Source organism: Miscanthus floridulus, chromosome 4 (assembly GCF_019320115.1).
Source record: "Miscanthus floridulus cultivar M001 chromosome 4, ASM1932011v1, whole genome shotgun sequence".
In the NCBI taxonomy this organism is placed as follows: domain Eukaryota; kingdom Viridiplantae; phylum Streptophyta; class Magnoliopsida; order Poales; family Poaceae; genus Miscanthus; species Miscanthus floridulus.
In genome coordinates, this window is record NC_089583.1 from 7156540 (window position 1) to 7227976 (window position 71437).

General features: G+C 44.4%; 3 protein-coding genes, 1 long non-coding RNA gene, 5 other non-coding genes and 1 pseudogene across 12 annotated transcripts in view; 2 read left to right on the plus strand and 8 right to left on the minus strand.

The window, feature by feature from the left end:
* The first annotated feature begins 10603 nt into the window (after positions 1 to 10603).
* On the plus strand, positions 10604 to 13750 carry LOC136549364 (probable UDP-arabinose 4-epimerase 1). The gene is made up of 10 exons (XM_066540611.1): positions 10604 to 10947; positions 11099 to 11241; positions 11523 to 11636; positions 11770 to 11877; positions 12045 to 12136; positions 12225 to 12366; positions 12503 to 12603; positions 12706 to 12835; positions 12972 to 13116; positions 13240 to 13750. The coding sequence occupies exons 1-10, from the start codon at positions 10875 to 10877 to the stop codon at positions 13479 to 13481; spliced, it is 1290 nt and encodes a 429-aa protein (XP_066396708.1). The 5' UTR covers positions 10604 to 10874; the 3' UTR covers positions 13482 to 13750.
* A 14990-nt stretch (positions 13751 to 28740) lies between these two features.
* On the minus strand, positions 28741 to 35805 carry LOC136550865 (uncharacterized). Of its 4 annotated transcripts, none has more exons than XR_010782383.1 (14): positions 35199 to 35805; positions 34022 to 34404; positions 33100 to 33299; positions 32532 to 32699; positions 32040 to 32351; positions 31598 to 31756; positions 31361 to 31513; positions 31084 to 31263; positions 30701 to 30832; positions 29880 to 30617; positions 29635 to 29775; positions 29398 to 29523; positions 29188 to 29275; positions 28741 to 29116 (listed from the first exon to the last, which is right to left on the minus strand). XR_010782383.1 is itself a non-coding variant. In XM_066542449.1 (13 exons), the coding sequence occupies exons 1-12, from the start codon at positions 35614 to 35616 to the stop codon at positions 29409 to 29411; spliced, it is 3102 nt and encodes a 1033-aa protein (XP_066398546.1). In that variant the 5' UTR covers positions 35617 to 35803; the 3' UTR covers positions 28741 to 29275; positions 29398 to 29408. The 4 variants fall into 4 exon arrangements, 1 of the variants encoding a protein (XP_066398546.1); XR_010782382.1 differs by having other exon boundaries at positions 28742 to 29116; positions 29635 to 29778; positions 35199 to 35803; XR_010782384.1 differs by lacking the exon at positions 35199 to 35805 and adding an exon at positions 34490 to 34616 and having other exon boundaries at positions 28744 to 29116; positions 29635 to 29778.
* A 639-nt stretch (positions 35806 to 36444) lies between these two features.
* Positions 36445 to 38918, minus strand: LOC136550866 (uncharacterized). Its single transcript, XR_010782385.1, has 2 exons — positions 38749 to 38918; positions 36445 to 36713 (listed from the first exon to the last, which is right to left on the minus strand). It is a non-coding gene; the product is annotated as an uncharacterized lncRNA (long non-coding RNA).
* LOC136553071 (small nucleolar RNA Z105) lies at positions 37131 to 37198 on the minus strand. The gene has a single exon (XR_010782976.1). It is a non-coding gene; the product is annotated as a small nucleolar RNA Z105 (small nucleolar RNA).
* On the minus strand, positions 37253 to 37340 carry LOC136553138 (small nucleolar RNA SNOR75). Its single transcript, XR_010783044.1, has one exon. It is a non-coding gene; the product is annotated as a small nucleolar RNA SNOR75 (small nucleolar RNA).
* LOC136553140 (small nucleolar RNA SNOR75) lies at positions 38126 to 38211 on the minus strand. The gene has a single exon (XR_010783046.1). It is a non-coding gene; the product is annotated as a small nucleolar RNA SNOR75 (small nucleolar RNA).
* LOC136553072 (small nucleolar RNA Z105) lies at positions 38436 to 38502 on the minus strand. Its single transcript, XR_010782977.1, has one exon. It is a non-coding gene; the product is annotated as a small nucleolar RNA Z105 (small nucleolar RNA).
* Positions 38584 to 38669, minus strand: LOC136553139 (small nucleolar RNA SNOR75). Its single transcript, XR_010783045.1, has one exon. It is a non-coding gene; the product is annotated as a small nucleolar RNA SNOR75 (small nucleolar RNA).
* Positions 38919 to 39984: 1066 nt separating the features above from the next.
* LOC136549365 (G-type lectin S-receptor-like serine/threonine-protein kinase At2g19130) lies at positions 39985 to 53282 on the minus strand (annotated as a pseudogene).
* A 9677-nt stretch (positions 53283 to 62959) lies between these two features.
* Positions 62960 to 71437, plus strand: part of LOC136547985 (disease resistance protein RGA5-like) — a 9889-nt gene continuing 1411 nt past the window's right edge. Inside the window, exons 1-2 of the mRNA XM_066539658.1 lie at positions 62960 to 63496; positions 63941 to 64351. Coding sequence (XP_066395755.1) covers positions 63072 to 63496; positions 63941 to 64351 — 836 coding nt within the window. The 5' untranslated portion in view covers positions 62960 to 63071. The remainder of the gene's footprint in view (positions 63497 to 63940; positions 64352 to 71437) is intronic.

A 71437-nucleotide genomic window follows, 5' to 3' on the forward strand; every position in this document is an offset into this window, starting at 1 on the left:
ACAGCGGCACAGGTGCAGGGATGGCTGGCATGCATGCAACGATGCAGGCAGTAGGCTAACTAGGTGGTGACTCGTCGACAGGGCGTGCAAGGAAGGAGGGAGGCGGGCGCGGGGCGGCGGAGCTGTAGGGGCTCGGCCGCGCGAGGCACGCGCCGTCTGCCGTCACGTCAAGTCGATGGATCGAGCAGGACGACGCTCCGGCTCTGTGCTGCTGCTGCTGTAGCTGCCATGCCATCGTCTGCCAACGCGTGCAGTCTGCAGTGCAGCAGTGACGATGGATCTCTTCATTTGACTGGCCGATTGGGGGTGGGGGGACGACGACATGACATGATCCGGCGCGGCGGCTCGCTCGTCGGGCGCCCGGCCGTCGTCGATGGGTCCATGGCCGGCGTCATGGTCGCTGCGATCGATCAGACGGCAGGCTTGGCAGTCGTGTGATGATGACCTGTCCCCGTGACCCGTGCTCCTGCCTTGCCAGACAGAGTCAGCACCCCGGCCCGGCAGACTTGGCATGCATCTCGTCAATGTGCATGCTGCATGCGTGCTGTGAACCTGTGACCGACCGGCATTGCATAAAAAATCCTTCCGCAAATGGTGCGGGTACACAATGACGAAGCCAGAAAAAAATTTAGGAGGAGCTGAACAAAAGAATGGAGGTTTTTTATCTTTTCTTAATTTTAGCTCCTCCTACCTAATGCATGTATGCATAAAATTTTAAGGGAGGACTTAGGAAAACTCCACGTGCTCAGGATGGGTAGGAGGGTTGAAGCCCCCTAGCCCCACCGCTGGCTACGTCCCTGCGGGTACATAGCTTCGGCCTCATTTAAATATGGGGTAAAGTTTTAAGTCATCACACTATATGGGGATATCACATGAAATATCCAGATACTAATAAAAAATAAATTATAGAATCTGTCAGTAATTCAGAAGACGAATTTATTAAGCCTAATTAATCTGTCAATAGCACATGTGTGTACTATAGCACCTATGGCAGAACCGTCCAAAATAATACACTTACGGAGGTGCTTGTCTTCCACTGGGCACTAAGCACCCCGAATGTGAGATACATCAGGCAGTTCTGTCGAGCACACCCCATGGGAGAACCCGAAAATCCATATTTTTCAACGGGATCGTAAATGGGAGAATAAAGCTTACAACATTTTAGCCATTTCTTACGTCACTTTCCGTGCAACATCATAGTATAATATTTATTATTTATAATAGTAGAATATAATCATGTTATCAGAGTTTCAGCGAAAATAAAATCATTTAATGACAAATCAAGCATTAACATGATGATCCGTTATATACATCATAATAGGTTATAAGTTTTTTCATTGTAAAACATTTTGGGTGGAAGTTTCAAATAAACTCTATGTCCACAATGTTAAAGAAATCCTCGCTGAGCCCACTAGCAGGTTTCCACACACAAGTGTCAGCTCCATATATTCCTGTCACCTGCAACAGGGTAGAACAAATCCTGAGTACTGAATTGTACTCCGCCGTCAGGAGGAAAGAAAAGACTCCAAGGATATGCAAGGCTATCTGGCTTGTGGGTTTATTGCATCTACAGGAAGCATTACTAAGCGTGCATCCTTATATTCAATTTCATTAGCAGTCATCATTAGTTCATTAACTAACCATTCTATGTAAGCACCCGTACTACTTTCAAGCAGGTGGTAAGCAATCAGAATCATTTTACCATCTTTCATATTCCAGTTCTTACTACGGAACTAGACTGTAGACAAGTCATACCGGATTACCTGGTGATTCGTAAATCAATGTGCCCAACTGGTACCCTGAAACACACGCCTCGCTTGTACCCTAGGCACAAGCAGGACCAACACACCACTCTCCTATCAAGGGGTCCAGGTTCCCGTCCAAACATGGACTCCAAGCCCCCACTCCTAAGTCCCGGACTTAGTGTGGTGCTTAGACCTCCACCATCCCCGCCTCCAATCAGTCGGTCCAGAAAGAGCCAGAACCTATGACAAGAGAGCAACGAGCCTTCCTTGCTCCCATAAACAAATATGTGTTTAGGATAATAAGTGTGTGACCTGACTAGAATCCAATGCAACGAACGGTCCTTAACCAACACAGGCGAAACAAGCGCAATCAAAGTCTCGCTCGAATGCCAAACCATAGTCCAGATCCAAGTACCATTCCACTCGGTCTCCAATTATCATTCATATATTTTATATGTGATAGTAATATAATAATAACAATAATATATTTCCTATCTATCGCGAGTGACAGGCAATCACTCAACTTCTACCAGAGTCCTGTAGCATAGCAATATACATGATCCTGTCATACTAGTAAAACTTACAGGATAAGGATATATATATATATATATATATATATATGCAAGTGGGTTTCATTCAACTCCTTAAACTTAATGCACAAGCATAAAATAAAGTGCAGAATAATAGGGGTTATACACCGGGGCTTGCCTAGGTAAGATATAATCAAAAGTTAGCATTCCATCATGGTCACACGATCATCAAGGCACCATCTTTTTTACTACCTCAGTCAACTCCACGATCCATCGTTGTTCCTATTATAATATACATGGATGCAACGTAGAGACATAATTAATCAATGGTAACAGCAACTCTATAATATGATTACGCTCCGCGAGCTAACGAGCTAGCTTAATGACTAACATACTAGTCTACGTATCCACGTCACCAAGTAATGCTTGTTCTAGAAAATGTTTTCGTTCTACAAACCCTCAATTATTTTTGACATTTGATTGATTAACTATATATTTTCAAACTAGGGCTCATTTAGTTACCTTAACAAACTAATTTCTATGGGGCTACAAAAATTACAGTGAGCACCTAATATTATTAGAAATCTACTGTAAAAATTTTAGGACCAGTACTTCTACCAATTCATCACAATAATTCCTACAAGTTCTTGTTTTACCCATTTCAAGTGCTTCAAATTAATTAGTCTACTCTAGAAAATTCTATGACGCTAAGTGAACAAAATACATTATCAGATAGGTTATGATTTTGGGAACCTAACAAAATTGGTTTCACAATTTTTGGTCTACTACACAAATTGATATTGAATTTACAAGTTTCTCTTAGAACTAAATTAGAAAATGCTCGAGAAAATGAAAAGGGTCGGTGGCCAAACGATTCAGCCCAGTGGCCTAACTTGGCCCACGCGCAGCAAGCCAACCCATGACAGGATCCCACGCTCCCGTGGCTATTTTGCATAAAAGACCTTGATCTATTCATTTATTACGTGGCCCCATGCGCACTATTGCAGAAGAGACACGCTTTGCATCTAACACCCTCTAAGACCCGTCTTTACAACAGCTCACCCCCTGGCGCGTGCGCATGGTGGCGTAGGCCACCGACGGCCCACAGCGGTTACGCCGGTTAACCTAGCGACACTCCGATGAGATAGGGAGGCCAACCGGGCTCTATGGCCAAACGCGTAAGGGCGGGTGGTGGTTGGGAGCTTAACGGTGCACTACCAAAGCCAGGTCATGACGATGGGCAAAACCGTGCGGCGGCGTGACTGTTTCGACTAAACTACGCGTGTCTAGTAGAGTAGGGGTAGCGGATGAGTATTAGTGGATCACCGTGGTTCCCGCTGTGGCGGCGGTTGAGGCAGAGGAGTGCTGAAAGGACTGCCCACGTGCGTGCAGTGAGGTCGGCGGCGCTCCAACTGTGACACCATCACGTCACCGCGCCGTCGACGGGCTGCTAGGCCAAGGCAATGCGAGCATCGGGTGAATGGAATCATGGCGAGTCCAAAGACAACACCAATTGGAGCTTTCTCCCCATGTATTGGGACTTACCCCTAGCCCATCTGCTGCGGTGAGAAAACGCCAAATTGGCCGTCGATAGCGCTTGGTCGGGGATGAAGAAGATGGAGCGCCTAATTGATTTCCTAAGCCACTCTCATGCTTGAAGGCCCAGGCTGTAAACGCCTAGAACTAGGTGGACCGATGGGCGGCGACGCGATGCTCTGGCCGGGCTATGTCATGGACAAGGCGCACGAGTGGGCTAAAATAGAGTGGCACGGTTCAGTTAGCAGCAGCATGCACACACGCTCATAGGAGACGGGACCTATAAGATCGGTGTGACGCATTTGAACCCAAGTGACCGGATGTGAGCGGGGCTCACCCACGGCGGCTAGCGAGTCAAAGCAAAGCGCGGTAGGGAAACATCCCGCTACTTCTACGGTCGGCCACTATTGCGACATGGCGACAGGGCTCCAAGGCATAGACGGGCGCGGTAGGTACAACAAGGGGCGGAGAGAGCGCCGCGTTGACCAACGGCGGTCGCAAAGGCACTGGCCTGGCCCTGCGCGTGGCACAGCGGCACGGCGGCGGTTGCAACAGCACGGACAGGGAGGGACAGCTCTGCGGCGACACGGCAGCAGGGACGGTGTTGGCCAGGCGGCAGCCAGCCAGGGCCGGCCAACGCTGGCGTGCGGAATAGCTACAGTCGGCCCTTGCGCGCACAGCCGATGCACAGTGTGGCCGAACATAGTGGCACCAGGGCAAGGGCGCGGTGACCGCGGCCACATGGCCGAATGGCCGAACTAATGATGTGCACGAATTTTAAAGCTCCGGCCAAAACCAACCCGGCTTGGTTGAGACCAAACCAAATTGCCAAGGCTCAAGAGGGTCCTAAAGGCTATCCCAAGGAACATCAAACGCAAACTTAGATGAACTACCGAGAGAGATAGAGACACGCCAAAATAGGTTCGTCAAGCCAGGCGTTGATTCACAAACGTAGCGCCAAAACCTGACTACAACGCGTTCTAACGAAGTTTGGGCAATTTTTATGAGAGCAACGTGATCTCCAACACGACTTCGACCTACACCATGCTCATGTACTCACTTTGGTACAACCAACAGTGCAAAAACACGAATCTAGTGTTTATGAAATTTAATCAAAATTTAAATACCAAAACGGCATCGTCATTAGGTTTTCAGACTTGATCATTTTAGTTCTAGAGGCTAGAATTAAATTCCAACTTCAATCCTTGAGCTATCAAAAATACTATTGAACAACATTTATTTACTGAAACAAAAGTTGCATTGTCATCTACCAAGTTTGTACTTCCAACTTTATTTAAGTGTCACATACATGTTCTATAGTATTTTTGTTTAATAAAAATTGGTTTTAAACCCTAAGTGATATAACATGACTATTGAATCAACTTTCGTTTAGTACTTTTGTTGATCATTTTGAGTTATGGAAATTGATCTACACACTTTATCACATGCATTGACACATAAACATAATGTTCATGACATAGTTTAGCAAGTTGTTTAAGTGGTAACACCACACCGAGGGTGTTACAGCACCACATTGTTAAATCATGGACTAATTAGGCTTAAAAGATTCGTCTCGTAAATTAGTCGCAAACTGTGCAATTAGTTATTTTTTTAGTCTATATTTAATACTCCATGCATGCATCCAAACATTCGATAGATATGGAGTAAACTTTAGGGGGAGGAACTAAACAAGGCCTTATTATTTCCTTATTTTTTACTTGATAATAATTTTTAAATGCTTTTATTTTTTAAGTATACTAGATATGTGCCCGTGATGGCCACGAATTTTGTCCACATCTACGCGAAGGATTGGATCATTTTGCGAAAACAATAAAAAAACTATTAAACGATTTTGCATTGGAAAACCCTAAACTATTTCCAAATGCATTTTCATTGTATTCAAAATAACATTCACGCATATGCCAATTCTTTTGGTTCAGATCGAGTATGATCCTGACATCGAGCCTCTTTCATTCCGCACACGTAGATTTTATATTTCTAACTTTGAAGTTGACAATTTTTAATCTTTTCAAACTGACTTTGGCGCAGACTGTCTATAGGTTATGCATGTCTTTAGGCTTTTCAGGATTTATATTTCACACACAATGACACCTTACACTCTTTGGTTGAAAGGAACTTAACAAAATTTAAATTGTAACTTCTGGATTTGATTTTGATATTATATAGATTTTATAAGTTTCAGTCAATTTGTGCATTGTTCGGGAAAAAAAAAGATGCTAACAATACATGTGTAATCTTGGGATCAACTTTTACTATTCATTTGTTGTTTATATTTCTTTGTTTTTTTTCACCTGGAACCAAATGAAAAGAGGCAGAGAGACGAGGGCAATTCAGATGATGCTTGGCCCAATGCAATTTAGATCGTGCTAGTGGGCTGGGCTCGTGCTGCCGGCCGGCAATGGCTGATGGGTTGCGTACTTGCGTATTGTTTTCGAGTATTGTTTTCTGGGCACTCGTACTCGTCTCAGACTCCGACATGTCAGACTCAAGTTTTGACAATGTAGGTGTGGACACGAAAGAGTTGGACGAAAGTCGTCCATATTTTTTAGGTGGTATAAAAGATAAACGCCCTAGGCCATGTTTAGATGGTAACTTTTTGCAACTCGATGAATAGTACCACTTTCGTCTTATTTGACAAATATTGTCCAATCGTGGACCAACTAGGCTCAAAAGATTTATCTCGTGATTTCCAACTAAACTGTGCAATTAGTTATTTTTTTTACCTACATTTAATGTTCCATGCAAGCGGCTAAAAATTGATGTGATAGAGAGAGTGAAAAAACTTGGAATTTGGGGGTCATCTAAACAAGGCCCTATTCGCTAGGCTTATAAGTAGTATTTTTTCAATCAACGAATAATATTTTCTCTCACAATAAATCAGCCAACAATATTTTCAGCCATGACTTATCAGCCAAACAAACATGACAAAAATTTCTCCCTCGGTCTGCCTCTACTATATCCTTGCCTGCACGACCTTTTATATTGACTACTGCCATTTTCCTCCTCTTCGTTCTTCCCACTTCTATCTCGTGGCAGTGCTGAGATTAAGGGCTTCTTTGCATCCACCGACTAAACTTTAGCTGGCTAAATTAGCTGCTAGGGATTTAAATGGCCTAGCAAAATGACTAGCTAAATTTTACCTGAGTTTAGTTACTTCAACACAGCTAATAAACTCAACTAAAGCTTAGCTGAGTCTATTAGTTGGAGAATCCAAACACCCTAACTAAAATTTAGCTAGGAGAAATTTTAGCTAGCTAAACTTTAACTGGACGGATCCAAATAGGCCCTAAATCAGGATGGCTCAGTTTTTCCTCGGTAGGATCCAATCCTTAATAAAACTACCGTGTACTCACTCCATTCTATATTATAAGATGTTTTAGCTTTTTTACATACATATTTTTTTTTTGTTATACACCTAGACATACAATATGTCTAGAACTCTACATACATAGTAAAAACAATGCATTTAAAAAAGGCAAAATGTCTTATAGTTTAGGATGAAAGGAGTACTATCCATAGCGAACATATTGTTATGTTACTCGGCCCTCCCTTATAAATATAAATTTTCCGATCATATTTTATCTTCTCTTGTAAATTTATAGTTGCCCTTTTTTTACCCTAAAATATCATCGGATTATCATAATCCCACTCATATCAGTTGGAGCCACTTCTACCTCAAGTCGCCACGTACTGGCCGGTCCCGTCATCAAACTAACATCCATCAGCACCTCAACCCTTTTCAACTGTATTATGCTAGTGAGTTGTTCATCTCAAGCATATACTACCCATGCTAATCTACCTTGATATCAGACATGATATCAATCAAACTAAACTATAAAAAGCCAGCAACTGCATATGTAGATATGACGTGAGATTGCTAGATATTGTGCCAGGATTTCTAGGAAATTTGAATGAAAGTTGGGGGCATGGTTGAACTAAGAGCATGACATATAATTAAATTATGCACACATTGAAATGCAATTGAATCTCAAGGGCATGGGAATGCATCTGCTTGCACCAGGCCTTGTTTAGATCACTCCAAAATTCCAAGTTTTTTCACTCTCTCTCCATCACATCAATTTTTGGACACATGCATGGAGCATTAAATGTAGGTAAAAAAAATAACTAATTGCACAGTTTAGTTGGAAATCACGAGATGAATCTTTTGAGCTTAGTTGGTCCACGATTGGACAATATTTACCAAATAAGACGAAAGTGCTACTATTCATCGGGTTGAAAAAATCTTCAATCTAAACAAGGCCCCAATTGTACAAATCAAACCTATGAAATTTCCTCGGAAATTGAAGCAGTTTTGCATGAAACCTCGTGGAGGGGGAGAGGAAACGAGTTCACCACCAGTCCACCACACGGATTTGTGAGGAAAAGCCGACGTGGATGCTGATGACGGGGTCGCCGGTGTCAGGAAATGGCGGCGCCTGATTCCGTGCGATGGAGACGTTTACTGGCGCCCGGCGGCGAGGACGGACGGTGGTGGACGAGTGTACGGCGAGGTGCGGCCGGAGCCGGGGCCCGGCCGGAATCGGAGAAGGCGGCGGCGTACTGGCGGGAGTGAGGTGGGATAGAAATTAGAAAGTTAGAAACGGGCCGAATTTCATTGGTTATGGACGAAGTGTACTCGTAGACTATGGGCTGGATTCGTCAAATTTAGGTGCTGGTGCTGGGCCATTGCATTAAAATGCCAGGCCCGTATTCTCCCAGCAACAAACATATGGAGAGGAGAAAGGTGATCTTCACTTATGAGCTAGGACCTTTTTTTTTACAACATATGAGCTAGGACCTTAACTACACGATTAAGGTTGTACCGCAGCATCTTTGTCGATCACAGAAGAAAATAGTCATCGGCTACTAATCTGTCAGCCATGTGCTTAATACTTGCACTCAACTTTACTCGTTTATACACCTTTATAGATACTAGCAAATATACCTCTAATTAAAATAGAACGTGTAACTTGCGTCATTTGTTCTAATACATCTTTGAATTGAACTATATACCATGGCTGGACACTTGTTATTCTAGTCGTAATGGGTATAAGTCAGGTGTGTTGAGTTCATGGATGTGGTAATAAACAAATTAAAACCCTCGCCACATATACTACTACTCTTATAAAACTAGGTGTACTCTTGCACTTAGGGGAGTAGAGGGATAGACGAATCAGGAGAGAAAGTGGTTGACCAAAATTCGAAAGAACAAATTTTCCTATTTTAATATTGTTATATGTATAGATATAGATATATGTAGTAAGAACAAAACACTAACAAATTAGGTCTTATTTGGTTTAGCTTCTGAAAAATGCTCACGCTGCCATAAAGTAGAACACCAACCAAATGACCAGAACTAGAAACTGCTTTTTCAAAAAAAGCAATTGCTCTCACGTAGTATAAGTTTCACAACACCTTGGACCTCTAGTTTTGGCTTTGAAGGAAGACATTTTTCACAGCTTTACAGTTTATTTCAAGAAAGGTAAAGAGAGAGTAGATTTCATAGTTGTTTTAACCAAACAACCTACATAATTTTCGCAGCACATAGCTCACGGAAGCTTTTCCAGAGCTCACAGTTGAACCAAACAAACCTTTAGTATTGTACTAGCTGCTCCATCTGTCTTTGAGCAAATCATATCTTCTATAGTTGTCTTAAGTCAAAAAATTTAAAATCTGAACAAATTTATTAAAAATAACAAATATTTATGACATGAAATTAGTATCTTTAGATATACCATGAAATATATTTTAGTGCATATAAATATTTATACATTTTTTCTATAAATTTGTTAAACTTAAAAAAGATAACTGCTTGAGACAACTATAGAAGATTTAGGTAGCGAGGAGTAGTTAGCAACAAGTAGTACACAGTACCGTGCATGCTGTGTACACACATGGAGATGGTTGGTGAGGATCAGTCGGTGGCGCAATTTTTGGTGGCTGATCAACATCGAACTCCATAGCATCCGGACTCCTTAATTTGTCCATTTCAGTTCTGATGGAGAATTTAATTTCTAGACCTGATGGATCTTGTACGCCAAAGGTGCAAATGAAACAAAGCTCTCCCAACCCCACGTAGTAGTAGCTGTCACTAAAGTTTAGTGGGCAATGCTTATACTATAAACCTTTTTTTATATGAATCTTAGCGAGGTAGATGGTGGCTTTCACGCTGCGTCCACATGGCCCGTATGATCAGCAGATGACAAGGGTCCCTACCCAGGCAGTTTAAAGCTAGCGCGGCCTCAATTAAAGGTTAGCTGCCATGTACATGTACATAAAAACTGGGTGAAGAGCCTTCCCTACGTTGCAGGTTATATAGCCTTGTTTGTTGCTTATCTCACTAATTTCTCTCTCTGTACAGGGACATTGGTTTCGTTCTACTAGTTCACGTCTTTGCTCCAAATGGGCGACATAACCCTGGTAGCCATGTCATGCTTTTCAGATCGGCACGGCTTGAAAAACGACCCATAGTGCCATCTCAACCATCCAAAACAGCAGTGTGGAGCAGTAAGCAGAGTGAGCGGCACAAATCCCAAGGCAAGCTTTCAACGGTGAAGATAGAGCACGTTCAGCGTCGTGTACATGCTGCAATATATATTTTTGGAACCAAAAGCATTTACGGAGTCCGGAGAAACAGTCGTCAACGAACTCGCACTGACCAGCGACCACCGACGAACGAACTCGGCAGCAGCTAGCCAGGTACGTACTAGACTAGAGGTAGGTTAGGTAGCCGCCTCCAGCTAGAGAGGGTGGAGGGCACGGGGCACCGGGCACCTCCCCTCCCTTTCCCGTCCCTGTCCTTTGTCTGCTCCCGCGTGTCCCCGTCCCGATTCCACTCTCACTGCGGGCCCGTCCGGCTGCTCCGCTCGGCTTTCCTCTCCACTCTGCTAGCGCTGGGCCTGGATCTGTCTCCAAACTGCACCGCTGCGCCCGCAACGAGCCGAGTAGAGTAGCGGCGGGGCGGGGCGGGGCGCTGCCGCCTTCTACCTGGCCCGGCCGGCCGCCGTGCAGGTCGTCGGAGTCGGAGTGTCGCCCGGCGCCGATGCTGCCAGCGAGCCGCGGCAGCAGGCCGCCGCAGAGGCCCGCCTCCAGATCCTGCTCCGCCTCCTTATCAGGTCAGGTCCTGCGCTGTGCTTCCCTTCGATCTCTTGTTGCAACGCAATTGTGCTCTGCCGTCGCCTTCCTCTTGCCGCCGCCGTGCCGTATCTTTCTGCAATTCAATCGAAAAAGGGGGCAAAAAAACTCAACTTATCTCTGTCCCTGCAGAAATCATGGACCTGTCGTCGGACACGAAGCGCAAGCCGCGGTGCGTGAGCAAGGTGGTCATGCTCGCGCTCCTCGCCGCCATGTGCGTCGTCATGCTCACCCAGCCACCCTGCCACAGGCGGCAGCCTCCCACACCCACCCTGGTAATAACCAACCTTCTCTTCATCTGTTTCTACCTGCTGCCTACCATCTCCTCTACTCTACTCCGAAGTCCTACCAGTGTAGTTGGATCCTACCAGTGTAGTTGGATCCACAACTGCATATGTTCTGTTCATAAGAGCATTCACCGATCCGGAACATGAAAAGCCAAACACTGCAGAGTACAACTGTTGGATTCCACCATTTTTTTTTTTTTGGTAATTCAATTTCGAGTTCAAGTGTCTGGCACTACAAGTCCCTCGATCACCCTTGTGAATGCGCGCAGTTCTCCATCCATGAGCCTGGGATCACGCACGTGCTAGTCACCGGTGGCGCCGGCTACATCGGCTCGCACGCAGCTCTTCGCCTGCTCAAAGACTCCTTCAGAGTCACCATAGTGGTAAGCATACATACTTCCTCACTCATCACTTGCCGTCTCCATTGTCTGAGTTTTCCATTTCTTGCTCAAATTTAGCATCCTTCCTATCTGAGTTACAAGGATGCTTACAGTTACAGACTTGTGTTGTCTCCAGGACAATCTTTCCAGAGGAAATATTGGGGCCATCAAGGCTCTCCAGAACTTGTTTCCAGAGCCTGGGCGCTTGCAGTTCATACAGGCAGATTTAGGAGATCCAGAAGCTGTATCCTGATTTATTCATTTTTTTTTATTTTACTCTCTGTGCAAATAATCGAATGCCTCCGCAGCAGGCTCATATATTCTGTTTAAAACGTATCAAATCAAATATGAATGACGAGAAAAAAAAAAGATTACTCTTGTGATTTCGTTTCCTTAATAGCATATCTTCAGGTTAATAGAATATTTGCAGAGAATGCATTTGAGGCTGTTATGCACTTTGCTGCTGTGGCCTATGTTGGTGAGAGCACACTTGAACCTTTGAGGTACTGGGATTTCACTTCTCATCAGTCTCAGACTATCATCGAATTTCCCTACCTGGCCATAATAATACTTGGATAACACTTTGAACAGATACTATCATAACATCACCGCAAACACTCTATTGGTGCTGGAAGCCATGGCTACACACAATGTGAAGACTCTCATCTACTCTAGCACGTGTGCGACCTATGGAGAGCCTGAGAAGATGCCCATCACTGAAGAAACTCCCCAGGTCAGCAGTTCGCTTCTGAAATCTTTAGTTTCTTTCTAAAACAAGTTGGATGCTGTTTTAGTTGGCATTAACAAAGGTGAGGGTGAAAAATTACAGTTTTGCCTTTTCAAGTTCTGAGCTAAACTATGTTGTGCAGTTTCCGATCAACCCATATGGTAAGGCCAAGAAAATGGCAGAGGATATCATCTTAGACTTCTCAAAGTCGAAGAAATCAGACATGGCTGTGATGATTCTAAGGTTGGATCATTCACCAATCACCAATAAATCAACAGTACCCTCTTTTGAAACCATCATTTAATCGCTGAGTTACTAATGTAATGAGTAACCTTGCACTGCTAGATACTTCAATGTCATTGGTTCTGACCCAGAAGGCAGACTGGGTGAAGCTCCTAGACCTGAATTGCGTGAGCATGGCCGTATATCGGGGGCATGCTTTGATGCAGCACTGGGGATAATTCCAGGTTTAAAGGTACGCTGATTTACCATTTCAGACAGCAGTTGGTCTTCTGCTGCCATATCCTTTAATGGTTCTTCTGCCATACGAGTGCTGACATATGATGATGTTCCTTAGTTTATAAGTTTACAAATGGTACTTGCTACTACAGGTTAAAGGTACTGACTATGAAACACCTGACGGCACTTGTGTAAGAGATTACATTGATATCACCGACCTTGTTGATGCCCACGTGAAAGCGCTCAACAAGGCGCAAAGAGGCAGAGTTGGTATATACAATGTTGGCACTGGGAAAGGTCATATATCCTCACAACACCAATACTCTCTTCTTATCTTATATATGAAAACCAAAGAAACAAAATAATACAACGCTATCCTATCAGTTAGCTAATACAGTTCAATTCCATTTGATTGTCCAGGTCGGTCAGTGAAGGAGTTCGTCGATGCCTGCAAGAAGGCAACCGGAGTCGACATCAAGGTTGACTACTTCCCTCGCAGAGCAGGTGACTACGCCGAGGTTTACAGCGACCCTGCCAAGATCAACAGGGAACTGAACTGGACGGCTCAGCGCACCGATCTCCATGAGAGCCTCAGGGTGGCGTGGACATGGCAGACGGCTCACCGGAGTGGGTACGAGCCGCCACAGGCCATGATTTTGTGAAGAGGTTGGCTGCGTCTAAGCAAGCAATCTGGATGGATGAAACTTAGGTGAACATAGTATTACTAGAGACCTCTCCTCGAGGGCTCTTAGTCACTCACTCACAGGCGTCAGTTCATATATATTATACATATAAAGCTCATGGTCATTCGTTCGATTCTTCAGGATTCATATTTATCGCAGGCTTTAGCTGATCAATGTAAGATCATAATATGGACATATTCGTTATTGTGTTATATATAATAAAAAAAAGTAACAAGATGTTATCCAAATGCTTATTGTACGATGTTGTTGGAGATGGTTCGTTGATAGTTGTACACAGTGCATCACTTGCTAACGTGGTCGTTGATAGTTGTACACAGTGCATCACTTGCTAACGTGGTCAGTGTTGTGAAACGACACCTATACGTGAACGGACGTCTACAGACGGACAGACGTCTTTTCACGAGTGATCTCATCCATCAAGCACGGGATTAGTGGATATGATTAGACAGTTAATTTTAGTTTCAAAGGGCATGTCTTTTGAGAATAGTCGTGTCCTTTCGTGACACCCTTCCACTTGTATAAATATATTTCCGAGATAAATGAAAGCAACCATTCTTTCATATCTTGTTCACTTCTAATACGTTATCAGCACATCTCTCTCAGGAACGAGAAGAAGGAAGTTCCCAGAAGAAGATTCGAAGGTACGTTGTCGCCTCTGCGCTACGTACCTCAGGCGAGTTTGATCGTCGACTTATCTTCCACGGCACCGTCAACATGGGGCTCCCGTTCAACCATCGCATGATTAGCGCCGATCTCCTTGGCACCTCCCGTTATCTTCTCGGTGAACGCCGGGGAAGAGGACAAGGGCTTCGAATACGAGTCGGTGGGCATGGTAGACGTCATCGTCATGCCACCGATGCTCCAGTGGCCCCTGCGCCACCAACGAGATCCATCTGCCCCGATCACGGACCGGGACCATGTCCGCCGTGGCTGCCGCGGTTCTGCGTCGAACATGGCCACGGCCCCTGCCCACCTCCTGCACCTGAAGTCGCCGGCCCCTCTAACCGGGCCGCCCCCGAGCCGATGGAGGTCGAGCCGGCACCACCAGCGCCGACTCCGTTCTTCACCGTGGCGGGTTTGAGGAGGGCACGGAGCCGCTCCCCACCAAGAACGGCGGCACGCCGCTTAGCCCCGACGCGCCTGCCCACGCTCGTGCGTGGTGAAGTTTTGAGCAGCCGCGCCCTCAACGACGGCCCGCCTCCTCCGCCTCTGCCGACTGCGCCGATTCCACGCCGCGTCCACGTCGGCGAAGCCGCCAACCGCTGCCCCGGCCCACGACGGACCTGGCTCCGCATCCCTCACTGACCATCGGCGTGCGGCCTCCCCAACAGCCACGTCGGGTCAAGCAAGAACGGCGGCGTGGGGCACCTCTCCTCCGACGAGGTTGAGGGCAGCGCCCCTAGCCAGCCTGAGCATCTCGAGAGAGGAGGGAGCGTTGTCCGGCTGCTTGAATCCGTCGGTAACAGCGCGATTCGGCGACTACAACGGCCTCCTCCATGGCGACAGCGGTGGTGTTTCTGCAGGCTGCGATAGCGATAGCGATGGCTTCGAGCGAGAGGCAGTTTCTGCCACTCGTTCTTATCGGATCGTTTTGCTTGGATGGCATGCCGAATGCTCGTACAACATCCTTGCTAAACGGGCCTGACGGCCGGCAAGCCTGCTACTTATCTTTTTTTTATCTGCAAAGAATTCGCATAAGGCTATTTGTCTCTAATAATTCTCCGCAGCAAACTACATAGTTATTCTATGTGTAAGTACTATTTGTTTAGGTCGATGACTTTAACAATTATTGTACTTGTGATGTTTTACTATTGTAAAATGTCTATTTATGGTACTGTTTAAAGTATTTGTCCCATTGTATGGCAAATCCTATAAACAAGTTTCCTTACTATTACAACCATGATCTTGCAATTCATTTATTTAATATGAATCGATCATTTGATTTAAGCCCATTTAAGCTTTTCAATTTTAAAGCACTGCATGGTTAAATTATGGATGCAACATTTTATGTGTATTTTCTCATCAATTGTATAATGCGCATGTTCTATATTTGTTTGTTGGCCATACACAAGGTAGCATCAAAGTTGCTACTGCGGGATCTACACTAAGTAAACACTTATTGACTATCCTCAACGTGCGTACCCAACATCACAAATTAGAACATATGGTCTACATCTTTTCACAAAAATGACTACCATTAGTTCGCATTCCTATTGGCCATCCACAAGGTAGCACCATAGTTGCTACCGTAGGATTTACACTAGGTCCACAACTTGGTGAGTATCCTCAATGTGAGTACCCAATTCGTTTGCGAATTAACTAAGGTCTACATCAATCTTTGATGACTACCTTAAGACGTGTTCATACAACTTGCATTAATGACTTGGCATCTACTTTTAACACAGATTATGCCCATTTTGAGGTCTACACCTTTATTGTGACTACCTCGATTATGTTATTATGCATATGAGATTTTTACACTAACATTAATACAAGGTGACCGAACCCTGGATAGCTCACAGAGGTGACCGGACGCTGGACCAAACGCTGGACAGCTCACAGAGGTGATCGGACGCTGGACCGGACGCTGAGCAGCAAAGTGACCGGATGCTGGGTGCTAGAGTCCGATCAACATCAGTAAGGTTCCAGAGAGCCATTTTCGTGACTGGACGCATCTGGTCAGTACTGACCGGACGCTGGTTAGAGTCCAGTCAGTAGCAGAAAAGCGGAATTTCATCCCGAACGGCTACTTTCTCAGTGGGGCTTATAAATAGACCCCCAACCGGCCATTTGAGATGTGTGGAGCTAAGAAAACATACCAAGGGTGTTGATACACCATTTTAGTGATCTACACTTGCATAGTGTTTAGTGTTTTATTAGGTGATTAGTGTAGGTGCTTTGCAAAGTGCTTAGGTTGATTAGACCACCACTTATGTGCTTGCTCTAGGTTTAGGCCTAGTGTTTAGTAAGGTTTGCATACCTCTTATCACTCGGTGCTTACGAGCACCATTGTTGTACATTGGAGGAGCTTGTAGTCTTGCGAGATCACACCAACCGAGTTTGTGGTGTGGCCGTCACCGTGTACCGGAGGGAACAAGGCCCGCTGCGTTTCAGCCGGAAGCTTGATAGTGAAGACGGTGGGGAGCATCCGAGGGAGGCTTGCCGGAAGGCACGTCGGAGACCCACTTGCGCATGGGGAAGGCCCGAGGCTATCTACGGAGTTACCCGACCAGGAGCTTAGCCCTTGCGAGGGGCTACAACGAGGACTAGGGAGAAGCTTACGCGCTTCTCGATACCTCAGTAAAAATACCGCAGTCGTAGATGGGAGTTTGCATATCTCTACCTTGCTCTTTAGCTTTCGCATTTGCATTGATTGCTTTACTTCTTTTGCGGTAGAGATAGCAACACACTAGTAAAATCGTAGTTGCATATTTAGATAGTTTATCTTTTACATAGGTTTTGCTAAGGTTAGAAAAAGAGACCATAGTTTAGAGTTAGATTTTTAAGTTGCCTAATTCACCCCCCTCTTAGGCGTCACGGTCCCCTTCAATTGGTATCAGAGCCGGTTGGCTCAATTTGAACCTTTGGCTTAACCGCCTTGAGCCGACGCTATCTAGAGTGGTTGGGATGGATATCTCTAGGCCTCTGCACTTTGACGACACTAACTTCCCCTACTATAGAGCAAGAATGGCTTGCTACCTTGAGGCGGTTGATTTGGGAGTTTGGAGAGTCACTCATGATGGGATGAAACCCATTAAGAATCCCGATAAACCCACAAAGAGTGAAGAAAAGGAAATATATTTTAATGCTAGAGCTAAGAATTGCTTATTTGAATCTTTTAGCATGGATGTGTTTAACCAAGTGTTCACTTTAAATATGGCACATGAAATATGGTTAAAACTCTAAGAGCTCCATGACGGCACATCAAATGTCCGTGAGCAAAAACATTGTCTAGCTAAACAAAATTATGATTCCTTTACAATGAATGATGATGATCTTGTTCGTGATATGTATTCTCGATTGAATCTAATTATCAATGAGCTCCATTCAATAGGACTAACAAAGCTAGATGATGCGGACATCGTGAGGAAGATCATCTCCGTGCTACCACAAAAGAAATATGCAAGTATCATCACCATCATTCACAACATAGAGGACTTGAGCACCATGACCCCGGCCATAGTCATTGGCAAAATAGTGGCATTTGAAATGTCACGCAAGATGGGTCAAGAAGAAGCCTCTTCATCAAGCAAAGGCAAAGCTCTTGCATGTAGCGAGAAAAAGAAGATGAAGGACAAGCAAGTTGAGACAAGCTCAAGCTCAAGCTCCTCAAGTAAGGATGAAGAAGAAGATGAGGATGATGATGATGACGATGAAGATTCAAATGATGATGATCAATCTTCCTCCTCTACCTCCGACCTTGATGAAGAATCAATCAAACTAATCAATTAGGTGGAGAAGATGATCCAAAAGCTAAATGTCAAGGGTGTGCCCATCCAAATTCAAGATCTCATTTTCACCAATCAAAAAAATGAGCAAAGAAAGAGGGATGCTATGGATGCGGCGAGTTAGGGCACTTTGTGTAAGTTTGTCCAAACAAGTCCATACCCAAGACAAAGAAGAAGGCGTGCAAGAACCAAGCCCTCACATCACTAAGGTCATGGGATAATTCTTCAAGTGAAGAAGAACACCATCATAAGAGGTGAGGGCACAAGCACTCATCATCAAGCTCTTCTCATGTGTGCCTTATGGCACAAGGTAACAAAAGCTCATCCTCTAGTGAGAGTGATAGTGATTATGAAATGCCTTCTTATGAGGAAATTGTGCAACAAAATCTTAATTATGCTAAAGTTTGCACTAGTCAACAAAAGAAGCTCAGAAAATTAAAAGAAAAACTAGATAGTTCACAAGAAGCATATAAAACTTTACTTGAACAATATGAGAACTTTGCTAATCTCAATATTGAACTATTTACTAAAATTAAGCAACTTGAGGCTAGTGCAACAACAAATGCATGCACAATCAATGATGAGCAACTTATAAAGAAAAATGAAAAATTAAAAGAAAAGTTAGCTAGCTCATAAGATGCTTATAAAAGTTTGCTTGCTAAAATGGAAACCATGTGCAAACATTGTGATGAGCTAACTAATAAAGTTGCTAATCTTGAAGCCGTTAGTACAACCCCCACCAAGGCTTCTAAAAAGAAAAGCTCTATCTTTAACATATCTAAAAAAGATGCCTCTACTTCTTGTAATGATTTATGTTTAGACTCATCTTTGTACAACCAAGTTTGTGTTGAGAAAGTTGTTGTAGATACATGCACATAAGAGATTGCAAAGGAGAATGAGCAACTCAAGCAAGAAGTAGCTCGCCTCACCAAGGACTTGACTCAAGTGAAAGGCAAGGCGAAGCAAGCCCAACTTCATCAAGATAACACCGTCAAGGGAGTGAAGAAGCTTGATGAAGGACAAACCGTGGTTTGCTACGTATACCACAAGGAAGGGCATAAGTCCTATGAGTGCAAGGTGAAGAATGGGGGAGGAGCAAAAAAGAAAGAGAAGAAGCAAACAAGCAAGCTCTCCAACACCTACACCAACAAGGTGGACAAGAAGGCCTCCACACCATACTTGCTAAAGAAGAAGAAAAATGACAAGGTGGTGGCCATCAAGGTGAACAAGCAAGCCAACAATGAGGTCAAACGCTTTTGGGTGCCAAAGGAAATCATCTCCAACATGAAGAGTACCAAGAAGGTTTGGATCCTGAAAGGGAAGTGAGAAGTCTAATGGACTTCGGGGAATTTGGAGACTTGGTAAAGTATGGATGCATTTCATGGGGTGCATCATGATGAATAAAATCATTGCCAAGTGGGTTAGTGAATACTATGAAAGCAAATTCCCCTTCCTATGTTAGGTAACTAGATTCAATTTACTTCAATTGGTATTAGATTTAAAATTTCCTACAATTGGAATCTTTTAGCATCTAGTTACTCCTCATGCCTAGGTTTGCATTTGCATTCTTATATATTTGGTCATGCATACACTAGGTATTTCATATGGTAGGCTTGCTCGGTTTTATTCTTATTTCTTGGAGCAATCCTACATGGTTTAAAATTGTTTAGGAGCACGACACATAGCTTGTCCTTCAATTGTTCATCTAATATGTGCCAAAGTCTAAATTGTAGATAATTTCTCCCGAATATCGCCTTCGAAAATGACACTCACATTCATGTGATGTCATCTTTCAAGTGGTGTTTTTTATTCTAAAATCAATGTGCATATTTCCTACAAGTATTCCATACTTGTGTGCACAAATTTAGGGGGAGGTTACTCTATAGGTTGGATGCTTTGAGACTAACACCTTTTCAAGCTTATCATGTATGTAGTAGTCTCATTGCAAGGAAAATGGAATCCCCGGAGTTAAGCATCATACTTCAAATATCCACCACCGATTGCAAGTGGTAGAAATCATATCATCATGTTGATTTCATTTTGATATTTATATGCTTTCTCCGTGCATTATATAGATTAAATTCTCGTGTGCAATACTTTGCCAATTATGCATATGCTTTGCCTTCTATCATATGTATGCATATATTTAGGGGGAGCTTAGTCTATATAATGTGAGAGTCAAATTTTGTGATCTATTTCACTCTACACACAAAGGATCACAAAGTTTGACCCTCCCTTATGCTACTAATGTCTTCCTTTTTTGGTGTTTGATTCTAAAGGGGGAGAATTTAGAGAACCAAAAGCAAGCATTAATTTATAGTAATGGTCCGAGAAAGGGAGGTTAGTGGATTATGGATTAGCCTATGTAATGGGGAGAATTTATAGGAAGCAAGGCTTAAATCCATAATAACACATGGGGACATTTGTAAGGGCAAGATGAGTTTTTATGTAGACTTACAAGTAGTATCTTTTAGCATCATATAATCTTGCCCCTTGCATTGCATCCTAGCAAGTAGATAGTTTTTTAAATTTCAAAATTTTATTATTTGCTTGCTTTAGTCGTGTTGTCATCAATCACCAAAAAGGGGAAGATTGTAAGGAAAATAGATCCTTGGCCCATTTACTTTAGATTTTGGTGTTTGATGACCAACACAACTAAATTGGACTAATGAATTTGTAAGTAATTATTTTGTAGTTCAATAGGATGCAAGACGTGACTTGGATGAAGGCGACGTGATGATCCGATGATCAACACCATAAGCAAGACCTTAGAAGCACAAGAGAAGACCCAAGATATCAAGAAAAGTCCAAGCACGAAGATAGAAACCAAGCCGGATGCAAGATCACGAAGAAACGAGCTCACAGAGGTGACCAGACGCTGGACAGCTCACAGAGGTGACTGAACGCTGGACCGGACGCTGGACAGCTCACATAGGTGACCGGATGCTGGACCGGACGCTGAGCAGCAAAGTGACCGGGCACTGGGTGCCAGAGTCCGATCAACATGAGTAAGGTTCTAGGGAGCCATTTTTGTGACTGGACGTGTCCGGTCAGTACTGACCGGATGTTGGTCAGAGTCCAATCTGTAGCAGAAAAGCGGGATTTCGTTCCGAATGGCTACTTTCTCAGTGGGCTTATAAATAGACCTCCAACCGGCCATTTGAGATGTGTGGAGCTGAGAAAACATACCTAGGGTGTTGATACACTATTTTAGTGATCTCCACTTGCATAGTGTTTAGTGTTTTATTAGGTGATTAGCGTAGGTGCTTTGCGAAGTGCTTAGGTTGATTAGACCACCACTTATACGCTTGCTCTAGGTTTAGGCCTAGTGTTTAGTGATGTTTGCATACCTCTTATCACTCGGTGCTTGCGAGCACCATTGTTGTACATCGGAGGAGCTTGTAGGCTTACGAGATCACATCAACCGAGTTTGTGGTGTGGCCGCCACCGTGTACCGGAGGAAACAAGGCCCGTGGCGTTTTAGCCAAAAGCTTGATAGTGAAGATGGCGGGGAGCATCCAGGAGATGCTTGCCGGAAGGCACGTCGAAGACCCACTTGCGTGTGGGGAAGGCCCGAGGCTATCCACGGAGTTACCCGACCGGGAGCTTGGCCCTTGCGAGGGGCTCCAACGAGGATTAGGGGGAAGGTTGTGCGCTTCTCGATACCTCAGTAAAAATACCAAAGTCGTCGACGGGAGTTTGCATATCTCTACCTTGCTCTTTATCTTTCACATTTGCATTGATTGCTTTACTCCTTTTGCGGTAGAGATAGCAACACACTAGCAAAATCGTAGTTGCATATTTAGATAGTTTATCTTTTACATAGGTTTTGCTAAGATTAGAAAAAGAGGCCATAGTTTAGAGTTAGATTTTTAAGTTGCCTAATTCACCCCCCCCCCTCTTAGGCATCATGGTCCCCTTCATCATGCCTTGAAACATTTAATTGATCGGTATTACAAATCCATTGGACATAAATATCCGGCTCAACAATAAAGATATGAACCACGCTTCTATCTTCAACCTAACACCACCAGGAAGGCCAGTTGTTCACAATAGGTTTCATGAAAAAACCAAGTAGCAACCAAACACTTAATTAATAAGTGGGTTTTATGAGCATGGAGAGCACGATCATCGAATTTACTTCGCTTGATCCATTTTGGAGACCAAATTTGTCTTCCATTTACAAAGATACCTTGTATCTATGTCCCATTTTGGTGTTGTAATATAAAATGTTATCATCAATTTTAATTGAATATCACAATAATGTGCCATCACATTTGATATTCCATTAATTAACTTGTATGTAATCTATATATTTGCAAAGAATGTTATTATATTCTTCATGCTATATATAGACTTATACGGGAGTTAATCCAAATGCAAAGAGGAATTTTGCTTAGTGGATAGTTGCATCACAAACTCTATACATAGGGAAGCAAAATATTCCTAAACTCTTACATAGAGACAAGAAAATATTTTGTTAATCGCTTGACACGATGTCATGATAGTAGACTTTGGTCGTCCTACTATCATACTCCTTATTGGTACTTAAACAATAATCATGAATTCATTCTTGTATTCTGATTCATAATGTACCCAATTAAAATTATAGAGATATCCATCAATGTGGTTTTCATATGGAAACCCCAAGATGACAACTAAGAGGAGTATTTTTCTCTTTACAATGGATATAGCAATACTTAAACAAAACATCCTCAATTTGATTTGACTACATATACATAACCTGTATCCAATGTTGTGTATAAATAATTCTCTCTGTTGATGTCAACAAGACTGGGTACATTTGCCTTAGTTATTCAACTATAGAGATAACTTGAGAATTATTGTCAATTCTATTGGTCATAACATCAATATGAGCCACTACATTTCTTGAAGAAATTCAAGAACATACATGTGACTCTATTTACCATTTTATGGACCATAAAAATACTATGTAATGCACATTTACGCATCCATAATATAGTCCCAGGTGTGTCTCTTAGTCATGAGAACCATCACTATACCAAACTCATTGCTCGAAATCTTTAATTTAGAGCAAATTATCCTGGATGCGGGATCAAATCCATTTTATATGGAACAGTTTAGTTTTTGGGTACTATATATCAAGTACCTTATGTCCATACCAATAATAGTTTTATTAAGTCTCTTATTGAGAATCAAATTGCATGACATATTAAAATAGAATTGTAATTTATCATAACTAAGTTGTTTTCATGCGGCCTTACACACCGCATCGTTAATTCAAATTCATCAAGCTGCACGTATACAACTCCCTCCGTTGCAGTATGTACGTGAAACTTTGGCCACAGCCAAACATTTCCCATCTGCGCATCAAGTATGTTTTCACATACCCATATCACCACCCCAACATACCAATAGGCATTAGGGATCCCAAGAGGTAACTCTACAGAGGATTTATAAATTGCTCGTATGTTGATCATATTTGAGGATAATTCCAGACATTAGGGGGAGATTTATACCACATTAAGAATGCCAGGAATCAAAAGAGCAATCCTCACATCCACGTACCAAAAATTCTAAACCTAATCATTTAGAATATTTTATATTTGCATCATATTGCAAAGAATCTGCCAAAAATATTTACTGATAATAAGGGTGTCACAAAATCCTCTTATCCTACTTATAATACGCCCGAAAGAATGGAGGTACCAATTAAAACCATTCAACTCCCACTTCCAAAGAATAGGAGAAGAAGTACGGCCGCTCCTAAGGATAATGCTCCAAGTAAGCATCCAAGGATACCTAGGACAATATCCTCTAAATCAGTAAATTCAAGCCAACCTCAAGTTGATAGACACAAAAAATGGATGAGCATCCAAAACCCGGATCAAAATCCACCTAGATCAATGGTGCACCCAAATTCTAATCCTGGGACATTGGAACGCCCTGACTCCATATGGGAAATGACTCGGAGTCCAAAAGGATTAACATTTTCACATGCTATATTGATTTCAAGAACCGAATCAATCATTTAAAGACTACAAATTGTCGCATGAAAGGTCCTAATGGCTAGAGGGGGGTGAATAGCCTATTAAAAATTTCTACAACAACACTTAACAAATCGGTTAGACAATTATGAGGCGAAGCAAGTATTGCGCTAGCGTACTAAAAAGCAAGCCACCTACCACAATTCTAGTTTATATAGTTTCTATCCACACAATAGCTATGACACTACACTAAGTTAGTGTGCTCTCAAAAGCTAACAAAAGAGCCACACTAACCAAACTAACAAGCTCTCACAACTAGCTACACTAAAGAGCTTGACAACTAGTTTGTGGTAAAGTAAAGAGAGTGAGCAAGAAGGTTATACTGCTGTGTCGAGGAAGGAGCCAATCAATCATAAGAATGAATAACAATGAAGACCAATCACCTCGGAATCAAATGATGACACAATGATTTTTTTACCGAGGTTCACTTGCTTGCCGGCAAGCTACTCCTCGTTGTGGCGATTCACTCACCTGGAGGTTCACGAGCTAATTGGCATCATACGCCAAACCCTCAATAGATTGCCGCACAACCAACACAAGATGAGGATCACACAAGCCACGAGCAATCCACTATAGTACCTTTTGGCTCTCTACCGGGGAAAGGTCAAGAACCCCTCACAATCACCACGATCAGAGCCGGAGACAATCACCACTCTCCGCTCGACGATCATCGCTGCTCCAAGCCATCTACATGGCGGCAACCACCAAGAGTAACAAGCGAATCCCGCAGCGAAACACGAACACCAAGTGCCTCTAGATGCAAACACTCAAGCAATGCACTTGGATTCTCTCCCAATCTCATAAAGACGATGAATCAATGATGGAGATGAGTGGGAGGGCTTTGGCTAAGCTCACAAGGTTGCTATGTCAATACAAATGACTAAGAGAGTGAGCTTGAACCGGCCATGGGGCTTAAATAGAAGCCCCCACGAAATAGAGCCGTTGTACCCCTTCACTTGACATAACACGGGGTGACCGGACGCTCCGGTCATATTGATCGGACGCTGGACCTCAGTGTCCGGTCACGCGATGCGTGCCATGTGTCCCCTCTCTTCAAATGTTGATCACCCGATCTCAACGGTCAAGTGACGATCGGATGCAGTAGCTCAAAGTGACCGGACGCTGAACCCCAGCGTCCGGTCATTTTCAATAAGCATCCAGAGATGACTTTTCATGACCGGACGCGTCCAATCATGCTCGACCGTACTCACCCAGCGTCCGGTCACTTGGCGTTTTCCCTGTGCATGACCATGTCAGTGTGACCGAACGTAGCCAGCCAGCGTCCGGTCATTTCAGCGCCAGCGTCTGGTCGACAACCGACGCTGCACTTCTTCTGCTGCTACTAACCGAACGTGCCGGTCCTTCAGAGACCAGCATCCGTTCACTTACAGTGACCACGTTCACCTAAGTTTAGGGCGCCGGTGGCACCGTCGGACTGTCCACACTCTACAGGCGGACACTCCACCGGTGAAGTTTCTAACCCTTGCTCAAATGTGCCAACCACCAAGTGTATCACCTTGTGCACATGTGTTAGCATATTTTCACAAACATTTTCAAGGGTGTTAGCACTCCACTAGATCCTAAATGTATATACAATGAGTTAGAGTATCTAGTGGCACTTTGATAACCGCATTTCGATACGAGTTTCACCCATCTTAATAGTACGGCTATCGATTATAAATGTGATCACACTCACTAAGTGTCTCGATCACCAAAACAAAATAGCTCCTACCATTTATACCTTTGCCTTGAGCCTTTTGTTTTTCTTTCTTCTTTTCAAGTCCAAGCACTTGATCATCACCATGGCATCACCATCATCATGTCATGATCTTCATTTGCTTCACCACTTGGAATGTGCTACCTATCTCATGATTACTTGATAAACTAGGTTAGCACTTAGGGTTTCATCAATTCACCAAAACCAAACTAGATCTTTCATCGCGGCATATACTCCTCAAAGATTGCTTTTTTACCTTACTGGATCCAGACCAAAAGTCCTAGGCAGAGTGTCTTCACACTCAAATTTGGTCAAACTAAAAGGTGGCAATTAAGGAGATTGCTCTTGTTCAATGATGAGAAGTATTACCACAGTAATATCTTCCCACATAGAGTTTCTTTTCAGAAGCAAGGTGGTGAACAATGAGAGCTTGTAGCATATGGTTTCACGCATAGACCCAGCATAGCATACCCCATGGTATGTGTGAAAATGAAGTTTTCCAAATTCAATAATTGGCATATCAAATGAATTTGATAGATTCAGACGTATAAGTCCCAATAGATTTCATATTCTGAATCCAAATATAAATCGCAACATACATTGTATATAATTAAGCATGATTGCGTATATTGGTTATTTTGGTATCATCATGATACAGAAATAATTATAATTTAAGATACAATTTCCATCATGTGGATTCGAGATGGAGGATTTGGATAAGACCAAATATTGCCTAGGCTTACAACTTGAGCACCATCCTTCAGGGATTTTAGTGCATCAATCAGCCTATATCCAGAAAATATTGAAGAAATTCAATATAGACAAATCATATCATAACAAAACCCCGATGGTTGTTCGTTCTTTAGAAATAGAGAAAGATCCATTTAGACCATGAGATATTGAAGAAAAGATATTGGGACCAAGGTTCCATATCTTAGTGTCATTGGAGCACTTATGTATCTTGCAAATTGCACCAGACCTGATATCGCATTTGCAGTGAACATACTAGTTAGATATAGTGCAAATCCAACTCACCGTCATTAGACGAGAGAGAAACATATCCTCAGATATCTTAGTGGCATAAAGGATCTTGGTTTATTCTTTAAGAGAAATCATGATCCCAATATGACTGGATACATGGATGTTGGTTAATTATCTGGTCCCCATCCCAAACTAGATTTGTATTCTAATATGGAGGTACAACTATTTCATGAAGTCTTCTAAACAGACTCTAACGACGACCTCTACTAATCATTCTAAAATTATTGCTCTATACGAGGCATCACATGAATGTGTATGACTTCGCAAAATGATTAACCATATACAACAGGCATGTGGTATTGGTTCGATTAAATCACCTACAATTATCTAGGAAGATAATTTCTCTTATGTTACATAGATGCAAACAGGTTACATAAAGAGTAACGTCGTTAAGGACATTGCCCCTAAGCTGTTTTATCCCCATAAGTTACAAGAAAGCGGGGAAATAAACATCTTGCAAATCACCGCATGCGATAATCTCGTTGAAGTATTTACTAAGTCCTTACCAACTTCTATGTTTCAAAAATTTCTACATAAGATTGATATGCGATGACTTCAAAATTTGCAAGAATCAGAGGAAGACATCTCCTAGATGCTGACCTGTACCAGTATTATATTATACTCTTTTCTTTCACAAGTTTTACTCATAAGGTTTCTTGTTAAAGTTTTTAATGAGATAATATTAACGTAAGCATGTGTCATATTTTCTATTTTTTCCATCAAGGTTTTTGTGGAAAATATCACAGACACATATTGCCCTCACAACTCATTCATAGTTTTTCCCTGAAAAGGTTTTTCATGTGAGTTATCCAAGAGACAATACCAATAATATGTCGTCATATTTTCTCCTAATTTTGCCACTGGGTTTTTTCAGGAGTTTTAGCGGCATATCACTTTATATTGCTCCTCATATTTTTCCTGAAAGGTTTTTGGGGGAGTTATCTTTATGTCGTATCTCCAATATTTTTTCCCATTAGGATTTTTAATGGGATACCAATGACATAGTGGTTTATTTAAATCACAAATAAATATGTTATTTTCTCCTTATTTTTCAATAAGGTTTAAAGAAGTTTTTATGGCATATCATATATTCCTCAGATTTTTCCCATAGGGTTTTTCGAGGAATTTCAGCTTACAGCTGCATTGATCTCAAGGAAGATTCAATCAAGGGGGGTGTTGTGAAACGACACCTATATACGTGAACGGACGTCTACGGACGAACAGGCGTCTCTTCACGAGTGATCTTATCCATCAAGCACAGGATTAGTGGATAGAATTAGACAGTTAATTTTAGTTTTAAAAGGCATGTTTTTTAGGAACAGTCGTGTCCCTTCGTAACACCACTCCACTTGTATAAATATATTTCCGAGATCAATGAAAGCAACCGTTCTTCCACATCTTGTTCATTTACATTCACTTCCAACAGTCAGGTTATGCAGTGTACTTGTTGGTCTTTACACGCATCTACAGTTAGAGCAGCTAGGTAAATCTCAATAAAAATGTCAGTTAGCAGATGCAGAAATCTTGCTGACACACAAAAAGAACAACCTCCCGTTGCTTTATTCGTCAGATGCTCTGGAAACTGTCGCTTCAAGAACAGGATTTGGAACGATGTGCATGGCTGGCACATGGCAGCAAAGGATTTATTTTACCTAAAAAAGGCACAGTCACACGACACTCGTACCTGCTTCATATATGGATGACAATAACATACGGCCGGCATACACGAATAGACTCGTACCAGCTTCCAAGTGTCAATGACTGTCCTAGTATCATTATTGGCTAGTGCCAAAGGTTTGATGCGATTGCAAGTTAAGGAATTGCTACTGGCGAGAACTAAGCTCATTCATCGCATAAACGTAATGCAGAATCGATCAACAGTCATCGACGAGTTAAATGCCCAGTACCTATAGCACCAACTGGAAACGACTTGCCGGGTCTCCAACTAGACAAGTTGTACAATTTTAGTTTCGCATCGAAGATAGAAATGACCTTTATATTTAGTAATAATAAGCCACCAACAAGAAAGGACCGCAATATTTTGGGAGAACTTTTATCAATTGGGTTCAATTCAAAGCTTATGTGATACTCTTTGCATGCACTTACAAGTTAACTACTACCGGTATATGGTGTGCCAGTTTTGGCACCAACAGATGACATCTAGATGACCCTGGTTCTGTTTAAAAAAGATTCCTGCATAAGAGCGAGGCAGCACAGTGATGCATCGGCAAAACAAGCTCATTATAATAGATGTCCTCCAGTAGTTTTAAAAGAGATCTTGTGCAAGGGAATCTGCTGTGGAGCTGCTCACATACAAGGCACTGTGCCCGATGACACTCCAGCTTATTGAGCACCATCCTGAACAGAGAGAACAATAAGAATATTTCTCATCCCTTGAGCCTGGATACTTCTAGATCACATTTTACTACCTTTGGGCATTCCACGTGTACTGACTGTAATCTCCACAGGCAAAGTCATCTTCACAGGTGAAACTAAACCCTTTTCAAGCATTGGTTTCTATAGCCACAAAAACAAGCAAATGTCAGTACCATACAGCAGCAAAAAGAGTAACAGGTTCCAAAAGAAATCACAAATATATTAAGGTCTTTCGAATGCAGCAATTCTCGATGATATTATACCTCAACTTCAATTATCTTTTGTTCCTGTTGATTCCTTTCATACGGGCAGACGACAGGCAATTGGCAAGTCGTGTGAATGTGGAGTTTTTATCAGCATCCCCTTCAGACATGTTTATCTGCTTGGGTCTGCAAACAACACGGTGAAAAAAATTAGGAAACAACTGACACCCTTCACCTCAATGTTATGTGCATGCACCAAAAAAGATAAAAACAAACGACAAAGGTAAAGCAAAATACCTCGGGGTTGATTTTCTTCTCCCTTTATCCATACTTCCATCATCAACAACTCTTTCTTCAGAAGTTGCACAAGGAAGGTCCAAGTCAGTGGCAGCATTCGGCACAGCCTCAGTTGGCAAATTAACTACAGCTGATTTCCTCCTCCTGAAAGGACAAAAAAAAAGACACTCTTGGTGTTAATGAACTCCACATGAAGATCAATGCAAATCATGAGTCTATGAGAAACCACTGCATTGAAGTGCTACCTTGATGACGCACTGTTCCTTTTTGTAACAGCACCATGATTTTCAGTGGAGACAGAACCTGTCCTCTTTCGGACTACACCATCACCACCAATAGAGGCAGGCCCTTCAGTGCCAACAGGTTTTGAGCGCCTTGTTCTCTTTTTTACTACTCCATCTTCACCCATGGTAGGATCCATCATAATATTTGTTCCTGCCTCATCATCCCTATTGACAGAGCCCCTCCCCTTTCTGACAGCACCCTCATTGCCAACAGGTTTCGAACGCCTTGTTCTCTTCTTGACTGCTCCCTCTTCACCAGCAGCCACAGAATCCGTTATTTTATTTGCCCCTACCTCATTATCAGCCCCCTCATTGCAAACAGGTTTCGAACGCCTTCTTCTCTTTTTGACTACTCCCTCTTCACCAACAGTCACAGATTCCGTTATTCTATCTGTCCCTACCTCATTATCAGATCCCCTTCTCTTTCTGACAGCCCCCTCATGGCCAACAAGTTTCGAACGCCTTGTTCTCTTTTTGACTGCTCCCTCTTCACCAACAGCCACAGAGTCCGTTATTCTATTTGTCTCTACCTCATTATCAGCACTGACACTGATAGATACCCTCAATCTCTTTTTTGCAGCTACATTGTTGCCAGTAGTAGATTTCCTCTTCCTGAAACAGCTAGGGGCGCTGGATGAAGCATTGAGATCATCAGGCACAGCAATACTATTCCCTTCAGTATGCTTTTTTGATCTATGTCTGCAAAAGCAAATATGGCACAAAATAGTGAGCAAGCATAATGATAGATATAATTAATTGAAAGTCAAGATTTTGTTATGTACCCTGACGATACTCTCGACCTCCTTGAGCTGGTGTTCAAAACAGTATTAGCAGCAACACAATCAAGACCAGCTGAAATGTTGACAGTATTGGATACAACTAGGTTCTCTTCGCCTTGCTTTTTAGATCTACCCCTGCAAAATCAAATATGGGACAAACTTGTGAGCAAAAACAAGTCAAGCTTTGTAATGTATGAAACATTCCTGCTTGATCGCTGTGATACTAATATCAGTATTCAGATACTACATATTTGCATGTATATGACTTCGATATATCATTAGCTGAGGGGTGATCTTCACCAATAAATTGGGATTGAAATGAGAACATATGGAAAAGAGATCATAATGAGATAAGTACACAACTACTAGATAGAAATTTGCAATACCTTACAATGGCCTCATCACATCTGTCACCTTTGGAGGGTAAAAGTGATATTAGGTCATGAGGGCGAATTGCAGGCCGCTCTTTTTCTCTATCAACAAAATTGGTTTGAAAAATAGCTTTCTTCAATTGTCTGGCTTCTCTAACTTTCTGGACTTCATGTTTACAAAGTTTTCTCCATCGTCTGCAGTTCATGACGAAATAACCATTACCAAGGAAGCTTCTCCAAAAACATATTATTGATGGCATCATGCTAAAGCAGAAAAGAAAATAAGTTTTACCTATAGCACATACTATCATTATGTCCAGGAATTATCGTCTTAGCAATCTTGGACCAGCAAGGCCCAAACTCAGATACTGAAGCCAATAACATGGAATCTTCTTCAGGCCGCCAGTCATCAAGATATAGATCTGGATCAAGAATATTGCACCACCTGTTTTAAAAGAATAAAGAGCTAGCATTACTATCACCATCAAACTGTAAACTTTGAGCTAATATATCCAAACCACTACATTACCTCTCGAAGATTTGCGTTTGTGTTCGGCCAGGAATAAACGGAGCAATCAAACTCCACCTGCCAGGTCCAATTAGCTTAACAGTGACCATGAGACGTTTGTCCTCATCCAGAAGCCATCTTCCCACACTGGTCCTTTCAGGGTGCAAGGTTTTCCTCCACCTAGCAAAGACAAATGTAAAAAGTATAGACAAGAAAAAAAAAACAGATAATGGAAAGCAAAAGAGAAACTTTATCAACGAAAGCAATATCAATATCATGAAACAAACCAAAAAAAAAGGCAACTAAAAGAGAAGGAACGGCCCTGCTCGTCTGTGCTACTGCTGCAGTGCTGCAGCTGTACAGTACCAGCCAGCCACAAATGCAGACCACACACAAACTGAAGCAAAACAGCAGCAGCCAACCGGAAGTAGCTCTACCAATGAAGCTGAGAATAACATGTTACCTATTAGAGCACTGAGTGCCAGTGCGACCATCCAGACTAGCTGATACAAGTTGCCATTTCTGACCAAAGGTCTCAACAGCAGCTTGAAGTTGAAGGTCTTCCTCCTTTGTCCAGGCCTTGTTCAGTATATGGGGATTCAGACTTCGTTGATAACGAACAAGACATTGGAAAGGAGTCCGGTGAGTACCCAGTGTAACTGCAATGTTAATCCAGTTGCACATTCCCTTTTCTTGAATAATTAGTAGAAGTTTTGTTTCCTCGTCCGCAGTCCAGGCTTCATGGTTAATCAATGGATCATCACAGTTTAGCCACCTGATCAAATGCAATCAGAATTCTTTAATAATGAACATTTTTTCACGTTTATGAAAATAGGCTGTAGAAACTACATAAATCACATCGTAAGCAAACAGTAGTGCGATATGATCATATGAAAGACAGAGACATAAAGCATGCTGTGTAGGCGAACAAAAAAATTATGGAGAACAGAAGTACCTTGATTCACATTCAGCACCAGATCGACCAGGCAGGTACATAGCAGAAATCTTATCCCAGTTTATTAATGGTTGAACCGATCTAAGATTTTCTAGAGTCACCTCAAAATTACCAGCACCGTTTGTCAGTGCATATGCCATATCAACCGCACTGAAGTCACCATCAGCACTGCAGCACAACAATTCTGTTAAAAGCAATGTAATCAACAACATCAAAGCCTTTCAGTCCGAAACAAGCACGGGCAGGCTACAAACAAAGACAATAAAATACTAAAGTTGCATTGAAAATCATAAGGTTGTGCCAAACCTAGTTCTTTTCGTGGGATACTTCAACCCCAAACAGTGCAGGAGACAAAACTGTCAGTTCATTAACTGACATCTACTCAGTCAGACCCATTACAGAATACTTATAACAGGCTACATCATTGAAATACTTAATAACTTGCACTGAAGCATCATAATTTTTTCTACTGAGATTTGGTATGCTTGAAGAATTAAAGGAGAAGTGTTATCAACAAAAAATAAACATATAGTTTGCAGAGTAAAATCCATGAGAAATTCGAAATTACCTTCCATTATTCAGCGAGTCCAAAATCAATGTTTCTTGGTATTGCTGCTTTATTCCTCTGGCAAGTTTATCTTTCTCTGCATCTGACCATGGTTGCTTCTTAAATGACATCGGGAATTGCTTCAGCACCATTTCATACTTTGAAACATGTGGGTTCTCAGCTGGGCCAAGAAATAGTGCAGGCATCTTCCTATATTTGTTCTGCACCAAATATATGTCGCTTTCATAAGGTTTATTGTGTCAAACAAAACTAGAAGACTAAACTGAGCTATACTAGAATACAATAATTCTTGCACCACAGGAGGGTAACAATATGTAGTATAGAAACAAAAACTTCCATGTTTCAAGGATTATTTATATCATTCTGTTCATCGCAAAAGGAAAACAGTAGTTTTGATAGCATATACAACAAAATACATACTAAAAAAAATAACCTTGCACATAGAAAAATTGGCATGTAAAAAACAGATAAATAATGATAAGTTGCAGTGCAAATGAAATTAAAAAACAAAGTAAATAATATATTATATGACAGTTGAAACCAAACAAATTAGCTAACATGACTAAGAGGAGTTTAGTACATACAGCATTAGGTTCATATAAAAACACTGTTGTGACTGAGTTAGCTGACCTGCTACAAATTGTTTGTCTAACAGAGCAGATCATAATATCTCATGGATGTCTATAAAGAGATGCCGCTAAGGTTTTCGTAAAGGTATTTACAACCAATAGTTGCAAAGAAACCAAAAGGTAGGCAAATTCTCTAGGCTAAGCTAATTACTAATTTTCCCATGGTAGATTTGGAAGAATGAATAGCGATAGGGATAACAATACAAGGTCTGAGTGTTTTATGTATCCTGTATAAGGGAATAATGTGTATCATGCAACATCCAACGCATAGCTGGAAATACAGATGCCAGTACCTTTGTACACGGCTGAGTTGATTTCAGGGGGGAAATCAACCTGACACGAGGATCCTCCTTCTGGCCTAAAGATCTGCCGACTGATTTTCGACAACTTAACTGATAGCCCAAAAGGCATTTTACACGATCCCTAAGATCCTTATTTTCTTCAATTTTCGCTTCAATGTTTACCATTTTTCTTCTAATGAACTTCTGACATGCTCTGTTCTTCTTGAGAGCATCCACTAACAATAGCGCAGCCTTTGGAAACCCATCTCGGTGAGGAGCATTTGCATTTTGCTTCTGCGCAGCAAAATCATCACCAGACCTGTCCATGAAAAGGTCACTGTGGACTCCCTGTGACGCCTCAGGTTTCATGGTCTTCGGTGACGCAGTGGAGGTACCTACAATAGGTAAATCAAAAAGATTAAGGACCATTCATCAAGTGTGGTGCGCACATTTACCTTACAAAGGAAAAAAAGGGCGTACCCAGTGCAGAGAGTTCCCGCTCTATGCGGGCTCTGGGGAAGGGTGTCAGTGGCAAGCCTTACCCTCGCCTGTGCAATGCGAGGAGACCGCGACTCGAACCCAGGACCTTCCAGTCACAGGCGGTAAGACTCTACTGCTTGCATTTACCTTACAAAGGAACATGTGCTGAATTATGAATTTCTTACTAGTATACCACAGCTTCAAAAGAAGCTACATACAATGCTTGTGATGACAATCCCCTAGCATGTTAGCATGTACCATTAAACTAGTCATGAATTGCATTAAAATTCGTAAAGGTTAATTGTGTATTAAATCTGAGCGCAGGAATATGTACTTAGTCATCTATTTTAATTCCTTGATAACTATGACAGATCAGAGAAAGATAAATAAATATCTAGAAAAGTGAAAAGAACACAGGTGGCAAGGTTCATGTTTGTAACGACCTATACAGTTCAGATCATTGCACGGTTGATCAAAATTTAGCTCGCTAATTCGCCACATTCATAGTTTCAGATGTCAGTCAGTTTAGCACTAGCAGCCAATACACGAAGCTGAATCAAAGCTGTCCCAGTTCAGTGGTATAGTTAATTAAAAAGCAATCCATGAATTGGCGGTAATTACGCTAGGACTAGGAAGGGGCTAGTTAGAATTCAATTCCGAATCAGACAGCAGGGATGATGGAAACGGATCGCGGGCAAGAAAAACTCACTCGACTGGTAATGCGAGAAGCGGCGCTGGATGGCGCGGAGCGTCTCGAGGTCATCCTCTTCCTCGTCGGTGTCGGACGGCGGCCACGTGCAGATCGGGCGCGGCGAGGACGGGTCGTTGTCGCCCCCGGGGGCGGCGGGCGAGGCCTTATTGAGGTGGTGGAGGTTGGCGCGGATGCTGCGGACGAGGGCGAGGTCCTCGTCGTCGTCGTCCGAGGACGACGCATGATGATGGTTAGCCGCCGTCCCCGGCGCCGCCGCGAGGGCGGGGGTGGAGGGGCCCGCGAGGCCCGAGGAGACCTGCGCGACGGCGGCGTCCGGGTCGGCCCCGGAGAGGATGCAAGAGCGGCGCAGCGCGTCGAGGTCCTCCCGCAGGTCGTCGTCGATGTCCGGGTCCGAGTCGTCGGAGTACCAGTCCATCGCGCCGCCGGAGCCGGGGTTTCTTGGGTAGGGTAGGGTTTTGCGGCGCGGCGGGGCGGGTTAGTGGCGACGGCGGCGCGGCGGGGCGGTGCGGGGGGATTTGAATCTTCCCCAAGACAGGGGATGGGTGGGAGGAGGGGAGGAGAGAGGAGAGGAGGGCGGCGCGGGGTGAAGGGCTCGAAACAGCGAAGGAATTTGCGGCGTTGTCGGGGTTTTGCAGAGGTCGTTATTTCCTCCAATTGTTTGGCCTGAATTTACCCCTCTCTTTCCTACCTAATTTATTTCTCTCCTCCCCTTTACAATTGCAATTGCAAAAAAGAATTACTCTTTTCGTTTATATGGCAATTGCAAAGAAGAATTACTCAGGAATTTTTTGTCTTTCTACATGAAAAAGATTAACTTGGAAATCATGGCATACGTATCATTACGGTTTATATGGCAGGGAACCTACCACGGCGCAAGCAATACGGTGCTATTAACCTACTGGCCAGGTTTCATACTTTCATTAGCTAATTGGTAAGTTGTACTTTCATTAGCTAGTCGATGGATCTAATAAAAGAAGTCTCAGAGCCTAGTTTCATCTCTCGGTACCGATAACAACGGCAGCACCTACCGAACCGAGTGTCATCTTATCATTGTTCCGTGACGAACGTCATATAGCCAATCTCAACACATCACAATTTTGACATTTTGTTAACATAACAATGTCAAAATCCACAACCATTGACAAGCATTCACATCAGCTAAAGAGACACTATATTCAGGGCGAGATTTTCTTTATGGTAGAAATTAGACAACAGAGTAACGAACCCAAAGGAATGCACTTCATGATGCAACAATGGTTCTATAAAAAAAAGGTTTCGGAACCATATTAAGATGACAGTAGGCATCATTACAGATCACGGACAGACACCGATGGTAAAGACTTTCAAATACATTACAGACTCTGTTACTAAAGGAAACTTGAATTATTCAGTATACAACAACTGAATGCAAAGACACGGAGGACGCAGAGCACTCCATGGACCTGCCTACTTGGATCTCTGCCTCATCTTTCGGCGCTTCCTCTTGAGCCGCCTCATCCGCTTCTTCTTCCACTGAACATCAGACAAACAAGAATACAAGACGGTATCAGCGAAACCACAAGATGCATGTCAAGGACTGAAAGATCAAAACGAAGCCTAGGCAAACAGAAAAATAAAATAAAAAGAAAAGAAAAAGGGCACGCCAACATCAACAACAGCTGTTATTGCGGAATTTCACAGATCTAATCAGAATGAAGCATCAATTGTTCCTCAGCTACAAAATGATCACAAGTACTACATCCCATAAAAATGCCAGATTACACCAAATCACAAAAAGAAAAAGAAACACCAAGGAAAATAAGGAGACTACAGCATTCAGAATGAAGTGTTCCTCATCTCTAAAATGATCACAAGTACTACATCCCATAAAAATGCCAGATTACACCAAATCACAAAAAGAAAAAAAAAACACAAGGAAAAGGAGAGCATCCAGAATGAGTAGGAGGTATTTCTCATCACTTAGATCAGACACAGTATTTCTTTCCTCATCATGCCAACCAATTAAATATACAAGGCAAGAAAACAGAAACTAGTTAATTGAGAAACAAGAGTTCTCTCAGACAAATGCCTCGATTGTCCCCATGGTTTAATGGAATGGATTAGATCGGACTTGTCATCTTTGTTGTCTCATCACAGAGAACAGTGCAATACCACAAAACAAATACAGATTTGAGAGTAACACAAACAAAGCCATGTGCGATGCTTCAGCTCAATTATGTTGTGCAGTCCATCACATGTAGCAAACTTGCCCACCAGGGCACCTACTATTATTCAACATATAAATCAATGTTTCTAACCCCTTGCTTGGGACCTCACCACAAGGCCTTTGCAGCATCAATAGCACCCTCAACAAATCACATTCAACATTTTCGTTACATATTCTACTAGTTTCTACAATGCTACTTATAAAGACTATTTGAAAGAGTATTTGTCAGTAGAATCCTTGCTGCAGTATGTGTTAGTGAAGTCTATAACGCAGGCAGTTAGCGAGTTGAGTCTTAGCAATACACAGCAAGTTTGAGTCACGCACTTTCTATAACGGTAAGCTAGAGAGTAGCTGCTCTAGCAAGCAGCTACAAACAATAGGGCACAAGCAGCATTGCAGCCCATACCAATGAGCACAAAGCTTCAAGCTCTGCTGGTTACTAACAGCTCCAATGTAAAGCTTCTTCCAATTCCAATAAAATAATACAAAGAGAAGTTTTGATTAAGAATCACTATGCTTTATTTAATTTGCAATGGCCAACAATTAGCTCGATACTAGTGGACCTAATAAACAAAAGAATCATGAAGTATCCATTGGGATTCAAAATGAATAGGAAGAATATCACTTCCAATGAATCAGACACAATCTTATTAGTTTCCTCGTAATGAGAGAACAATCAAACAACAAATATAGGCAACACTAGATCAACATTGCTGTGTTCTCTCAGACAAATGCCTCGATTGTCCTCATGGTGTAATGGAATGGATTAAATAGGACTCGTCATCTGTTTGATCATCACAGAGAACACATAATCTAATTCTTGGGTTAAGGTTGTATGTTGAACCCATGAAATACAACAATAGTCGGAGATGATTTGATTGCATTAGCAGCTCGATATACCTGCACTGTCCTAACAACCAGCACAAATGTTCAATTGGAAACCAGCACAGATGTTCAATTGGAAACTAGGGAAACTTCAAATCCCCAGATCCAAAATACCAGTACATACAAAAAAGGAACGTTGGCATTCAGAATGAGTAGGAGGAATTTCTCATCTAGTAGATCAGACTTGTATTTCCTTCCTCATCATGCCAACCAAAAAAAGAACAAACAACCGAACGACATAACAACAGGAAACAAAATATATACTAGCATCACTACAGCAAGAGCGGTGGGTTCTCTCAGACAAATGCCTCGGTTGTCCCCATGGTGTAATGGAATGGATTCGATCGGACTCGTCATCTGTTTGCTCATCACAGAGAACCACACCACACGGCGCAAGGCCGCTAAAGTACACAGAGGGCGGCGCAACGAGATTCATAAGAGGGGAGGGGAGCTCACCTTGGCCCTCATCGCAGCGGGACGGCTGCCTCGCTCTCTCGCCGGCGCGACTCCTCTCGCTCTCGCCCTCTCGGAGGGGGCTGGGGAAGAGAGGCTTGTGATGAGATAGCGGCGGCGGCGCGAGCTCTCGCCGCGCTTCTATATAGGAGAGCCAGTGGGCTAACCCTAGCAGGGATAACCGGAGGACAAGCCTTGGGCCAGATCTTCAGCTATAATGGGCTTCTATTAGAAAAAGACAATGTGGGCCTTTCTACATCACGACGAAGCTCCTACCAAATTTGCTCAAAATTCCACTAAAAAACCAAATTTGCTAAAAAAAGCCAAATTTGCAGTCAACTCTTCTTTTAGCTCCTCTCAAATCAAGTTTGTATGTTTCCCTTTCAAAAATTCAAGGTTGTTTGATTTCAAACTTTTGATTTTAATAGGAGGTATCAGATGGTAGCACACAAGAAACATGTTGAAAGAATTGGCACGAGAGTGTGCCAAATTCATAAATAAAGAATATGTATATAAAAAAGAAGGAGGACTTATAATATGAAACAGATAGTAGTAACTAAGAGTGCAAATCTAGGACACTGAGTTAATTTTAATCATTGAATCCATTCAGTTTCCCATAAAATTTTATGTACTATAAAGTTTCAAGACGTGTAGGAACACAAGTTAATGGACTAGTTCTCCTCTATTAATATATTTTGCACGGTAGAAGTCTTGCTAGCGATTTTCCAAAACGAAAAACAAGTTAGTGGACTAGTTCAACAAAATACATATACTGTAAGTTTCAAGGTTTTTTTCTTTATACAAGGTACAACAAGGCCTTAAAGATTGGCAACATATTATGGGTAAACCAACCAACCTGCGTAAACTTGAAAACTACCGATCAGGACCACTGGATGTTGATTCAATTGATGGGGTGAGGGGGCTTAAGCGCAAAAAAAGGACGGCGGGTGGGGGTGGGGGGTGGGGGGGGGGGGGCTTAAGGGCAAAAAATCCCACATCTCACCACATTCATTGGATCAACATTTAGTGGTCCTAATTGATAGTTTCCAAGTTTACACAGATTAGTTAGTTTACACACTATCGAAACACACTACCGGATGCAATGCACGGATATTGTGTATATATATACATCTACAAGGCGCACAACATGAAAATATATGGGCCTATTTGGCACAGCTCACAATAGCTTCATGAGCTGTTTTATTTGCCAAACACTCGTTTCCAAAACAGATTCGCCCATAAAGTTGTTTTTCTTCCTATCTCACGAAGACATGAGTTAGGATAAAGCTAAAAAAAAAGTAGCTTATTCTAGCTCTCTTCCTTATTTCTCTCTCCCATCCATGCATGAAGCTGTTGGTAAAGCTGTTTTACCAAATATTTTTTTCAAAATAGCTCAGCTTCACATAGAAGGTTGCTCATGAAGCTATTATCTTAAAAAAAAACATCTTTACTAATAAAGTTAAGCTGTGCCAAACAGACACATGAAGTCAAGCTCAATTAGGCTCCCCTACTGTCGTCCCAGTGGTTAAGTGTCAAGGCGACCCATTGTTCCCAGCGCTGCCACTCGTCATCGTCGTCGTCCACAGGTTCGCCACGACCGGCGCTGCCATCAGATGCGGGAACGGGTTCGTCGGCGGGGCTACGTCCATCTCGCCCTCCAGCATCTTCGTCACCGCACTCATCGGCGGCCTGGCCTCCGGCAGCTGCTGCACGCACCAGAACGCCACCTTGCACATCCTCTCCACCATCTCCTTGCACTGCTGCCGCTCCAGCTCGTCACCCACCGCCACCGCCGCAGCAGCAGCCGCGCTACGACTGGTGCCACGTCTCGGTGGCACGACGATGAGCTCCGCGAGCTCGCCTCTGTTGTACTTGTTCCACGCCAGCATGGGGAACCACCGCTGGCTCTCGAGCGCCGCCTCGTCGAAGTTCCTCCGCCGGCCGACGATCTCGAGCAGGAGCATGCCGAAGCAGTACACGTCGCACTTCTCCGTGACGCCCGACATCATCCACATCTCCGGCGCGGCGTACCCGGGGGTGCCGCGCACGCAGGAGACGGACACGTGCGTGTCGGCGCGGTTCACCAGCCGCGCCAGCCCGAAGTCGGCGACCTTGGGCGTCAGCTCGCCGTCGAGGAGCACGTTCCCGGGCTTGATGTCGTAGTGCACGATCTTCTGCTGGCACTCCTCGTGCAGGTACCGAATCCCCCTCGCGACGCCGACGGCTATGTCGCGCAGCGCCGGAAGGCCGACGCCTACGTTCTCACCGCCCCGGCCCAGGAGGAAGGCGTCGAGCGCGCCGTGCTCCATGTACTCGTACACGAGCGCGCGCAGGGCGTCGTCGAAGCCGAAGCCGAAGAGCCGGACGAGGTTGACGTGGTGCGTCCGGCCGATGGTGCCCACCTCCGCCATGAACTGCGCCTCCTCGGTCTTCTATTCGAGGCTGGCGTGGAAGACCTTGACCGCCACGGCGAGTTCGTTGGGGAGCGCGCCCTTGAACACCGTGCCGAAGCCGCCGGCACCGAGCCGGGTGGAGTAGCCGCGCGTGAAGCCGGCGACCTGCCGCGGCGTGAACCTAAAGGGCTTCTCGTGCCTGATCTCCCAGAGGAACTTCTCGACCAACATGATCTCCCAGAGGAACTTATCGCAGCAGAGGAACAGCACGCCCAAGAAGGCGACGATCGCGACCAACATGATCGCGCCAATAGCTGAAAGAGTAGAACAGATTAAAATGACATCAGTAAGGAAATTGACACGGTTGCTGATAAATTATCCAGCGAGAGGCTGGGATCGATCAGATGCTCACGCACCAATGGGTGGGATCACCATCTTGAGTTCTTGACCAGCTGGAAGTTTCAGTTCAGTGCAGATTGGGATATAGGAGGAAGACAGGAAGCTGAAATGAGAGTGACTGGTTCATCCAGCGCCGTTGTCGCCGACCATGGAAAGTCACAAACCATCTACTGTAAGATGGAGTATAAGAACGGAATACCGAGGAGGACAAGCTGATTATATATGGAGTTTCGGATGGGATGTTATGAAGCATGCATCCTTCTACTTAATTCATTCGGAGAGAACATGTCGTTGTCTTCAATAGCTAACCTACGTGTTTGAATACCGGTAAACAAAGGTTATATATTAAACATAGGGAGTTGCTATATTTCAGGTGCCTGAAATATAACAACTTTTCAGGCGATGGCTAACAGCCTTTAGATGTACATCCATCGGTCAGAATCTGTTGTAGTCGTTTCTGTCACCCAGCCACTTATCGGGTCCGTGAATCAACCCGCCAAACCTTAACGGGCGCATGATCCGATACCCGCTAACTGAAGTTGGTGCTCATTTGGGCCAAAATGAAACTATCGGCCCAATAAACACACGTACATGCATACACAGAAAATTACAACTCTGCCACTGCACCCTCCAGCATGCCGATCAAATCTGGATCCAGAAAGAGCACGAGTGGAGAAAAGGGTGAAAATTAGTAAATAAATGCACAGAAAAAACACCAAAACATGAACAAGAAGAAAGGATACGAAGATCAGTCAAGGGAAAAGGTACTAACCTACAGAATTTTGTATTTTTTGCCTTCATCTCCTTTGTTCTGTAATGCTCTATAATCTGCTATTGGAGATCACACTGACACACAGCACCTTGCATAAAATCAGGCATGGCCCCTCTCTCTTGTCACTAAAGTAGGATTAGTATTTCATGATGATTTGTTGAATACACACTCAAGTATAGATAGAAGACATTACGAACTGCATAACAATGAAAGCATAATCATTTCTACTGAGTAAAGAATGAACCATCTAAATGATGCTGAAAAACTCAGACCACACATAAGAAAATTGCACATTTGTATTAGTGCAACTGTTACTATTTGATAATGCAATTGTACTGTATTTCTGTGCAAATAGAAAAGCCTGACAATATATGTGCAATTAGAGAAGCCCACTATTGCTTAAAAAAGCACTATCTATATGTTCTGTGGTACCATTATAATACCCCGAGCCATTTAGGCCTATATCTCAAGGTGTATGTATCATAGCACCAAAGATCACTAAAACCAGATCAGGTTTTTCCTGGCATGCCCTAAAAATCTAGGAATGCTTCCTAAATTTTCACAGTATGCAAAGAACAAAGTGAGTTAGCACAAATGATAAGGACAAAAACTTGGTTTAGGCAGGCACAAATCATAATAAACAATTGAAATGGTGAGTTAGCATAAATCACAAGGGACAATTTTTTTTCTATGAAAGGACAAGGACAAAAACTTGATTTTGTCAGACACAAATAAAAAACAGAGAAAAAGGTGAGTTAGCACAATAAATCAGTATCTACTGACAAGCTCACAGCTTCAGATGACATCCTAGTACTTGAGCGTCATGCTTACAAGCTTATCTCATTTGGTAAGCTGACTTCCAAGAAGTACAAGCTGTCAATCACAAAAAACATGAATTAGGATTGTAACAGAATAGTATGTACTGATGTTAAAAGGCGTGTAGAACAATACAAGCTCTACTGTATTAATATCAAGTTCAGCGCCTTCGCAATCCTATAGGGCCCATACTATAACTGCTCCATTATATGCACTTTAGAAATGCGAATATTGATGACAGGTGTAACTGTTGGCAATTCCTTGCTGTAATTTAAATAGGTCAACAAAGCTAAATTAGTATCTGCTTATAGAAAGGCACTCCAAGTAAAGCTCAAGAAGACTTATAGAAAGGTTCTCTAATGCATCTGAACTATTCAGGATAGACATCTGCATGGGTAATTGAACAGATAAAAATTGATCCTCTCCATAGCAGCACTTTAAACAACATTTCTAGAGAGGAAGTATGAGAAATTCTCTACCAAATACTCACCTCACTTTTTCCAAATATATCTCCACCTGAGACATGGTAAATAACTTATTTTACTATTCAGCTTCAGCAAACCTAACAACTAAGGGGGAAAACTAGCAATGTGGATTCTAAATCAGCATGAGGCTGGTATGTTACCATTGACAACTTCACAGTCCACATGCTTCCTGATGATCCTAAACATACAAAAAGCTCATCCACAACTCACTGTACTAGTCCAGTTTTCTGTTCACAGCAATGCAAGATGCTTGGTCCCTATGTTACATTCAAAATTACATAAATGTGTAAGGTCAGGATAGAAGAGACACGATCAGTAATTATCCCATAAATTAAAGCTCAAGGACATTTAATTTACAAAAATTACAAAACAAGAATATGACAATTGCACGTTTCAGATAGTGCAAATACTACATGTTGTTAATGCAATTATACTGTATATGTTACATAGGACACTAGATGCTTGCCGCCACTTCATCCACCCTACTTTGATTCTATGGCTAACATAGCAGGTCTCAAGCCCTAATAAAGGAGGAGGGTTGTGTTAGGCGTGGCGAGCCAACGTTAAATCTAGCCATTCTAATGGAGATGAAACCCGATAGCACGTATTATAAACTCCCCAAATTTGAAGGCATAATCAATTTTTCTACCATTTATACCATGTCGATAATTTCAGACAATAGAAAAGAAAATTGCACATTTCAATCAGTGTAACTATTACTTTTTGAAAATGCAATTTCTACTATATATGTATGCAATTAGGGACGAAATGTACTTTAAGATAAAACTTAGTACCACTACACCATCAAAACCACCAAGGAATAATGAGACATAAATACTGTTAAACAAATACATACCTTTTCGCTGCCAGTTTTGGAGCCCATGTACCAGTGACCCTCCTCTTTCAAGTTGTCTTGTTCCAGACACCATGCAGCCCCATGCAAATTTGAACATGACTGACCCATTAATACTAAGAGATGTAACACAAATGATTTGAAATCAGAAGAAACATAGAGCAAACATTCAAGTGAAATAGCCTTTGAACTGCGCTGGCACAAATACCTTTCTATAGTCAATAGATTGCTGGAACAGACATTCAGATAGCAAAAAACTAAGTTCGTTCCCAAAAAGACAGCAAGCAACTACCATACATTAACATTGTGTGACCAGATCACTTGTTCACTACACATGAACATTAAGATAAGGGTATAGTTACTAAGAAAGATTAAAGAATGAACGTTCTGTCCTGTCTAGCATGTTGCACCTATTTCACATGACAAGAGCACCAAACAATATACAAGGATTATTTCCTAAAGTGCTCATGATGGACATAATAGATGAATATTTTAAGGTCATGGTTTATCGGAAGAAACTGTTATGTTAATGTTGATTATACAACAAATTTTAAGCAACAAATTTCAGCAAATTTCCTTGTCCTTAAACATGTATCCAACCACAAAGAAATCAGGTTGGCACGAAAGAAAAGATGGAGCTGCTAAACATAATGTAGGTTCCTTTTGACCGTATCATGACGTAGGCTGCAGAAGTATGAAACTTCATAGAAATCAATATTTATTGACATGTCAACTAGGATCTTGAGTGCTTGAACATGCTTACCAGCGAGATGACCACAAGGCCAGGCTACAGCGTGTTGCTCCTGCGTGTGCTGGGACATCTCATAGCTCTCAAACTGCAGCGTTCTCTGGTTCAGGAAGCTCTCGCTCGCTTAAAGTCTGCCTCAAGTGTCGCCTCCGGGTCACTGTCCCTCATCTCAAGATTGGCTGCATTAAAACGAGCAGTTCAGTTTCTTGTCAGATGTTCTACTGCATCAACAAAGGAGTTAGTGGTGAATGAATAGAGTCCTACTTCAAAGGTTCTCAGGAAACTTTACATAAATGACAAAAAAATGACAACACCCTCAAACAAGCACATAACCACTATAGTGCCATGTTTTTGCCAGATGAAACCGCATTTATTCATTTTTTTATGACACACTGCTTTTTATATGAGGATAGTCAGAAATGCGTTGAATTTATTGAAGCTTATACACACTCTTATTACTCCTATATGCAAGTTCATTGGTATACCTTCCGTTTTTGGTTCTGAAACAAAATTGCACGAGATTAACTTAAGCCACATTTGTGTCCAGATTCATTGACATATCCCACCTACAGTCCTAAACAACAACTGCATATTACGTCCAGATCACCACGCTAATTTCTTACAGACCAAACAGACACGTGAGAAATTCTTTCCACACTGAAAACGACTTGCGAGTAATCTGTTAGCTAGGAGTACTACTGAAATTTCATTTCCAAAATCAACAGATACAAAACTTCAGATACAATTCATTTGTGTAAGTGATTACAATTTTCACAATTAACAATTACAATTTTTTTCTATAGTATGACAGACAAATAACTGAAATGCGTTGGCACAAATCACAAATAACAATTTTTTTTCTATGGAGAGGCAAGGACAAAAATATTGTCTGTGCTGGCACGAATCACAATTAACAATTACAATTTTTCTATAGTATGACAACAACAACAACAACAACAACAACAACAAAGCCTTTAAGTCCCAAACAAGTTGGGGTAGGCTAGAGTTGAAACCCAACAGAAGCAATCAAGGTTCAGGCATGTGAATAGCTGTCTTCCAAGCACTCCTATCTAAGGCTAAGTCTTTGAGTATATTCCATCCTTTCAAGTCTCCTTTTATTGCCTCTACCCAAGTCAACTTCGGTCTTCCTCTGCCTCTCTTCACGTTACTATCCTGACTTAGGATTCCACTACGCACCGGTGCATCTGGAGGTCTCCGTTGCACATGTCCAAACCATCTCAACCAGTGTTGGACAAGCTTTTCTTCAATTGGCGCTACCCCTAATCTCACGTATATCATCGTTCCGAACTCGATCCCTTCTTGTATGACCGCAAATCCAACGTAACATACGCATTTCCACGACACTTAGCTGTTGAATATGTCGTCTTTTCGTAGGCCAACATTCTGCACCATACAACATAGCAGGTCTAATTGTCGTCCTATAAAACTTGCCTTTTAGCTTCTGTGGTACCCTTTTGTCACATAGGACACCAGACGCTTGCCGCCACTTCATCCACCCTGTTTTGATTCTATGGCTAACATCTTCATCAATATCCCCGTCCCTCTGTAGCATTGATCCTAAATATCTAAAGGTATCCTTCCTAGGCACTACTTGACCTTCCAAACTAACATCTTCCTCCTCCCGAGTAGTAGTGCCGAAGTCACATCTCATATACTCAGTTTTAGTTCTACTAAGTCTAAAACCTTTGGACTCCAAAATCTCCCGCCATAACTCCAGTCTGATTCACTCATGTCCGGCTTTCATCAACTAGCACTACATCATCCGCGAAAAGCATACACCAAGGGATGTCCCCTTGTATGTCCCTTGTGACCTCATCTGAAATGCGTTGGCACAAATCACAAATAACAATTTTTTTCTATGGAAAGAAGGACAAAAATGTTGTCCATGTTGGCACAAATCACAATAAAAAAATACAATTTTTTTTCTATGAAAGGACAAGGACAAAAATGTGGTGTGTGCTGACACAAATCACAATTAACAGACTACTGATGGATGAAAGCATCAATGAACCGAACAAGTGCTATGTTACTAATGGATGAGGAGGGAAATGGTTCAACACCAGCATATTGCATATGCTCAGAACTATAATTGTGGTGCCCGTTACTTACAATTTACATTATTGCAGATTGCAATTATATAACTGAATCTTTTATTTGTTTGGTTTGCATATGCTTAGAACTTTCTTTGGTATCACTAAAGTACAAGTGATGTAGTTTCTCCTGCAGCAGTATCATTGATAGAAAACCACATAATATAACAAGCTCTAGGTGGAAAATGGTGCCATATCAACCAAAGTATGTGGTGTCAAACTATAAACAAAAATCTGGCACTGAAAGAGAATTGATCAATCATACAATTTGACTTATAAAAGGATGTAAATGTAACAATCTTAAAGCAGTTCCCTTATTATGCAATATACAAACCTTTAGTTCATCAATCTACTCGTGACGTGGTTCTAGAGCAGTCAGAGTGCATTCTCGCATATGCTTCTTATTGTCACTGACACACTTTAGCACATCTGGCAAAATACCCTTCATAACAAACAAATAGTTGCCAGTTATTGTAGCAATCAAAATAAGCATGCAGAAGTAGAGAACTCATGCGTAGTTCCAAAACCTTGCTTGACTTTAGTCTCTAACTTTTAAGTGGCAACAGAGAACTACAACTGTTATGGAGAAGAACAACAGACAGTTTTTCATTTTAATTCCAGACTGTAATAACAATGACACTAGAGTTAGTTGTGCACCTGCTCGACAACTGTAACACCCTAAAAATTACATTCTTTTAAAATTAGTAAATATGATTTATTTATGCAAATATGTGTGCATTAAAATATAGGAAAATAATAAATTTTATGGAATTAAAATTAAAAATAAGGTTAGAAACTTTTTGATGCATACATGCTGCTGCATATCTAATTTTGTGATGATTGATCTTGATTTAAAATTCAAATGAATTCAAAACCTATTTGAAAATGTTTTTGGGCATCTATTTGGAAAAAAAATCCTTCTCACTCTCTCCTCTCTCATTTCGGCCGTTGGCCCTGCTCCCTCCCGCGGCCCAGCTCGCGCGTTACGCCCTGCCAGCCCAACTCGCCTCCCCCTTGCGCGCTGCGCGGCCCAGCACAGCCGCCAGCCCAGCCGCGCGCCTCGCTCGGCCCAGCAAGCCGCGCCAGCCCAGCTCGCGAGCAACCGCTGGCCCAGCACTGCGCGCTTAATCGCACCGCGCGCCTGCTCCCCACGCCCTGCAGCTGACGCCTGGGCCCCGCCTGTCAGCGCCGTCCCTTTCCTCCCACGCGGCTCGAAACCGCCGCCACGACGTGCGTCGTGGGAGCGTCCCCTGCTCCTCCTCGATAAAAAGGAGCCGAGCCCCCCCCCCCCCCCCCCCCGCGCGCCCCCTGCTATTCCCCGCGCCGTTTTCGCTCGCTCTCGCCTCGAAAGCCCCAACAACCGTGCACGGAGGAGCACCGCCGACTGAAGATCGCCGTCCGCGTCGCCGCCTTCCCCGAGCCGTCTCCGACCAGTTTCTTCCCCGCGGTGAGAACCCCCTAGCCTCCCTCTACCTCCCTGTACCGTTAATTTCGATTTTCATGGCTTCTAGAGCCCTGGCCGCATGTGCCCGTGTGCTCCACGCCGCCATCCATGGCGACCGCCGCCACGGCAGCACCCTCCGGCCATCTCTTTGGCCAAGCCTTGATCCCCCGCTCCCCCGCTTCTTCCCGGTGCCCTCGGATATGCATTCCGTGGCCCGTGGGGCCATAACCGAGCTCGCCGGCGAGCTTTCGCCGCCGTTCATGGCAGAGCCGCCGCGCTGTCACTGTGCCGGCCGGGTCTCCCTTCTCTCTCTCCCCCAGATTTGACTCTAGCCGTCCGTTTTCCGATCTGCGGTCGAGATTAGAACATACCTCTTCGGGGGTCATTTTGCTAAAGAGACCCTGTACTTTTCTAAGTCCTAACCCGCAGTCCAAAGTGTATTTCCTTTATTACGCATTCTCGTTTTGAAAGCGTAAAGATCACTGCTTAAGTCTAAAATACGTTTTCAGTATTTACAGAAATGCGATTTGAACTATTTTGCGTATAAAATTGTCGTTTTAGCTCCGAATTGATCCGTTCAAATCGCGTTAGCTTCGTAATTTCATATTCTACATGTTAGAATCACTGTTAGTCAAGTTTGGAACCTTTTAATTTCCTGGTTAGATTTAATTTAATATATTGCTATAGGAAATCCTGTTTAAATCATAACTTTCGCATTTTAGCTCCGTTTTTCGTGAACTTTGCGTTGACGTGATCGTAGCGAGACGTAGATCATTTTCACAAATATTTTATCTTATTTTCTATACTATTGGTGTACTGTTCTAATGATAGGAATGTTTGCTTTGCATGAATGCTTTTGGAATATTGTATGTTGCCGTGTTGGTCGCGTTCAGACGATGAGGAGAACGTTGGAGATCTAGAATTCTTCGACGACCAGCAGGACCAGCAAGAGTTTGTGAACCAAGGCAAGTATAGCATGGGCCTACCTTGGTGTCCTATTACACTTTAATCAATTACTCATGTGCATGTGTCTAATTTTGATAATCCTAAGGACATTCTAGACATTTGATGCCTTGTTCCCTTGACTCCTATGGGGTAAATGCATATGGGTAGATTGCTAGTGCTCTAACTGAACTTGATCTACATGATGATGAATGATTCTATGGAACCAAGAGTTTAACATGATTTGTAACAAACTGTTATAACAGCCGTGCTCACGGTTACGAGCGGCCCGGAAAACTCACAGAATAACTTGTTACTTGTTGTTGATCATTTAAGTTGTTCCATGATGATATATGATATATTTGACTCTGATATCTGTTCATATGGGACTAAATGGGAGCTTAAGCATAATTTGATAATACCTGAGAATAAAAGCTTGACCTACTAAAAATGCTAACTGCAGTAAACCAGCGTCAACCTTTTTGAGCTTCATAACCCCATGTGAACTTGTTAAGTACGGGATGTACTTACGCTTGTTTATTTTCTTTATTTGGATAAAAATCCCAGATGGGTAACAGATGACAATGGGTATGAGGAATTTCCGAATGATTTTTAGGCTTGTGGTCAACCAGTTGACCTTCCCTGTGATGGTGCTCCACGTGAGAGTTACCTTTTTAATTTCCGCTGTGATGTATAAGACTAAGTTGTATTATAACTCTGATGTATGAGACACCGAGATGATACTTTATGTAATTTGTCAGCTTGTATGTGTGATTGATCCCTGGGCACACACGAGTTTTGTGCATTCAATTTTATCCTTAAAATTGGGTGTGACAACAACACTGACCAGCAAGAGCCCTAGATAATTGAGCTTTTTGCGTATGTATATGTTTTTCTAGGGAAACAAGAGGGGTACTGAAATATATTAAATAAACAAAAATTAGGATCACATAGTTCAGTGGTATAGAAAGGAGCAGTACTGTAGTATATTTTTTTCAAAGACAAATAAGTGGCGCTGAATGTTGACCAATGGACTTTTCTCTCTATTATGAACATAGCAGATCAGTTCAAAGATGTCAGCATCCAAATACTAGTTGACTACATAGGTCAGATACACTACCATGTTGGCTTCGAATTTATCAAAGGCACTAGGGAAAAACTGCACTTGTTTCATCTAGTTGCGCGGCGTGGGGCTAAATCCATCACTTTCTCTGTTTTTATTAGTTACAGTGATAGGAGAAAAGGAAAGCACAACTACTATTGTGTTACCCTCCGGATAGGCAAAAGTGTTATTGTAAAATTCTTTTCTTATTGAAAACTAGTGAGATCTGAGCAGAATGTTCCAGATTTTGGCAAGGCCATATGCAGCCAAGGCATCAGCGGGCAGGCGAAAGCAACACAACTCGATCATCCATGGCCTCGAACCAAAAAAATAAATCCCAGAAACCATCAAATCCTAGAACAATAAATCAAAACAAACCCTAATTAACACGGACACCTACAAGAAAACCACCTCATTTGCAAAAAAATGTCACCAAAATCGCTCAACCAAAATCGCGCACTCCTATGCCAGGAGACCTCAAACAGACAACTCTCCATCCAAGTGCCATCCTCACGCTACAGATTAAACCAATACACACGAAATGGCACTAGGAAACGAGATTGAATACAGACATGACCAAAAGAGCAAGGAGATGGAGATGCGGGAGACCTCTGGAAGACCTCCAACAACGCGACGTGATGGGGATGCGGGAGATCGCTAGAATAATCAACGTGAAGTGACAGGGAAATGACGCCGCCGCCACGCCCCATCAGGCAACACCCGGCCGGCAGCTACGCACGCACTCTGCCACCCCCAGCCTCCATCGGCCTTACTTTATTCTGCCCATGAGGCCCTGCATCCCTCCAGCCGGCCACGGCCACCTCCCAGCCAGTCGTAACCGCCATCAGACAGGCTGTAGGTGGCTAGATCAAGTTATCTAAATCCTTGGCCATACTTAATTGATAGATATGAGTTCTCACAAATCATTTCTCCAAAGAGAATTGGAAGATTCGTCGTTGGATGATGATGACTATTTCATCTTTTCAGTGTCATCCATTTTGAAAAGAACATTAAAACATCAGTGGCACAATATAGCAAATGATGCCAATCGGTCTGAAAATCTCAACGTCCAGCTCCAAAAGTTGTTCTTCGATCTATAATCTACAACATTGGTTTAAGGACCAAGGTTTGATTCCTCACGGTTTAAGGGGTAGAGGGGCTCCAAAGTTCAGTTAGTTTAACTGAAACTCGAGTTCAGTTAAAGTTCAGTCAGTTTAACTGAATTTCAGAGCTACTGACAGAGCTACTTTGATCAAGTATTTAGTATCCAATTATTGTACCATTTCTACAAATAATAATATTTTTCATCATCCCATACACTACACTTGGGAACAACACCAAATTTGTGTATTGGCCTATAGGTGAAATCCATTTTAATTGAGCTTCAAAGTTTGACAAAAACGCTGTCCTTTAGACATTCGGTTTCAAATTGCAATAACAGCTGCTGATAACTATTTTAACTAAGTGATTATGATTAATTTCTTTTCTATTGTCAGCAACAAACGTGTTTATCTAAAGTTCAAACTTGGTACTTTTGAAGATAATAAATGCCAAGTCAAGTTCTGGCTACAACATTTCCAGATTTGAAGATAGAGTTATTATACTTCACATAATGGGCACTTGGGCAGAGCAAATCCGAATCATCTGATTGAATGTGGACCTAATTAACTTGGTACGGAACACCACTTGTTCCAATTCTCACAAACAATTGCAGAAACAGCCTGTTCGGGAGGCCGTATCGTATCGTGGATTATTTACTGCTGGCTGGTTTGGTGTGAGAGAAAAACACTGTTCCCGGCTGGAAATTTAGGATCGTTTACGAGCAAACGAACAGGCTAACCCTGTAGAACACTTTCCTTGTGTCCCCCACACGCCCGCACGCCACATACGCTCCGACCAGCGCTGTCCCCACGAACCCATCGTCCAGTGCCCCAACCCTGAACTCCAGCGCGTGCACGCCCCCAATGTACGCGCCAGCACCCTCGCAGCGAGCAGCGAAGCAGAGCAGGGCCGGAAGCGCTCGGTGGCCTGGCGGGGGCAAGCAGGCGCACCGCGTAGGCAGCGAGCACGAGGCGTGGGGTAGAGGCGGCAGCACAGAACACCCCTACACCACCAATCCCTAACCCTATGACCTCGAGCTACCAGTCGAACTAATCGAGCACACATCCAGAAACGGGATCCGATACTTGCAGCAACAAAAGAGCAAGGCAGGTACAAATACGAACAACATAGAGCGACCACGCACCAGAAGAGCAATGCTGGAGACCTCCGACAGCATCCGCAGCGAGGATCCGCGACTCCACCGGAGCAATCGCCGCACCGCGACGAGCTCGAGGAAGTCGCCTCCGTTTCCTTCCCTTCCCTAACACGCAGTCCGAGGAACAGTGTGGAACAGCAAACGTATCCGGAAACGCTGGGTGCTATCGGGTAATGGATCACATCCGATTCGAATAGATGCAAATAGACAGCTCCACGGCGCACAAACCTTGATGACAAATCGATGGACCACACATCGCCTGAACAGAACAAAAAAAAACCAGGCGACTGGTATATAGGAACATTGTTAAACATAATGTGGTTAGGAAAAGCTTATCTTTGACTCCCAGTCCTTTGACAACACCGAGTCAAGATAAGAAAAAAAAGAGTATCAGACTAACTACTAGCAAGGTGTATATATTTGTTACATATATATATATGATACCTTAATGCATCCATTGACAAGTGGACACTAAGGTTGTCATCCAGTTGTATGATTGTATCCAAACCCTCCATAGACGTGAACCCTCGTGATTGGTTATACCTTGGCCTCGAGGTCTCGCCAGGCCCCTAGGGGCAGGGGGCTTCGCCAAATAGGCCCAAACATCTTCTACAGATAACACCACAGAGACAGAGTCACAACATAGTTGAAATTATATGCATCTCTTTTCTAAATAATTACCATTTTTAATAATTTCAAGGAAGACAAAGAAAGGATCCATGCTTATTCCCAGTGATATGTACCAAATCGTTGAGCGCAGCACAAAATTAGGAAAAGTCAGCGAAGCGGTTTAGCCGGTTTTTTGGAACAGCTTAACCGGTTTGGACACTACTGGCTAGCATCACCCGAACAGTCTGTGGTGTTTTCCCAAGCCACAAAGTCTCACATGTATTACGACTTAAAGGAACTTTTAGTATCGAATTAGCAATCTCCTCAGAGTAGCACGCCTGCACTAACTCCTCATTCCAGTGTCCTTGTCATTCATCAATTAGTGCCCTGTTCGATAAGCCATGGCTGAAAATACCGTTGGCTGATTTGTTGTAAGAGGAAAATATTATTCGTTCGTTGAAAAAGTACGGATTATAAGTCAATCGAACAGGGCGTAGAAAATCCATTAAGATCTTCTGGTAGTGGTATGATTGGTTGGACAAATTGTTGTAAAACACACGGTATCCAATGAACACCAGATAAAGGTATTGTTTTACCATTGCCAACTCTTCATACAATTCCATTCATCAAAAGTTTCTTCCCAAAATTCAAGCTTCTCCAAGTGTATGGGGCATTACGAGTGCAACCTGCTGCCTCCCAGAAGGAGGAATCAGGAAAGTATATGTTTTAAGCACTCTAGCACATAAAGAGTCAGACACACTAAGTAATAGCCAACATTGCTTTGCTAGAAATGCTTAATTAAATATAATTCCATATCCCTAAAACCCGTTCCTCCCAATGCTTTTGGTGCAGTCAGCCATTCCCAAGAGCGTCAATGCAACTAAGACGATAGGCGCGCTACACTGCGCCAGATTTTTTAGAGGGATAAAAAAATCACGAAAAGGGGAAAATGAAAAAATAGAAAAATTTAAAAGAGGGAAAATAAAAAAAAAGAAAAGGAAAATAAACAGTGGCTGAAAAGGATGAAAAAGCAAAAAGGGGGGGGGGGTTTAAAATGAACAGTGCTCAACAGTGCCGAAGCGCTGGGATTCACGGGTGGTTAATGAGAGTAATTATTTCTTGTTTCCATTCTCGATGCCCCCACCAACAATTAGAGACAATTGATCTCATTTTATCACAAATGCCAACTAGTATCTAGAAGCAGCTTATGATTTATATAGGAATAGCTTGCACAACAGATTTAAGCAAAACTTCTTTCTCGGCTTTAGATATAAATGTCTATGCAGTCCGAGGCACGATGGCCCGGCACGAAGCACGCAATTTTGGCCTGGCCCAAGCACTGCACGGCCCAATGGTCAGTTGCCCCGGTGGAGCAGGGCGTGCCTGGGCCGCTACTCAGGCACGTGGGCTGGCACGGCACGGCCCAGTCCATAGAGCGCGGCTCGGGTAGCCGGCCTGCTAAGAGCCCCAGCCCCCACCCCCAACTCCCCTAGTGCCTCACCGGCCCACCCCTCGAACCCTAACTCCCTTTCCCTTCCCCTCCCCCCACACAGCCCCCTCCCAACCTCTCCACGCTGCAGTGCCGCACGCCCGCACTCGCTCCTCCTCCTCTCAGTCTCTCACCTCTACATCGGTGCCATGGACGCCCCCTCCCCTTCCCTCGCATTGGTCGTGAAAGCATCTATGCCCCTAGTTGAGTTTCGGTGATTAATAACAATACGTAATTACTATGACTAACATGTGTTTTACAGAGGCAATTAAGTTAGGTCATGGTAATGGAGATTGATTGGGCAATCATGGTTGTCATGCCCCTACGATGGAAATCGTTTCGATTTTCAAAGGATGGACGACAAGGTTAAGGATGGACTAGTTCTAAGTGTCGTTTGGACTTGAATAGACACTTAGAGTAGTTTAGGACTTTGTTTTTCCTTTGGCCGTACTATTAAGGGGGGTATGGACGGGTAGCTTGACCTAGGTGAGTCTAGTGAGTTAGGTGTGGTGCACACTTGTTAAATCTAGCACTAGGTAGCTCCTAAAAAACCCTTAGATCAATTGGAGCAAACTTCATTCACATATGATTGAGAATTAGAAGTGAATGGAGTCCGGTCAGTTCATTTGATCAAGGTGAAGTCGTCTGGTGCGACCGAACGCTGAGAGGTGAGTGACCGGATGCCGGGTCCCAGCGTCCGGTCGACTCCAGTAAGGTTCCAGAGAGGGAAAATCATGATCGGACACGTCCGATCACAACTTAAACACTGGAAGTCGGGGAGAACTGACCGGAGCGTCCGGTCACCCCGCAGAGGCACATAATGGTTCATTTTGAACACGGGTGTATAAATACTTCTTCCATTCGTGTGAGGGGGTACTTTTGTCCATTCCAATAGTTAAGAAACACCCTTGAGAGTGCTAAGAAGAGCAAGGTCCTAGTGAGGTGATTGAGATTTGAGAATCCAAGAGTGAGACCTCATTAGTGAAAACAAGAGTAGCAAAGTGTGCATCCACCCTTCTCATTAGGCTTGTCATGGTCAAGTGAGAGTTCGTGCTTGTTACTCTTGGTGATCGCCATCACCTAGACGGTTTGGTGGTGATTGGGAGCTTGGTGATCATCTAGTGGAGTTTGTGGATGACCCAACTCAAGTTGTGAGCAGTTGTGGGTGATTCACCGCGATGGAGTATCCAAGAATCAACCCGTAGAGAGCACTTGATCCTTACGCGGATCAAGGAGGAGCTACACCCTTGCGCGGGTGCTCCAACGAGGACTAGTGGGGAGTGGCGACTCTCCGATACCTCGGCAAAACATCGCCGCGTTCCTCCTTCTCTCCTTACTTTGAGCAATTCAATTCTTGTCTTTACATTCATAGAATTACCATGCTAGAGTAGGATTGGAACTTAGGTTGTAAGACTTTTTGTGCGGTAGAACATTAGAAACACTTTCTAGGCACAAGGGGTGAAGTTGGACTAACCGTAGGGTTTAATTATTGCAAAGAAATTTAGAATTAGCCCAATTCACCACCCCCTCTTGGGCATCTTGATCCTTTCAGGCCGTCGGGCGATGCGAGCGCGGAGCCGTGGACGCTAGACCGGGATGCCTCCTCCCTCTCCTCAGCGTCCTCGGCTCCTCGCGCGACCTCTCCTCTCCTCACAGCGCCGACGGCTTCTGTCTCTCCCTCTCTTCGAGCAACGCCGCTGTGGAACCAGCCTAGGCTACCATAGGAGAGAGCTCACCGGCCCCGAGCTCCTTGTGACACCAGATCTGGTGCCAAGGGCAAGCTCGCCAGCCCTGAGCTCCGCCCGATGCCAGATCCGATGCCAAGGGCAAGCTCACCAGCCCCGAGCTCCGCCCGACACCATATCCGGTGCCAAGAGCGAGCTCACCAGCCTCGAGCTCCGCCTGACGCCAGATCCTCCCCTTCCCCCCTCTCTGGCTGGTCGCGCTTCCTCATGGGCTGCAGGCTGGCCTGACACGCTGGATTGGTCGTGCTTCTCAGGCCGGCCCAGCCCGAAAAATGGCCCAGCAGGCGGTGCCTGAGCCGTAGGTCAGTCACGGTGCCTGACTCGGCACGGCCTGAGCGGCCCAGCGTGCCGTGCTGGCCCGACCCCCATCGGGTCGTGCCTGGCCTGGGCCCGTGCCGTGCTGGACCGGGCTGGCCCGTTGGACATCTATAGCTTTAGATAACGATTTATGACTCCATCCATAAACTCTTTTCTGCATTCTTTCTAGCAGAAAAACAAAGGTGCTAATGTTTTATCTTTTAATACAAGTCAGCATACCTAAATAAAATAAGTAGATTGCAGTGCCTCACCGTACATGTTCAGCTCATTCATTACTCTTTCTTTTAAATCATCAGGACATCGGTTCCCAAAGAAGATGGATGACTTTTGTAAATTGACTCTCTGTCCGGACCCTTCACTATCTATAACACTGGAGTGCTGATTTTAGTGTTGACACACTTCGTTTAACCCCCTCCCCCCGTGTAAAGAAGATGTTGTCATATGCAAATAAGGGATAGGATATTGATGGCCCTAAAATTCCATTCCTTGACCCTTTCAAAGAGCCTTCTTCTTTTTTAATAAGCGTGGCAATCCTTCAGCGCACAAGAGGAAAAAATATGAACTGATTGGATCTCCTTGCCGAATGCTTCTTGTTGGATAAAAGGTTTGAGTTAATTCACCATTAACCCTTATGGCGTAGCAATAGCGCACCGAGGAAACACACACCGCATTGCACATAATCAACCTCAAAAAGGTTGTTCCTATGGCCGTCAATATCTTCCTTGACTCTATGTGACATTTAAAGTGTGAAAGATAGTGAAAATTAGAATATGCTATGTGATTAGAAGGTTGTATGTTACTGGATTCACTTACTCATTTGGCACGATGAGTAGTTCATTGATACGAGAAAGTTTTTGACAAAAGTCTAACATAGGGATATGTTAAGTCCCTATGTTAAGGACACGACAGTCCGACTAAACCCCCCAACTGACTCGCCAATAAGCCAGGGGCTCGAGGGATACACCCGTCAGGTGCTCTCGCGTGCACTCTCTGGCAAGTAAGGGACAATTCGGCAGGCCACAAATGGCCCTGTCTCGAGGGAGTCTATGATATTAGAGGCTGAGCCAAGAAAAGAGAAGCCACCGCTCGGGTCACCCTCGCTCAGGGCTCGGGGGCTCGATCAAGACGCTGGGATTCCTAGCCTAAGGGGAGCTTCGTCCGAGCCATGGCCCACACGCCCATCCCAACCTTGGGTCAGGGCAAACAATCAACCAGCTACATAATCTATCAAACACCTAGAGCCTAACTAGCGTAGAGGCGCCACACCATCGTCCCGTTCCACAGTCGTGAGGTGTTATCGGCCACTCCCTCAGTAGGTTCATGCCCGAGGCATGACGTGTGAAGACAAAAAAAACTTTCCCAAGCCCACGAAGCAAGGGGCTTCAGGATGCTTGGTAGCCCTTCTGGACAAGGGAAGGAACTTAGCGTGCAAAGGAACCTAGGAGAAGTCTGACTCAGGGAACACGCCGTTGTAGCATATAACACCTGGATGTAGCTGGGGCATCAATGAGTGGTTGCGGTTTTGTCGGTCCCTAGCTCGAGACCAATGAGGTCCTAGTGATGCCAAGACAGAGAAAAAGACCAAAGCTTAAAGTGAGCAACCCTACAAGGAACCACCCATTTTGTACCCAAGGGCCTTCTCAATATATAAGGGAAGGCCTAGGCTCTCATAGAGGTGGATCAATTCTGAGACAAGTGATCTGAGCATTGATCAACCGAAATCCGATAAAAACCACTGGTCAGTCATGGGAAGTTCACCGAGACTCCATCACACCTGACGAAAAGACTACATTAGCATAGTGCTACCCCCTACATTTCTTTCTCAATTCTTTCATTATAAGAACTCTCAATTCGAGCATTTATAACATGAAGAGCACCCTGCTGCTAGACGTAGGGCACTACTATAGAAAAACTTATGTGAGGCGTTTGGGAATGGGCCTCAAAGGCGAGCGGGCATTTCAACCACCTCTATTAATGCCTGGGATTAACCGAGACGGGCATTTTTATTAACCAAGGCGGTCACAATCAACCGCCTCGCAAAATTGATTTATAGAGGCGGTTACTAAAATCTATTAACTGAGGCGGGCCTTATATACCCCTATTTTTGGAGGCGGGTCTCTTATAAGGCCCTCCTCAGTTAATAGTGACCGAGCCCACTCACATCCATCTCGACCCATCTTAGCCCGACATCAACACTCTACTATATATACCAGATCAAACCCTAGCCCACTCACCCATTAGCCTCCCTCCCTCCCTCTTCTCTCCCTCAACCGTGCGGCGCATCCCTCTGTCTCTCCCTCCCTCTCTCACTCCTCTCCTTTCCTTACTCCTCTCCCTCCAGAGCGAGCAACGCCCCCTCCTCCCTCTCCTCCAGCATGGCGGTGGTGGTGGCACGCTGGGCGCGGGGCCACCCCCGACCCCCTCCTCTCTCTCCACCGGATCTTGGCACCGCGTGGCCCCAGGCGCCCTCCTCCCTCTGCACCGGCGCGGCGGCACGTCGGGTGCGGGGTGACCCCGGCCCCCTCTTCCCTCTCCACTGTATCTTGGCGCCGCACGGCCCTAGGCCCCTTCCTCCCTCTCCATCGGCGTGGTGGTGGCGGCACGCCAGGCACGGGGCGACCCCTGGACCCCTCCTCCCTCTCCATAGGATTTGGGCTACCTTACGGCGTCCCTCTCTACCATGGCTCCCCAACAGTGGCGGCTCCACCTCGGAGGGCGAGATCCAGTGGAGGGCGAGGTTGGCGGTGCGGGCGCTACGGACCTACGAGCGGCGGGGATGCCGGATCCAGTGGCCATGAGGCTGGATCCGATGGTGGGAAGGCTAGATCCGATGGTCATGAGGCTGGATCTGGTGGCGGGGAGACCGAACCTGGCGATGAGCGACGGCGACGGCGACACCCCATGGATGGGCTCACTGGGCTTGTCCATAGGTTTTCATTTTTTTTTTGTTTTTTCATTTGATTAACCTAGGCGGGCGGCCAACTGCCTCCGTTAAGGCACGATTTACCATGACCTTTCAGCGGAGGCTGTTGGAAAAACCGCCTCGATTAAGGCTTTCTATCAGCCTCGGTTAGGATTGCTTTAGTAATAAGGGCTCAGAGGCTCGAACCAGGCTAAACCCCTAGTATTTTGAGTGTTTTGAGTGCTCACAGCCACAATAGACACACACATTGACCCACATCTCACAAAATGATGCTTTCCATGGTTATGAACCCATCACATCTGATGCGCCAAGTAGGGGGCAGTGTTATACGTGGTCACCGCCCTTCAACAGCTTGAGCCACCATCCTTGCCCCCAGAGTCGGAGGCGTCGCCCCCAAAGGCGACTTACACTTCTCCAGCGAGATCATCTTCGCCAGTAGCGCCTTCGCCCTGGCTGGGCTCTAAACTTCAGGAGTCTGGACTATGTTGTTGACCATAGTGGCAACCTCCACCTCTTCGGGGAAACTTCGTCAGAGGAAAGCGAGACCCCGGTGGTGTTTCCCCCAGCAAACCTCCTATGCGCCGACTTGAGAAGGTGTTGCCTTGTAAGATCCAACTATGTCTGGTCTCAAACCCCACCGTGGTGGAGCATCTCCGGATGTTCTACACACTAGCGAACGTTCGTCATGAGATCGTCACCGAAGAGGGGCTTCTGCCCCCTGTTTCTGGTACGTTCGCCCCTCTTCATGTTAGGAAAGGGGGGAGGGGGCAAGCATAAGCCCCTCTTCGGTGATGAACATTCGCTAGTGTGTAGAACATCCAAGTAGGCTAGACAAACCATTGCGAAGAGGAGCTTGAAGCACACAGACACAACATAGGAAGGAACAACTCCAGCAAGAGTAGCGGGAGATGGGCTATAGAAGTGCTCCAACGTTGCCTTCAAGAAGGATATTGACATCTGTAGACGCCAACAACGCTAGTAGAAGCACATGGGTAAGACTTTCAACCCCAACCCGCCCTAGACAAACTGAGACTTCAAACGATGCCTCCAAGAAGGTAAATAGCATAGGCTGCGCCACCACCACCAGTTCGGGAAACTGGGCAGGGTTTTCACCCAAAGACTATCCACCTAGAGACGCAGGCCACCCATGGCACAGGTAATGGTAGCACTGATGGCAAAGGGCTGAAGCCGCCAACACGGGCACCAAGACCATAGCAGCATCCATAGCACCACATCAGCTACCAGCCGAACACACCAGCCACACTGAGGGCTGCCACCGTAGACCTGCGAACGAGGTGCAACAGGCGATGGCGCTGCCCATGTCAAAGAGAGCCTCCAGCACTGGTTAGCAGTGGCCACCAGATCTAAACACTGAGTGCCGATAGGGAGAGGAGTAGCTAGGGCCTTGGCTTGCCAGGAACTGGCTGGTGCTGACCATAGCAGGCCTCTGCCGCCCCGTCCCTGGCCCCTAGTAGGGGGGAGGCCGGCCATGGTCCCAGCCACTGGTCGGCTAGGGTAGGCTGGCCGCCACCGCCGCATGGTGGCTGTTGAACCGCCAAATCTAGCCGCCCTGGCCTTGCCTTGGCACAGCCCCTGCCGCTGTCCACCATCATGCGCGGCCTAGCACGGCTGCCGGCGAGCGCCCAGAGCCGCCCAATGCAGGATCTGGCCACCCACGGACCCAAGCCCCAAGCAGCGGGCAGGCACTCGGCCTAGCCAAGCCGCCGACGCTACTGGCCCCGACCCCTGTAGCCGGCAGCAGCCCCGGTGGGCACAGGCCGCCGACTCCCAACCGGATGTGGCCATCGCCACGACGAAGCTGGAAGGTAGGGGTGCACGACGAAGAAGGAGCGCGGGAAGGTGGAGGAAGGTGGAGGCGCTAGATCTGGCACCATGGTACCCGGATCTGCTCGACCAGCCGCTCATCCTCGTCGGAGTTGAGGAGGGTGAGGAGCTACGGGGGTGGTGGAGGAGTGAGGGGGAGGGAGGGTGTGTGCGGACCACATGCCGGAGGGCGGCGACGGTGGCCAGAGGGGAGCCAGGGAGAGGGGCCTTAGGGCGGCGGCGTGGTCACCCCCCAAGTGGCCCATTGGGGGTGGTCGCGGTGCTTGGGGAGGACACGTTTTTTACATGTGCCCTTGTTAATTACTTCATTTTAATCTCGCGACTTGCACACTCGTACGGCCACCTCTGCCTCTTCCACCTACTTCTACGAGGACAACGTTATTGGCCAACTGTATCACTCGGACGAGCAATGCAGACCAAACGTGCAATAACAACTTCTCCAGAAGGTAAAATCAAAATAAACACCTATGAAAAAATGTTCTGCAAATTTCAATCAACGACATCCAGCATCAAATAGACAATGTCATACTGTCCGGTGTTTTTAGGGGCCGCGCCTGAACCCTGCACTGGAGTAGGTCTATGTATTCCATTAGCGAACGAGCAGGATATTCTGTACGAGTCAACCCCCTCTGAAGTACAAGAGCTGAGGCTTCTCCTCCCTCTACGGACCTGCTGTCACGTTGTCGAATTAATGCTTCTTGGATAGCCGGGTTGGCGACTGGAATAATCTATCTGTCTGTTCCATCATTAACGACGACCGGCGACGTGGACGAAGAGATTTGTTAGCATCCAAACCTTCCAAGATCCGCAATTGACGCTGAAGCTGAACATGCAACGCACATGCCAACGGCGGCGACCTTTCATTTAGTTACTCATAGTTGGTCCGCAGATATGGCCAGTACGAAGCGGAGATGAAAGGAAGCAGCAAACACTAAGGTCTCATTGATGCTTGGTAAGCTTATATGCTAGTTGCAACATGTACAAGAAGCACTTTCATCGTCCACACCACACCACACCACACCTACACCTTGAGAGAAGATTGAGTGCTCCTTAGTGCTGTTAGGAGCTGGGAAGCATGGATCTGGTGACGGGGGCGATTGGCATCCTCGCCCCCAAGCTACTCCAGCTTCTCCAAGCTGAATACAAGCTGCCCAAGGGCCTGAAGAAGAAAATTCAGTTTCTTTCAGAGGAGCTGGAGAGCATCAATGCCGCACTTGGCAAGGTGGCAGCCGTGCCACCTGACCAGCTTGATGAGCAGGTCAAGATCTGGGCGCGTCAAGTCAGGGAGGCATCTTATGACATGGAGGACATCCTCGACACCTTCCTGGTTCGCGTGGAGGGGTGCCCTAAGGAAGAGCACACTGGCCACGGCACGCTCAAAAGAGCCGTGAAGAAGATGAGCAAGCTGTTCACTAGGGCCAAGGCTCGCCACGACATTGTTGCAAGCGCAATTGAGGACATCAAGAATCAGCTACCACTGGTGGCTGAGCGGCGCACAAGGTACAGACTCGCAGGGCCTTTTTTTTGCTGTGGTCCGAAAAATTTTTATATTGGTCAAAATTTTTCGGTTAAATTCATCATTCACTCCAAAATTACACGAAACCACACTAAAATGACCCTTCATATACTCTAGTATTATCAAAGTCTTGAATTTTTTCAAATTTATTTAATTTTCTCACTAGCACATCTGACAACACTAGCATATGCAGCCCGCTAGCTCTATTACAGCGGCTCTACTTCTATGATATATTGTGTTATTTTGTGGATGATATATAAATTTGTGATGGACGATGGATTGGAGAGTCTTACTAGTGAAATGATGCCAATTTTTTTTTAAAAAAATCAATTTGAATTATTTAAATTTGACCCGATATTTTTGAAATTTCGTATTTATCGCCGGGACCAATTTTTTTTTTCTTACTGGTACTGTAAACCCTGGTACAGAGTCGACGAGATTGTCTCCAAGACTGCTTCAAGTTCGGCAATTGATCCACGCCTTCAAGCTATGTACCAAGAGGTGACAAAGCTTGTTGGCATCGATGGAGCAAAGCAAGAGCTCATATCAATGCTGTCCCTCCAGAGGGGACAGGAGCCCAATGACGAGATAAAGATAGTTTCGGTTCATGGAATCGAAGGATTGGACAAGACTACTCTTGCCAAAGCAGTGTATGATGAGATGAAGTCGCAGTTTGATTGTGGGGCTTTTGTGCCGGTTGGCCGGAATCCTGATTTGAAGAAAGTCTTTAGGGACATCCTCATAGAACTTGACAAGCACAAGTACACGGATACCAAGTTATTGATATGGGATGAAAAGCAGCTCATCGACGAACTCAAAGATTTCCTTAGGAGCAAGAGGTACGAATTAGTTAGCCATAAAATTGCTTTCATTTTACGCTGGTGATGAGTGTATCTTTGGTTAGCGTAATTCTACATTTACTGAAAACACACGTTAGACATGATGTGGGGTAACTTTTGTTGAACATTTGGTCAATTTACGACTTATATTAATCCATAAAAACGACTTAAACAATAGTAACAGTACCACTAACCATACTGTAACACCACCAATACTGCAGATAAAATTTAACAGTGCAGCAACCAAGTACGCTAACAACGCTAACAGAATAGCATATGAACAATAGCGCATAGTGGAATTAGATTTATACCCTATGGTGGGACTGCCGGTACCCGCGGACAGTGAGCCACCATCTTCTCCGTCGGTGGTGTTGGTGCGGCCACCAGTCCTCCTCGTGTCCACCATGTTGCAGAGGAGGTCGCGCCGGGAGACTCCTGCAGGTGCGGTGTCGGAGCAGTGACATGGGAAGCTCCTGCAGGTGCGGTGTCGGAGCAGTAGCACGAGACTCTCCCGTCAGGAAGCAGAAGCAGACGGGGCAGCAGTCGAACCGGGAAACCGGCGCTCCCCAAAAACTTGATTCCCCGCCTACCCGTGCAGGTACGCTTGACGGGGGAAGTTCCGGAGGCCTGCTACCAAAGCTCCCTGTGCGCGCAGGGAACTCCGGTCGGAGATGTAGACGAACAGCTCAGCGCTCAGATGTTGCGGAGAGGAGGAAGAGGAAGAGTCAGGTCTATCCCTACTGGACAGGGGCGCCCCCCCCCCCTTATAGCCGCGCAGTTCCCCATCTGTCCGTTAGGCCCTGTCGGGGGAATGAACCTGGACAGGGTGCTTGGGCGTTGGGAGTTGGCTGCGGCGGCTAGGGTTTCGGTTGGGCCAAGCGACAAAACCAGGCCAGGCCAGGCCACGGCCCACGCCCCGGCCCGGCGTGTTGCGCACGCGCGCGCGCGCGGGCGGCTCGGCTCGGCGGCGGCGCGCGCGTGTGGCCTCCCGGTTCTCCCTCTCAACTTGTCTATGTGAGAGTCCTAAGACTCACTATTTAAGTTGAGAACCTTTTTAGTGAATTTCCCATATGGTACTAATCACTTTTCCACTTAACAATAATTGTGGGCCTTTGAAGTTTATTTAATTAATTAGAATAAATAATGGGCCTGGCCCAAATTAATCTAACAATTCCCACCAAACTTCAGAAGTCCACAGTTAATGTCTTCAGTTCTGAGCTTGTTTGATATACCAGTGTTTCGATGGAGACTGTTAAGTTGAACATCCATCTAGAAAAGGAGTTTACACTCATTTACAACTGACCAATGGACTATGCCTTGAATTGACAGTTTTGTGCAAAGTGAGGCTCACTCGATTCCTTTACTGATACTAGGCTGCCTGTAGCATCCCCTTTGGTTGGAGCATATAAGTCATACTCCTGGCCTATTCACGAGTATCTAGAGATCACCCAAATCTCATAGATTGTGACTAGCAATCGAACTCACATAGGTGTGTTCCTTTAAGATGCCCTGTAGGCCGACATCTTTGCTTCTCATTAAGCCACTCGGATCACATTGAGGTATTTACCAACCTGCCATACAGATAGGAAGAGAAGTGCATTACTCAAGAGATTGACCTTTATTAAAAAGGGTCTCTTCCCTCAGTCTACCCATAGCTTGTTTCACCATCCTAATTCACGGGATCTCCGATCACATAGGATAGGTTGCCACCACGGTAGAACTTCATGTGGGTCTCAGTCCCATCTCACTCGATGCACTATCTATCACATTACGCGATAGTCCCTTAGTAAATTGATCTGCCAGATTTTTAGACGTATGGACATAGTCCAATGCTATTACTCCAGAGTTTCTCAATTTTCTGACAGATTTTAACCGCCGCTTTACATGCCTAGTGGTCTTCATGTTGTCCTTTGAACTGTTTATCTTGATAATTACTGTTTGGTTATCACAGTTCATAGAAATTGCGGGCATAGGTTTTTCAACCACCGGCAAATCCATAAGGAGCTCACGGAGCCATTCAGCCTCAACAGTAGCGGTATCAAGTGCTGCAAGTTCTGCTTCCATTGTTGACCTCGTTAAGATGGTCTGCTTGCAAGACTTCCAGGAAACAGCGCCACCTCCAAGTGTGAATGTATATCCACTTGTGGCTTTTAACTCATCAGCATCAGATATCCAATTTGCATCACAATAGCCCTCGAGTACCTTCGGGTACCCAGTATAGTGAATGCCAAAGCTCGATGTTCCCTTTAGATAGCGCAATACTCTTTCAAGAGCACGCCAGTGATCATCTCCCGGATTTGAAACAAACCGGCTTAATTTGCTCACAGCAAATGAGATGTCAGGCCTCGTTGCACTAGCCAAGTACATTAGCGAGCCGATGATTTGGGAGTATCTCAACTGATCCCTCATTATTCTTCGGTTCTTTCTCAGGATCACGCTTGGATCATAGGGAGTGGACACAGGCTTGCAGTCACTATAACCAAAGCGACTCAGTACCTTTTCCACATAGTGAGTTTGTACAAGTGTTACCCCACCATTTTCTCCCCTTAGTAGTTTGATGTTTAGTATCACATCAGCCACTCCCAAATCCTTCATGTCAAAGCTCTTTGACAAAAAGTCCTTGACTTCCTCAATCACATTGAGGCTTGTCCCAAAGATTAGTATGTCATCCACATACAAGCACAGGATTACTCCTTCTCCCCCACCATAGCGGTAGTACACATATTTGTCGGCTTCATTCGCAACAAAGCCAGCAGATGTCATAGTTTTATCAAACTTGTCATGCCATTGCTTAGGTGCTTGTTTTAGGCCATACAAAGACTTCAATAATTTACACACCTTTCCTTCTTGACCTTCTACTATGAAACCATCAGGCTGATCCATGTAGATCTCCTCATCTAGCTCTCCATTTAGGAAAGCCATCTTAACATCCATCTGATGAACGAAAAGACCATGAGACACAGCCAGGGCAAGCAGTACTCAGATTGTGGTCAATCGGGCCACTGGTGAATAAGTATCAAAGAAGTCCTCGCCTTCTTTCTGGGTATAACCCTTAGCCACAAGCCTTGCCTTGTACTTTTCAATCGTACCATCAGGCCTAAGTTTTTTCTTGAACACCCATTTACATCCTACAGGCTTGCACCCATAAGGACGATCAACAATCTCCCAAGTTCCATTGGTCATAATTGAATCCATCTCACTTCGCACTGCTTCCTTCCAGTAGTCAGCGTCGAGAGAGGAAAATGCCTCAACAATGGTGCTTGGAGTGTCATCCACGAGGTATATAGTGAAATCATCACCAAAAGACTTTACAGTCCTCTGTCTCTTACTCTTTCGAGTAGCTCCACTATTATCCTCCTCAGGATTCTCAACACATGTTTGTTCAAGATGTTCTGTTGGCGCCACGGGGGAATCAACAGGTTTTTGACTAGATGTGCTAGGTACATTTCCTCTCATAGGAAATTCATTCTCAAAGAATATAGCATCTCTGGACTCAATCACTGCACCAACACGCATGTCAGGTACTCCAGAGCTTACAACTAGGAATCTATAGCCGACGCTGTGTAAAGCGTAACCGAGGAACACACAATCTATAGTTTTTGGTCCAAGTTTGCGCTTTTTGACGATTGGCACATTCACCTTGGCCAAGCATCCCCAAGTGCGTAGGTATGAGAGAGTCAACCTTTTCTTTTCCCATTCCTTGAATGGTGTTACTTCTTTATTCTTTGTAGGAACTCTATTCAGGACATGACATGCCGTCAATATAGCCTCACCCCACCATTCATTGGAAAGTCCCGCAGTGTCTAACATGGCGTTAACCAAATCAGTTAGAGTGCGATTCTTTCGTTCGGCAATCCCATTGGATTGGGGGGGTATGGAGGCGTCCTCTCATGAATAATTCCATGTTCCTCACAGAATGAATCAAACTCATGTGAAAAGTATTCTCCCCCACAATCAGACCTCAACCGTTTGATTTTTCTTTCCGATTGGTTCTCTACTTCAGCTTTATAGATTTTAAAATAATGCATTGCTTCATCCTTTGTTTTTAGCAAGTACACATAGCAAAATCTAGTGCTATCATCAATAAGAGTCATGAAATATTTCTTTCCTCCTTTGGTCAATACACCATTCATCTCGCACAGATCAGAATGAATGAGATCTAGCGGTGCCAAATTTCTCGCCTCTTTCACAGCCTTGTGAGGCTTGCGAGGATGCTTCGCTTGAACACAAGCATGGCACTTAGACCCTTTGACCAGATCAATTTTAGGGATTAATTTTAAACTAGCTAAGCGCGTCATACAACCAACATTGATGTGACAGAGTCGGGAATGCCAAACATTAGACTCATCATCATTTCTCATATGGTTCACAATTTTATCACAAGAATCCATCAAAGAGAAGCAGAACAAGCCTCCACTTTCATAGCCTTTTCCAACAAAGGTTCCATACTTGGATACAACACATTTATTGGACTCAAACACAAGTCTAAAGCCGTCTCTACACAATAGAGATCCACTAACGAGATTCTTCTTGATGAAGGGGACATGCTGCACGTTCTTTAGCTGCACGATCTTTCCCGAAGTAAACTTTAGATTGATCGTACCAACACCAAGTACAGCAGCATGCGTACCATTTCCCATCAGCAAGGAGCAACCTCTTTGTTCCTGATAAGAAGAAAACAAAGAAACATTAGAACAAACATGAATGTTAGCACCCATGTCAACCCACCACTCAGGCAAGAGACAAACTGAAAAAACTATAGATAGATGATTACCGTACCCAGATCCTCCAGATTCGCTAACAACCATGTTTGCGGTCTTCTTCTGCTTGTCCTTGCGGTCAAGGCACTCTTTTGCCCAATGGTCAGATGCACCGCAGACAAAGCAAAGGCCCTTTTCTTTTTCCTTGCCCTTCTTCTTAAAAGTTGTAGCTTTAGGCTTGACTGCAGGCTTGTTTTTCTTCTTCCTCTGTGCGGCATGAAAGTTCTTCTTTTGCACCAGATTGGCGCTAGAACCTTCCTCATGCGCTTTCTTGCCATGAGTGTCCTTTGCCCTAGCATTCTCCTCCACACCAAGAGTAGCAATGAGATCAGTCACACTGAACACTTGCCTCCTATGCTTTAGAGTAGTGGCAAAGCTCAACCAAGTAGATGGTAGCTTAGCGATGATACCGCCGGCCACAAACTTGTCAAGCAACTCACACTCATTGTTCTGGAGTTCCTTTGCCAGCATCTGTATCTCATGAGCCTGCTCTACTACAGATCGGTCATCGACCATCTTGTAGTCATAGAACTTCTCCATGATGTACAACTCAGTGCTAGCATCGGCAACACCGAACTTGGCCTCAAGTGCATCCCACATGTCCTTGCCAGTGTCCATATCCATGTACACTTGCACCATGCTTTCAGCTAATATGTTGATGAGAGCCCCCTTGAACAAGTTATCTGCCTCATTGAACTTAATCTCCTCCTCGTGAGAGAAAGGAGGTTCAATGCGCTTTCCCTTGATCACGTGCTCACAACGCATACTAGTGAACCACAGCTTGGAACGGACACGCCACACTTTATAGTTGGATCCATCATCTTTCAATGGTGGTGGTTTTAGTGACGCAGCAAAACTAGCAGCCGAAAAAGACCTATCGAGTTTTTGGATTGTTGAACATTTGGTCAATTTACGACTTATATTAATCCATAAAAACGACTTAAACAATAGTAACAGTACCACTAACCATACTGTAACACCACCACTACTGCAGATAGAATTTAACAGTGCAGCAACCAAGTACGCTAACAACGCTAACAGAATAGCATATGAACAATAGCGCACAATGGGATTAGATTTATACCCTAAGGTGAGACTGCCGGTACCCGCGGACAGTGAGCCACCATCTTCTCCGTCGGTGGTGTTGGTGCGGCCACCAGTCCTCCTCGTGTCCACCATGTTGCAGAGGAGGTCACGCCGAGAGACTCCTGCAGGTGCGGTGTCGGAGCAGTGGCACGGGAAGCTCCTGCAGGTGCGGTGTCGGAGCAGTAGCACGAGACTCTCCCGTCAGGAAGCAGAAGCCCCTAAATAGGAAACTGCAGAAGCGGAGATGGGGCAGCAGTCGCACCGGGAAGCCGGCGCTCCCCAAAAACTTGATTCCCCGCCTACCCGTGTAGGTAACGCTTGACGGGGGAAGTTTCGGAGGCCTGAACAGCTCAGCGCTCAGATGTTGCGGAGAGGAGGAAGAGGAAGAGTCGGGTCTATCCCTGCCGGACAGGGGCGCCCCCCCCCTTATAGCCGCGCAGTTCCCCCATCTGTCCGTTAGGCCCTGTCGGCCCACGCCCACGCCCTCGGCCCGGCCCGGCCCGGCCCGGCGCGTCGCGCGTGGGTAGCTCGGCTCGGCGGCGGCGGCGCACGCGTGTGGCCTCCCGGTTCTCCCTCTCAACTTGTCTATGTGAGAGTTCTAAGACTCACTATTTAAGTTGAGAACCTTTTTAGTGAATTTCCCATATTGTACTAATCACTTTTCCACTTAACAATAATTGTGGGCCTTTGAAGTTTATTTAATTAATTAGAATAAATAATGGGCCTGGCTCAAATTAATCTAACAACTTTGTTACTTCCTCCCTTCAGAACTGTATTTCACTAGATTCTTCATGCATATATTATATCAAAATATGTTTTCTTACAACATGGTCAAATTTAAAGAAGTTTTACTTAGGATAGAACCGAAGTGAACTTGGGCCAAGACTACCTACTTTAGTTTGATGTGCATGCAACCGTAGCATACATCAGCGAGTCGTTTATTTGTTTTTTCTTATGCATTGAAGTAACCTCTAATGAGTGGTTACTTTCTTTTAAGGTTTCAATTGATATTACAAAAAGGGGCCCCTTACAAAAGTTGGTAGCTGATTTCCATCCGGTCAGAAAGATTAATTAGGAATCATTAGGCTCTGTGCCACTGCTCCAAATCAGTTTGTTTCCAAGACATTACACCACTACAGAGAACTTTTCCCAGGTGGGAGGAACAGATTTACCGAGGCGAGCTGAGCAACACGTTCGCCTACCACGAAAGGTGTCTGCGTTAATCAAAATAAAGCAAGCG

Excerpts from the sequence above, each read along its gene's own strand:
- LOC136549364 (XM_066540611.1), top strand. The coding sequence starts at position 10,875 with ATGCTGCCAGCGAGCCGCGGCAGCAGGCCGCCGCAGAGGCCCGCCTCC. Across the intron at positions 12,367-12,502 it reads TCACTGAAGAAACTCCCCAG|TTTCCGATCAACCCATATGG; the intron begins GTCAGCAGTTCG and ends TATGTTGTGCAG. Across the intron at positions 13,117-13,239 it reads CAATGTTGGCACTGGGAAAG|GTCGGTCAGTGAAGGAGTTC; the intron begins GTCATATATCCT and ends TTGATTGTCCAG.
- LOC136550865 (XM_066542449.1), bottom strand. The coding sequence starts at position 35,616 with ATGGACTGGTACTCCGACGACTCGGACCCGGACATCGACGACGACCTG. Across the intron at positions 31,514-31,597 it reads CAAACGCAAATCTTCGAGAG|GTGGTGCAATATTCTTGATC; the intron begins GTAATGTAGTGG and ends CTTTTAAAACAG. Across the intron at positions 29,779-29,879 it reads AGGAACAGTGCGTCATCAAG|GAGGAGGAAATCAGCTGTAG; the intron begins GTAGCACTTCAA and ends TTGTCCTTTCAG.